General features: G+C 32.3%; 9 protein-coding genes and 1 long non-coding RNA gene across 24 annotated transcripts; 5 read left to right on the forward strand and 5 right to left on the reverse strand.

Moving 5' to 3' along the window:
- The first annotated feature begins 4,922 nt into the window (after window positions 1-4,922).
- LOC103870146 (probable 2-oxoglutarate-dependent dioxygenase AOP1) lies at window positions 4,923-5,539 on the forward strand. Its single transcript, XM_033292717.1, has 2 exons — window positions 4,923-5,198; window positions 5,291-5,539. The coding sequence occupies exons 1-2, from the start codon at window positions 4,923-4,925 to the stop codon at window positions 5,537-5,539; spliced, it is 525 nt and encodes a 174-aa protein (XP_033148608.1).
- Window positions 5,540-6,854: 1,315 nt separating this feature from the next.
- LOC103869905 (auxin-responsive protein IAA19) lies at window positions 6,855-8,466 on the reverse strand. The gene is made up of 3 exons (XM_009147982.3): window positions 7,971-8,466; window positions 7,288-7,381; window positions 6,855-7,186 (listed from the first exon to the last, which is right to left on the reverse strand). The coding sequence occupies exons 1-3, from the start codon at window positions 8,368-8,370 to the stop codon at window positions 7,096-7,098; spliced, it is 585 nt and encodes a 194-aa protein (XP_009146230.2). The 5' UTR covers window positions 8,371-8,466; the 3' UTR covers window positions 6,855-7,095.
- A 12,883-nt stretch (window positions 8,467-21,349) lies between these two features.
- LOC103869908 lies at window positions 21,350-22,414 on the reverse strand. The gene has a single exon (XM_009147983.3). The coding sequence runs from the start codon at window positions 21,755-21,757 to the stop codon at window positions 21,551-21,553; it is 207 nt and encodes a 68-aa protein (XP_009146231.1). The 5' UTR covers window positions 21,758-22,414; the 3' UTR covers window positions 21,350-21,550.
- Window positions 22,415-28,519: 6,105 nt separating this feature from the next.
- Window positions 28,520-30,116, forward strand: LOC103869909. Its single transcript, XM_009147984.3, has 2 exons — window positions 28,520-29,255; window positions 29,342-30,116. The coding sequence occupies exons 1-2, from the start codon at window positions 28,769-28,771 to the stop codon at window positions 29,719-29,721; spliced, it is 867 nt and encodes a 288-aa protein (XP_009146232.2). The 5' UTR covers window positions 28,520-28,768; the 3' UTR covers window positions 29,722-30,116.
- A 335-nt stretch (window positions 30,117-30,451) lies between these two features.
- On the forward strand, window positions 30,452-33,620 carry LOC103869911 (peptidyl-prolyl cis-trans isomerase CYP37, chloroplastic). Of its 2 annotated transcripts, none has more exons than XM_009147987.3 (12): window positions 30,452-30,715; window positions 30,807-31,061; window positions 31,148-31,237; window positions 31,320-31,415; window positions 31,598-31,705; window positions 31,802-31,851; window positions 31,933-32,035; window positions 32,116-32,169; window positions 32,686-32,844; window positions 32,927-33,049; window positions 33,123-33,172; window positions 33,354-33,620. In XM_009147987.3, the coding sequence occupies exons 1-12, from the start codon at window positions 30,542-30,544 to the stop codon at window positions 33,478-33,480; spliced, it is 1,389 nt and encodes a 462-aa protein (XP_009146235.1). In that variant the 5' UTR covers window positions 30,452-30,541; the 3' UTR covers window positions 33,481-33,620. The 2 variants fall into 2 exon arrangements, with proteins under 2 accessions (XP_009146235.1, XP_033148687.1); XM_033292796.1 differs by having other exon boundaries at window positions 30,467-30,715; window positions 30,802-31,061.
- On the reverse strand, window positions 33,579-41,795 carry LOC103869910. The gene has a single exon (XM_033292837.1). It carries the CDS (start codon window positions 33,974-33,976, stop codon window positions 33,656-33,658), a length of 321 nt encoding a protein of 106 aa, XP_033148728.1. The 5' UTR covers window positions 33,977-41,795; the 3' UTR covers window positions 33,579-33,655.
- Window positions 35,563-36,607, forward strand: LOC117134404. The gene is made up of 4 exons (XM_033292718.1): window positions 35,563-35,700; window positions 35,912-35,924; window positions 36,017-36,086; window positions 36,181-36,607. Exons 1-4 carry the CDS (start codon window positions 35,563-35,565, stop codon window positions 36,605-36,607), a joined length of 648 nt encoding a protein of 215 aa, XP_033148609.1.
- A 280-nt stretch (window positions 41,796-42,075) lies between the features above and the next one.
- LOC103869912 (NAC transcription factor 56) lies at window positions 42,076-43,996 on the reverse strand. The gene is made up of 3 exons (XM_009147989.2): window positions 43,626-43,996; window positions 43,065-43,372; window positions 42,076-42,952 (listed from the first exon to the last, which is right to left on the reverse strand). The coding sequence occupies exons 1-3, from the start codon at window positions 43,816-43,818 to the stop codon at window positions 42,398-42,400; spliced, it is 1,056 nt and encodes a 351-aa protein (XP_009146237.1). The 5' UTR covers window positions 43,819-43,996; the 3' UTR covers window positions 42,076-42,397.
- A 242-nt stretch (window positions 43,997-44,238) lies between these two features.
- LOC103869913 lies at window positions 44,239-54,951 on the forward strand. 14 transcript variants are annotated; one of them, XR_001958492.2, is made up of 6 exons: window positions 44,239-51,500; window positions 51,682-51,875; window positions 51,962-52,032; window positions 52,260-52,325; window positions 52,415-52,644; window positions 52,951-54,653. It is a non-coding gene; the product is annotated as an uncharacterized LOC103869913 (long non-coding RNA). The 14 variants fall into 14 exon arrangements; XR_001958493.2 differs by having other exon boundaries at window positions 51,962-52,028; XR_004458589.1 differs by having other exon boundaries at window positions 51,682-52,032; window positions 52,260-52,644; window positions 52,951-53,118; window positions 53,230-54,951.
- A 6,090-nt stretch (window positions 54,952-61,041) lies between these two features.
- On the reverse strand, window positions 61,042-62,735 carry LOC103869914 (NAC domain-containing protein 55). Its single transcript, XM_009147991.3, has 3 exons — window positions 62,291-62,735; window positions 61,922-62,190; window positions 61,042-61,821 (listed from the first exon to the last, which is right to left on the reverse strand). The coding sequence occupies exons 1-3, from the start codon at window positions 62,469-62,471 to the stop codon at window positions 61,270-61,272; spliced, it is 1,002 nt and encodes a 333-aa protein (XP_009146239.1). The 5' UTR covers window positions 62,472-62,735; the 3' UTR covers window positions 61,042-61,269.
- Between the last annotated feature and the right edge of the window lie 3,108 nt (window positions 62,736-65,843).

Raw genomic sequence — 65,843 nt, forward strand, 5'->3', positions numbered from 1 at the left:
ACATTTATAGAACACACAAAAAATACATATCTAAAATTAATAGATCTACCTCTAAATTAGTGGAAGATGAGTACCACTTGATTAAAAACCTGCAAAAGAGATAGATTAGTAAGAAATACATGAGACAAAACTGAAAAATTCATATAAAGTTTGGTGTTTTCAAGTCAAAGAGATTAGAGAGAGGTTGGAGAGTTTTAGAATGATGAACATTACATTTTTGTTGCAGCCATTTGAGAGGAGGAGAGAGAATGTGTAAATTTTTCTTTATATAGGGAGGCAAAAAATCCAATTAGATTAAATATTTTTTACTCAGACGACTTCCAGGACGACTTACATTTCAGTCGTCTGGTGAAGAAATTAAAACAGACGACTTACATGTAAGTCGTCCAGAAGAGCTTAATATTTTTAGCGGGAAATTAAATATTTTTAGCGGGAAACTAAAATAGAAGACTTTCCAGACGACTTACAAGTAAGTCGTCTGGACGACTGAAATATACGTCGTCCGGGTAAATTATTCAACAGACGACTGAAATATAAGTCGTCCACACCCTAAACATAACCCCTAAACTTAATTATCTAATTAAACACTTCATAAAATCAAATCAAACTTGAAAAGTGTTTACTATACACAGAAATAAACACATATAAGTGAAAACTAATTTTTGAAAAAAACATTTTAGTTTTCCAAAATCTAACCCTAACAATACATACAATACTACAACATATGTTTGCCAAACTCCTAAACCAAAGTATTTCATGATTCACTACTTCCACTCATCTATCTTCAAAACAAATCAATTTTATCATATCTTAATTTATATCAGTTAAAACTATTTATAATTACTTGATTTTTATTTTTTACGCATCAAAATATTTTTTTACAAGATTTATAAATTATTTTTAAAATAAACTAGTACCAGACGACTTACACTTCAGTCGTCCAGACGACTTCCAACATCTCAGACGACTCAGACGATTTACTGGGGCTATATTCGTAAAAATGGCTTCTGTTTTTTTGTTTGGTCACAAGGGGCTGAGCTGTAATTTCACTAGGCTTTTAGGTTAGTTTTGCATTTGATTCAAGTTTGGGTATAGGTTTGGGATTAAAATTAAGTTGTGGGTTAGTTTTGGCAAAAACCCCATAAATAAATTGAATTTTAGTCAAAAGTATCACAATTTATGTTTGTTAAAATTAAATTCGAATTAATTTTGATAATAGATAAATATTTTATAAAATTGTTAACTTTTATACTAAGTTAAAATTTAATTTTTCTTATACTTGTAATTGTATTAATTTGACTATTGTAACATAATTATGTATTTCGATTTAAAATTTTCGGTATGTAACCAGATGATCTATTATCTTATTTTAGGAATCTTACCAAAAATATATATACACCAAATTTAGCTATTATCTTATTTAGGAATTTTACCAAAAACAAAAAAAAGTTATCACTAAAACTTGTTCATGTCATATCATCTTTTTTGAAAATAAATGTTGTGAGGACATATATAAGCAATTTTTTAAAGTTACTTCACAAATAATGTTTAGGAGATGTGAATGTCATACTGACATATATATATAATACAATATTTGTGTAGAAACTAAATAATGTTTTCAGTTTATACTTGTAAGTTAATCAATACTATTAAAACACAAGCATTTTTTATCTACTTTCAAATAGTCTAGGTTGAACCATTAAATTTATTTAAATTTCCTATATTTTTGACATATCATATACTAATCTATACTATTAAAAGGGAATCATTATGAAAAAATCTACGTATACAAGGTTGTTGGACCTATTTATTAGTTAATTATTTTTTGGTCTTACCTAATATTTTTCTAACAATATAAGGTAACATGAGATACATATCAAATTTAGTGGTTTACTCAAACCATATATATTACATACGTATATTATCACAACACCTATATACGAAATTGAAAACACCATGAAATACTTTAATGAATGTAAAGCTTTCTTGAACACTATTTACATATAGTTTGAGGTTTATATTATCCATAATATACTATGATAAAATGACATTTTCGTAGCACTTATAAATTTGTAATATATAATTCCTAATTGTACATGTGATGTGTTGTAACATATGATAAAACGTCAATTCCGTTTTGGATCGAACTGACTTCCAATTTAATTTTGAAATTGAGATTCAAGCCATATATAAGAACATCCCCATTCACGAACGAATATGTTTAAACCAAACATATATTAATTTTAGAATAAACATATTTATAACATAGTATATGTTGATAATACCCAAACCGGTTTACTATACGTACTGCTATGTATATTAATTATCATAGTATTCTAATGTTTGTGGAATATGTATACAGCCAAGTTAAGAATTAGTGTTTTAATATCCTAGAAGATATTTTTAAGCCTTTTGCGTAACTTATGCGTTCCATATTTTCATCTAACTTCTATATATATCATGAACGGTAAATGTGATAAATCACGATAGCTATTATAGCATTTCTTCCCGTTTAATAAGGATCTATTATCATTACTCCCATATATTAAGCATCATAAATATTATAAATATTTTAAGCTATATTTATTGAGAATCTAAAATATAATAATTTTTTGGTGATGTCAATTTTTTTTTGGTTTCGATTTGGATCGGTTTCTTTCGGGTATGAGTTGGTTTGGATCCATAATTTAAATAGTCGTAAAATACATATAATTTTCAAGTATATAGTGAATCTAGGTAGGTTTGTAGTGGATCCAGGTAAAATACATATAATTTTCAGGTATATAGTGGATCCTGGTAGGTTTGGATATCTAGGACTCCAAGTACCAGTAAACCTGAAAATATATGAAACCCAAAAAGTACATGAAAACCAGTAAATACTCGAAATATATTCAAATACTCGAAAAGTCCTGATTTAACTCAAAATCTGATCCGCGAAACCAAAAATGTCTAAAATTTAATCTGATTACCCTAAATATGTTCTTAAAATTTTGAAATTCTACCTAAACCCTGAAACTATAACCGGAAACCCAAACCTGAAACTTAAAAGAATATTTGTAATACCAAAAGATATATGAAATACCCAAACATACCTAATATACAAAAATAATCTGAGTACTTTTGGTATCCGATCGAGTCGCATGTCTGATTGGAACAAAGTCAAAACCTACGGGTTTTATAAAATAACCAATAGGTACATTTCCCATGGACCCGAACCGAACTTATATTTTCGGGTAGATCTCGGTTGTTTTGGATCAGATAAAATGCATAGACTTAGAAAGAGTTACATAAAAATGTATATACAAAAAACTAAATAACCTAATTTATAATTTTTTAAGATTATCTGCTTCAATATAATATGATTTCGTAACATAATAATGTACAACAATCCGAAATACTAATTCATATAAAACTATGTATATAGTTTTAAAAAACCTCGCGCTTTCAAGCGCGGGTCAAAATCTAGTTATTATTAAATATACAATCTAACCTCAATATAACCTCAGATAATGGGACCCACCAACCTAACAAATTACATACAACAAATCCTATGTAATCTTACATAACTTATATCATTTTTTTTCTAATTATTAGTTATGCACAGCACACTTCTTAACTTCAATTCATCGTACAACTTTTTATACACTACTATAATATTACAAGTTTTACTAACCATTATAAGGTATGTACTGTTTATTGTCTGTGTATATTGGTAAATATAATTTGGTGATAAACACAAAAAAAAATTGATAATATAACTTCAATTTTTGATATAGTTTAGAATGATTATAATAAAAATAAATGACTATCACTATAAACATATATGATAAATATACATCAATAGTTAAAAGTTATTATTTTTATTCAATTACTATAGAAATTTTTTCTAATTGTTTTATCACCAATCATTATTACTTTTATTCAATAATAATAGACACTATCTTATGCTCAATAATAGACCTATAATATTTAGATATCAATATTAAAATGAGTTAGCATATATCATACAACATATTATACTATGTCATTTTACATTATATAGTTCTAAATATTTATAAAATCAAATCTGATAAAAACATTTAAGAAAATCAGCTGTCAAAACAAATATATATATATATATAAGAATATATATAAAAAAAATTATTTATAAGAATATATATAAAAAAAATTATTTAAGATAAGTTTAAATACTATTAAATTAGGTAAAATATACCAAATAAATCTTAATTTACACCAATTTGGATCTTTGGATCGGATGCGGGTCAGTCCCTTTTGGGTTTGGATCCTTTGAGTCCTACATATTTTGACCTAACTAAATATCTGAAATTTTTTCGGTTTAGGCTCGGGCCGATTTTTTTTTGAATCTGGCCAGTTTGGATTCATAATTTAAATATCTCTAAAATACTTATAATTTTGAGTACTCTATAATTTTTTGGTACATAGTGGATCTGGTTCAGTTCGAGTATTTAGAACCCGAAAAATACTCAAAGCACCTAAAACTTCAAAAGTATCTGAAGCATGAAAAAACATTCAAATGCCGAAAAAATACAAAAATAGTTGTTACGTTGTATAAATTAGATAATTTCATACAGAATCTCATATAAAATAATATATAAATTATTTAATTTTAAACAAATTATCTGCTTCAATATAATAAAATTTTGTTACATAATAATGTACAACATCATAAAATTATAATTTACATCAAACTTTGTTTATAAAAAAATCGTGCGGGTCAAAATCTAGTATATTATATATATATATATATATATATGTGTGTGGTTTTCTTAAATAATATATAACTTGTCAAAAATAGTTGTATCTAATCGATCATAAAAATACTAAAATTTGCGATATATTTCAGCAATACTGTTCATTCGTTTGCGGAGAAGTTAATAGAACTAAACGTGAAGGTGAGGACAATGGTCTTGGAAAGTTTCGGGCTCGAGAAATATGTAGAGAAGCATTTAAACTCGGCGAAGAATCGCTTTCAATTATTCAAATACAAAGGACTTGACGATAATACAGACGAGTATATAGGTATTGACTCTCATATCGATAGACATTTCCTCACCATACTTTGCCAAAATGACGTAGTAGATGGCTTGGAGATAAAAACTAAAGACGGTGAAGATTGGATCAAAGCTAAGCCATCTCAAGACTCCTCTTTCCTTGTTTTGGTTGGAGCTTCTCTTCATGTAAAACAATGTTTCCTTGAATCTCAAGTTTCATCCGTTATTGTCTTTATTATGTGATCAACATGTATATAATTAACGTATATGAATTGCAGGTACTGTTGAATGGTATGGTACATCCTCCGCTTCACCATGTGGTTATAACCGGGGAAAAAGATCGGTATGTGGCTGGACTGTTCTTGCGTCCTATAGAAGGACTTATCATAAATGCGCCCGAGGAGATTGTCGATGATGAACATCCCCGTCTCTATAAGCCTTTTAATTTTGAGGATTACTTTACGTTTGCCTGCGTAGACACCACGAAGAGAGATCTGTCTGCTCTCAAGGCTTACTGTACCCTCTAAAAATTCATTTGATCATTGTGCACTTGTTGATTTACTCTTGAGTTTGTCTGTTGTTACCTTTACTTTGCCATGTTGACTCTTGTGCTTGTAATAAACCCTAATTTTCAAAAATCCTTTATTAGTTTTTCCATCGGTTAGAAGAAGAAATTTTAACATGATCTCGACCAAAGATTACGAAAAATTGGTATCACCTACTCTAAAAATTAGTCAAGATTTACAAAGTGGTGTGGTCTAGTCATATTTGGGACTCACTAGTTTAACCTTGTTTTTTTGAATCGATTTACATTTTAAACGTTATTGTCTAGCTCTGAGCACCGATAAAGATGTTGGTCTAGTTGTATTTGGGCTTGAGGGATTTTGAGCATTAGGACTTCCATTGAGGTGTTTGCTCATATTCCCCAAACTTGGAGTGAGACACACCAAATTTAAATATAAGATCACAAGACGCTAGTGGCCGCTAGTGAATGAAATGATTTGGTGAAAATGTATGCGAGCTGTAGGTGAGTTGGAATGTGTTTTGGTCTCAATGAGTCCTAATGCAACTTGTTCTGTTGTGTAGAGAGGTATTATGCATAAAAAAATTAAAATGTATGGATCGATTGTAGAAAGCCGGATTAACACTGGGATACATAGCTGAGAGATTGTCACATTGCAGTCGAGTGGCTTGTTTCTGAAATATGTCAAGGTCACGGAGGAGAAATGAAACCCACTTGATTTTTAGACCCTTTAAACTGACCAAGAAATCAGATTGGAGCCAAGTAAATCAGTGGTAAAATAACGCATTTCCTTACAGTGAGTTAAATCATTGTCGCAGTATGCTTAAAAAAATCGGATGGACATACTAGTTTGGGCCCAAACAAAAGATAAAATTGGGAGGGATGGGCTGATTTTTTGCTGTTTCTGGTATGCAGTGCACATGGCGTTACCAATCAAAAATACAGATAGGTCATAGTTGTAATAAACCATATGGGTTCGTATCAGAATCTAAATATCATAAGTTCCTATAAGTCTTGAGTATTTAGTTACGTTCTACAGAAAGACAATAAATAAAGAAAGGAAAAAGGTCGACATGTCTGTGTTGGCTATCATAAGCAAGAAAAGAGTGGATAGTTTAATAGTTTTTTATTATCAACCGTAAAAATAGTTACAAGTAAGAAGAACAAGTTTAAACCAAAAATTAATAAATCTTAACTTTAAATGTGAATTATAAGCATATTTAGAAGGTAATATATATATATATATATATATATATATATATATATATTTATTTATTTATTTATATATCAAGAAAACCCAAATAATGGAAACTGAAACGTAACATAAAGTTTCCTGCATATATATGGATCTGAATAACAGTGAATTTTAAACAGAATAATGTCTTAACTCCACAATCAAGAAACAAGTATTGTATATAAAGATATATATATAGCTGTCTTTCTGAATATAATTATACAAACCATAACATATATAACATGAATAGGAAAAATGTTCTAGAGAATCTTGATATTAAGGATAAATAATTAATCAGGTACTTGCTTCTTGTTCAAGTCATCAGATCACTCGTCTACTCCTCTAGGCTGCAGACCAAACCCGGTAGCATCCGATCTTTTCATAATCCTCAACCTCTTGCATGACTCTATGAACATTCTGCAAACATCAAAATATCCGAACTCATGTAAATTTAAACTGTGACATATATAAGTTTATAATGGGATATAATCTAAGTCAAAAGATATGAACATATATACCCCCATGGTACATCTCCAGCGAGCATCCAATCCCCATCTTTATCTTCGTATATGGTAACGTATTCGCAGTTATCACCATCTTTCAAGGCCACTCCTGCACACACACACAGAGATATATATATATATATATATATATATATATATATATATATATATATATGTAAATTTCAATTGTATGTCCAATTTTCTGGTGTAAGATCTCTAGTTTGAGATTGCTTTTAAGTTTTAACCCAAAACTGATGTAAAATGTAAATGAATAGTAGATTCTAGTTTTCTGCAAGGTTTTCAGATGATATATATGTAACGGTTTTGGAGTTAAAATGAGTCAGATCATCAAAAGCTGAAAATTCACCAATCAGAGATTTCTAGGACCATTTTTTCTAGGACCATTCTCAGCTTAGTATGAAACTCTCGTGATATAGTCGTATAGAAGAGTTCAACAACATTGGTAACACAACGTATTAATTAACCTAGTTATTTTAGTTTTTTGGTTTAAAAAGATTTAACCTAGTTAAAAGATGAATTTAACCTAGTTATAATAGTTTCATTCCCACATTACGTATGAAAACACTTTGGTTCCTAATCCGATCTCTCATAATAAAATTTTGTTTCCTTCCAGTTCGACATAATCTAACCACTCTACTTTAAGTCTTTAAGTGAAAAAGAGATATTAATTTACTAACCAATGCCACGGACACCAAAGAGCTTATCGAGAGCAAATGCTAAGTCATCATAGCCTTGGCTCGAACCAAGATCCATCTTCCTTAAGTAAGGCACGCCATCCATGCTCACTTTCACATACCCTAACCCCACTTTTGTCGTCCAAGCTTCCTTACAGTTGTTCTTCCTCCGGTAAGAACAAACCGGCGGCCATCCCACCACCTGACTTTTCGCCGTGGGTGACTCATTAATTTTCTCCACGTCACCACCTGAAACGACACCACTTTCATCACTGTTACTTCCAGAAGACGTCATGATCATCTCCGTGAAGCCTCTCTTCTTCATCATCTTCTCCGTCACATCTCTCCCCGGAAGACCCAATCTCAGCTCAGTTATCTCATGCTCAACTCCACCTTTCTCCATGTTTTACCTTTTTAATTATTTGTCAAAATATAACTATGATATACGAGAACTTTCTTCTCATACACACTTCTCTTGCTGTAGTAATGGCATACTACCGAGCCGTGCTTTATATGTTGCTTCGTTGGTTCACACGATCAAACCGATAGAAACCAATCAGAGATCAACAGGTGGTGTCCTTTGATATCTAAAGTCTTCTTTTTCAGTTTGTGTGGGGAGACAAAGTGGGGCAAAGACAGGTCAACTGAGGATGCGGTGGTCGGTCACATGAGAGACATAAGCTTGGTGTTGTTTTCTAATTTTCTACAAAATTAATTAAGACCGGCATTACAAAGTGGTTAAAGGGAACAGATCCTACGGTTGTGAAATTTTCTTGTGATTTTTCTCTGACCGTTGGATGATTGGAATACGAATCTCCTTCTGCTAAGTGCTAACATCCCATGTGTGTTCCTTTTGTAAAGATTCTCGTTCTAACTAGTAAATCACAACTACAGTATTGTTTTAAAAATAAGTTAGTTTATTTTATAGTGGAAATGAATCATAAAGTTTAGTCTATTTGTCCACATTTCTAATAAGAGCATAGAAATATTAAATTAAATCCTACCATTTTGGGATATGTTCGTTACTTATAACTATAATCTAAGGTATTTCAGCAATGATTTTTATTGGCTCACCGGGCGCATAAATCTCACATGGGGAGAGCATATGCACCAAATATACTTTCTATGGATAGTAGCAAATATAGTACGCGTTTAGTATGCGTTTTTAGACTAAACTTGAGTAAAACTGAGGGTCTGACTGGTTCAAACGCAGCGGTTGCAGTTACGGTTGTGGAAGTTTGTGGATGCGGGCGGTTGCGGTTTCTAGCAGTTTTAAGAGATTTGTACGACTGGTATTGCGATTAAAAATTGGTGCGTTTGCGGATGACTTACGACTGGTTAACTACCTAATGCGGTAACACTCAAATAATAAATTAACAATATTTACATTTAATATAATTATAAAATATCCAAAATCATAAAATTATAATAAATATAAAATTTATATTTAGAAAGTTATAATTTTAATTTTTGAAAATTTATTGAAATTGTTTTTATTATAAAATTTTATAATATTAATTAAAATATAATAGATATATTTTAATATTTTCATAATTTCAATTTTAAATTTTTTATTAAATATTTTTACTTTTGTATATATATTGTTTAAAAAAAAAAATTTACCCTCCCGCAACTGTCCGCAACCGCAAACGCTAGCTGGAGCCAGTTTTTGAATTTATGAGATTCGGAGCGGTTTGAAGCGGTTTAGAGCGATTTGAGTGATTGTTGCAAACCGCCGACAATCGCTACCAACCGCAAAAGCTGCGTTTGCGGGTGGTAGCGAGAAAATCAGTCGCTCCCTGAATCTATTGGATCGAATCCGTTCATTTAGTACATATTCCAAACATCTGTTGGAAATCTTGTTTGTCGTCTGCATGAAAAATTCTAAGACGGCGACCATCTTATATATTAAAATAGAAGTCACAACCTTGATTCATGTGTGATTTTTTTAAAAATGGACCTAATGGACCTATTCATAGAAATTCATACTATATTTTAATTCAGACTTATAATAAATATAATTTTTAAAATATTTTAATCATAGTATCTTTTGATATCTTTTCATTTTAAATATAAATATATTTATTTTAAAATTTTAACAAATCTGTTTAAAAAGATTTTTACAAGATCTTCAATTTTGAAATTATATTTAAATATTTTCACTAATTTCGAAATTAGTTTAAAATATTATTATACATTAATATATTCAGTTATATAAAATGAAAAATAAAAAAAATTATAATATTTTAGTTATTATATAATCATAATCAATCATATTAAATTAAAATTATTATATTGAGCTAAATATAATAAAATTGTATTAAATTTATATATTTATATATTTTATTTTCGTAATTATAAAATATTTATGTTCAAAAATAAAATCTAATATGTTGGTAAGATGGGTTAACATTATCAAACTATATAATACATGTATAAAAATTAACATGTATTTCTTTAAAGTTAATAATATAAAATCTTTGTAACTACTTTAATCATAATATATTTTCATTTTAAATATAATATAATGTATATTTATATATTATATTTTAAAATTCTAATAAATCTGTGTAATATTTAAACAATAACTTAATATATTTTAAGTTATCGTTTAGAAATAAAAATAAATAAATTATATCCTATTTTATCTACTTTTATAGTCATGATCATGTTAAAATATAATTATTATACTAAAATAAATATGATAAAATTATATTCAATTGATAAATTTATAAATTTTATTTTCATAAATATAAACTATTTATTTAAAATATAATATGATGATAGAACGAGTTAAAATTAACAAACTATATAATACATGTCTAAAAATTAACATATCTTACACTTTTATATATACAATAATAAATTATCTAAAATGAATAAGCATAAAAATATTGGTAAAAAAAAAATCCAGTTTTGAAATACGGGTCAGAATTTAGCATAAATTAAATACAAAATATTTTTTTAAATATATTTCTCATGAATATATTAATTTGCTTAATAACTAAATGCAAATACAATAAGATAAATATATAATAAGAAGTGGCAAATACATAAGGTTTAAACAATTAATTAATTATAACATGTAAATTATAAAATTATTGTATTTGAAATAGTTATATAAATATTTAAGTATATGATTAGCACTAAAAATATATACTATTTATATTTTAAAACAATAATTTATGTATGAAAAAGTGAAAACAAACACCCGTGCGGTTGCACGGGTCAAAATCTAGTGTGTATTAAGTTTGAGTTCTTCATGCAATACGTATTAATTTCTAAAGTTTGTCGCAAACCAATGACTTTGAGCGGAGTAAACTAGTTTAGAAGTTAGTTCAAACTTAATAGCCCCGCATTGTTGGGTTGTTGCTAACTATCTTTAGCTCACCATACCAGTAAAACACAAGAAGTAATGATGGAGTTTAGAGATGTAGGGACACGAGCATAGAAAAGAATTGATCGACCGTGTGTATGTGTGTGGGTTCCCTCTTGTCTAGAAACTTTGATTGATTGATGAACAGCAACAGGTTGGGCCACGTGAAATTATATGAAATACAACCACATAAAGAGAGAGATGAGTCAATATTCCCATATTTCTAGTTTAATTTTAATATTTCCAATGACTAACAAACGACATTGGTATCATCAAGTTATTTTTATAGATTTAGCATTGAGTATCCAAGTTCTATCATTCAGCGGTGAACATGCCACTTCGTAAAGAGTTTTCTGCAAAGCTGACCACACTGGAGCACTCAAATTCGGACTCCAATTGACGCATAAGCAAAATTTCACTCAGCAAAATCTAAGAGTATGATTATCGGAGGTTTTAAAGGTGGAGTTCTTAGCGGAATATAAGAATCTGTCTCTTAACTTTTAACTAAAAATGCTAAGAACTGGTTTTTAAATATGACGTTTAAGAACCGGTTCTTAGTTTTATTAATTAAAAATTAAGAGATAGATTCTTATATTCCGCTAAGAACCTCATCTTAAGAACCTCTAATAATCATGCTCTTAATCTAAGTATGTAGCGAGTTCACACAATTGCCCATATATATGAGAAAATAACAAGTTAGACAGCGCAGCCAAACATGCGATTTTGTAGCATCAATGTGATATATGATGCTTTAATTTCCCCCGGACTCGAGAAACACCACCGCTTGCAATCTGGAAGTTTGTCATTCAACTTGGAGTATGTAATAAAAAAAATGCTATTAATATAAAAAAATTCAAGTATATAATATAAATTTCATGTGCTTCTACTCGAGTTTTGATTGGAAAACTTTTATATTGATTGTGACCTGTCTCATGTTTCTTATACGTTAGGTCATTCTCCACGATTAATATTATGTTGCTTATGTTTTCGGTTAATTAAGTATAATATTACAAGTCTCGAGAGTCATAATTATGTTCTAAATCTCTTATACATTCATAGCTGTTAAATCCTCAACTCTGCGAATCGCTTCAATCTTGGTTATCTCAAAGTGTTATCGTCTCCAATCGTACTCTCAACCTCTCACGATCTCTCGTTTGTAACAGAAACGGTAAAGAAGAAGAATACAAGAGACACACACGATTTAACCAGTTCGGGAGCTCGGAATGAGCTACGACCTACGTCTGGTGCCAGAAGATCCTGGCAATTCACTATGATCTCTGGTGGTTACAATCTCTTGAGCTTAACAAGCGTAATAGCCCAGCTCAACGAGAAAGACGTTATAACGATACAAAGACACAAGACTCGTTTGAGTTGTTATATATCTACTCAAACCCTCCTTCTGATACAGAGTCTCTATCTTCCCATCGGTTAACCTTTTCACTAATAACCCGGTTAACCACAAACCAGCTTGGTTTTGAGTCAGCTTCTCAACAAACTCCACCTTGAATCAACAACCAAGATCACATCATAGCAATTGCACTGCGAATCCTTACACTGGCAAACACATGAGTCTTTCAAGCTTCTGTGACGTTCAACAGCCTCAAGGCCTCGTTGAACTTAACCACTGGAATCACCTTAGTCAACATGTCTGCAGGGTTTCTCGAGCTTGGTATCTTCAACACTTCAACTTCACCAGACTCAACCCAATCTCTGATGAAATGGTATTTCGACGCAAAATGTTTGGTCCTCTCATGATACACCTTATTCTTAGATAAGCATATCGCGCTTTGAGAGTCACACCACACCGCAAACTTCCTCTGCTCATAACCCAACTCCTCCAGAATCCCTCTAATCCATATACCTTCTTTCACAGCTTCAGTCAAGGCAATGTACTCCGCTTCAGTAGTTGATAGAGCTACTATCGGCTGCAAGCATGATCTCCAACTTACAGTATTGCCTCCAACTCGAAACACATACCCTGTTATCGACCTGCTTCGGTCTCGATCCGCAGCATAGTCAGAATCACTGAATCCCTCTACATCAAACTCCTCGTTCTTCTTATATGTGATGCACGTCTTTGACGCGCCCTTGATGTATCGCAAAAGCCATTTCACAGCTTCCCAGTGTATCTCACCCGGTCTACTCATATATCTGCTGACCAGACCAATTCCATATGCAAGATCAGGTCTGCTTCCCACCATTGCATACATAATGCTACCAACTGCACTTGAGTATGGTACTACTTCGGGATTCACCATCTCAGACTCATCTTCTATAGCAGCGAGCTTGAAATGAGCGCCAACCGGAGTGTTAGAGCTTCTACAATCACTCATGTTGAACTTCTTCAACACCTTAAGCAAATAATCTGACTGAGACAACTTAAGAGTGCCTTTCTCTCTGTTTCTGAAGATGTCCATCCCTAAGATTCTTCTCGCACTTCCTAAATCCTTCATTTCAAACTCAGAACCCAATAGGTTTTTCAGCTTAGTGATCTCACTCATATCCTTTGCCGCGAGCAACATATCATCTACATATAGCAGGAGATACACAAACTTTTTCTCTGCAACCTCCTTTACATAGACACACTGATCTTGGACACTTCTCTTGAAGTTCTGTTCTCTCATGAATGTGTCAAACCGCTTGTTCCATTGTCGTGGAGACTGCTTTAAGCCATATAGAGATTTTCTCAAAAGGCAGACTTTATTATCTCCACCTTCTTCGAAACCATCAGGCTGCTCCATGAAGATTTCTTCATCTAACTTCCCATGGAGGAAAGCTGTCTTTACGTCCATTTGCTCCAGTTCGAGATTCTCATGAACCACTAATGACAGCATGATTCGAATAGACACATGTCTCACAACTGGTGAGAACACTTCCTGATAGTCTATTCCCTCTCGTTGTGAATAACCCTTCGCAACTACTCTGCCTTTATATCTCTTTGGCTCTCCACCTGGGACTCCAGGCTTTATTTTGAACAACCAACGGCAACCAATCACTTTTCTGTCCTTAGGTCTGTCCACAATATCCCATGTCTGGTTCTTCTCCAACGAAGTCATTTCATCAACCGCTGCATCATTCCACTTCTCCTTATCTGCACTCCTCATGGCTTCGTAGTAGTCTTTTGGTTCATCTACTTCCATTTCTTCAAATACAGCCAATGCAAAAGCCACTTCAGAGTCTTCCGTCAGATGATCTGGTGGGGAAGCTTCTTTATATCGAATTGGAGGCACAATTACTCGTCTCTTTCTGTCTCTAGCTAGCTGATAATTAGCTAGATCATTGTGTTCCTCCTCCTCTTCAGTTTCTTCCTCCTCTTGTACAGAGACAGGCTCCTCCTCTTCTCTGACTCCCCCTGCTTTACTGCTGGTAGAAGCCTCATTATCATCAGCAACGGCTCTCTCTTCAGCTACTAACTGTCCTTTTCCTTTATCAATAACCAGCTCAACCTGAGTGCTTGCCTTTACACCTGACTGACCCATCTCCTGAGAAGTCTTCTTACCAATCTCCTTGAACATCATCTGCTCCTGAAACTGCACATTCCTACTGATCACACACTGCTTCTGATCAATCAACCAAACCTTGTAGCCCTTGACCCCTGGAGGGTAACCGATGAAAACACCCTTCAATGCTCTCGGTTTCAACTTCCCTTGATCTGTGTGAACATACACAACAGACCCAAAAGTCCTCAAATGTTTATATCCCGGCTTCTTGTTTAGCCATAACTCTTCTGGTATGTTGTTGTCGATGGCTGATGATGGAGTCCTATTAATCAGGTAAGATGCAGTAGCAGCCGCTTCTGCCCAGAACATTTCACCCAGACCAGACTGACTAAGCATACATCTGACCTTCTCCATCACAGTGCGGTTCATACGTTCAGCAACGCCATTCTGTTGCGGCGTATACGTGCACGTCCTATGTCTCTCAATCCCATTCTTATTGCAGAATGAGTCGAACTGAGTGTTACAAAACTCAAGCCCGTTATCAGTTCTGAGACACTTCACTTTCTGTCCAGACTGATTCTCAACTAGGACCTTCCATTCACAAAACTTCCCAAAAGCTTCATCTTTGGTCTTCAAGAAATAAAGCCACACTTTATGTGAGCAGTCATCAATGATTGACAAGAAGTAATGGCACTTCGAGATCGATGGGTGTACATTAGGTGAACCCCATAAGTCAGCATGGACATAGCCGAGAACCTTCTCTGTGTCATGCTTTCCGACTGAGAAACTCACCTTCTTAGCCTTTCCCATCACACAACTTTCGCAGAAAACCTGAGCACCAACTTCTTTCTGATCCAGAATACCCTTACTGACCAGTATCTTGAGGTTCTTCTCACTGATGTGACCAAGCCGGTTGTGCCACAAGCTAGATCCCTGGTTGCTTGACTGCGTTTGGTGTGCCTCCTCAACAACCGTCTCTCCATCCAAGATATATAGACCCTGTTTCAGAATACCTCTCATGCCCAGTCTACCATTTTTGTGAAACGTCACTTTTCCATCTCCACCACTGTGCTTGAAGCCCAACTTATCCAGTGTTCCAGTAGAGATCAGGTTTCTCCTCAGGTTTGGTACATAACGGACGTTATGCATTACCGTTACTGAACCGCCATGAGTGTTAATTCTTACAGAGCCAATTCCTTTAGCCTCCACGGTGTGATTATCTCCTAGTAGGATTTGGTTTCCATCAAGCTCATTGAAAGTATCAAACCAATCCCTCCTGGACGTCATATGATAGGTGCATCCAGAATCAATCACCCAGTTATCTCTTGGATTCAAGTCAGACACAGCCAAGGCGTCTGAATACTGCAACTTCTCCACTATGACAGCAGCTTCACCTTGGTCTTCTCTGTCAAACTTCTTCTTACGAGAGTAACAGTCCTTCCTCATGTGTCCTTCTTTCTTGCAGTACCAACACACCATTCGTGACTTTGAGTTAGACCTACTCCGACCATTCTTCTTAGAGTCTCCTCTCCATTCAGCTCTTCCTCTCCCCTGATGGTGATCCTTCATGACCAATCCTTCACCCGCCTCTTTACCATTCCAACCGCCGTCTTTGAGTTCTCTCTCCTTATCACGAGCTGCTGCAATCACTGCATCTAGTGTGATAGTATCTTTTGCGTACTTCAGAGTCTCTTTGAGCTGATTGTATCGAGATGGAAGAGAGCACAGTAATAAGATTGCCTGCACCTCATCTGTAATATTGACTCCAACACTGCTCAGATCAGATACAAGCTTCAAGAATTCGTCAATATTTGCGTCAATTGAAACAGAATCCACCATCTTGAAGTTGTAGAACTTCAACTGTAAGAAGATCCTACTCGGGAGAGACTTTGACATATACAGCTTCTCGAGCAGCGTCCACATCGCCGCTGCAGTAGTGCAGTGACTGATCTTTCTTAGCACATGATCGCCAACATTCAGCACGATCAGGTTCATAGCCTTCTCAGACTTCACTATCTTCTCTGGATCTTGAGTCACAGAGATCTCCTTGGACGTTTCATCGATCGCTTGATCATCGTCATCTTTCTTCTCGATCTTGGGTGGATCCTTCAGGAGTTTATCATCTTTCAAAATCTCCTTCAATCCCAGGTAACCAAGATGCGCAAGCATCCTTATCTTCCACAACATGAAATCTCCAGATCCGTCGAATCGCTCGACTTCGATTCGCGTCTTCGCCATGTCGACCTGCATGCTCTGATACCAATTGTTAAATCCTCAACTCTGCGAATCGCTTCAATCTTGGTTATCTCAAAGTGTTATCGTCTCCAATCGTACTCTCAACCTCTCACGATCTCTCGTTTGTAACAGAAACGGTAAAGAAGAAGAATACAAGAGACACACACGATTTAACCAGTTCGGGAGCTCGGAATGAGCTACGACCTACGTCTGGTGCCAGAAGATCCTGGCAATTCACTATGATCTCTGGTGGTTACAATCTCTTGAGCTTAACAAGCGTAATAGCCCAGCTCAACGAGAAAGACGTTATAACGATACAAAGACACAAGACTCGTTTGAGTTGTTATATATCTACTCAAACCCTCCTTCTGATACAGAGTCTCTATCTTCCCATCGGTTAACCTTTTCACTAATAACCCGGTTAACCACAAACCAGCTTGGTTTTGAGTCAGCTTCTCAACAATAGCGTATCTTCCAACAAAATAAAATGAGAGAGGTGTAGTTTTGATTAAATGGACGACCAAAATAGAAAATAAACTGCAAGTATGTTCCCACGTCGATTAGCAGCGTAACCTAAATTATGAAACCGCAAACGCTTTTCTATTGTCAGTATTTTTAATACTTCAGTTCATATAAAGCAGACAAAATATAAATTACTTGTCTACATTCAGGATCAGGAGATATTTGGTTGGAAATCATGAAGGGGAATTAAAAAACATTGCCATAATAAATTTTCACGAAATAATCTAAGTAAGATATGACAGAACAAATTAAAGGTAGGTATACTAGTAGTGCTAATGTTGATATATTTATTCAGTTTCATCAGACATTAAATAAAATTATCAAGACTTTGGAACTATATTAGTAAGCTTTAAGGCAATTTCAGTTGCAGTTTCTCAAAAAAGCCTATATAATTAAAATATTTTTTAAAAAAAGAGGAAAGAGATTGAAAATCGTTTCTCATACAGAAAGATCTAAACATAATTGAGATATTTTCTCATCTCTTTATTGATCCAACTTTTTTACTTTTAAAATTTCAATTAAAAACTAAAACATTTGTGTGAGATACACGCTCAAGTCTATCAGTGATGCTTTTAAAATTTCATTAAAAATATAAAACTTTCGTTTTCCACGAAAAGAAGAATTACTAATAAAGAGACTTCATCTTCAAAAAAATCTCATTCTTACAGTCTCACTAAAAATGAAGTAAATTTTTGAAAACTATAAAATATATAATGATCAGAAAACCTTTTTAAAATATAAACATTGTCCGACAAATGGGCAACATGCTATAAAAGGAAAGCACGAGTGTTTAGCGGACGGTTTAGCCGCTATAATCGAGCAGATATTTAATTAACTCAAATCTTATATTTTATTATATGAATAGTCGTCGGATACTAAGGAAGAGATATATGTACTGCTAAGTGCTAAGATATGTTCGAAAATTTCCATGCATATTAGTATCTTACCAAAGCGTATATAAACAGAAAAAAAAAACAATTAACGGCGTAGGAGATATAAAATGTATTTAAAGGATACCAAACCAAAAGGAGGACTAGCCTTGGAATATAAACCAAAGTTGAATATGCCGACACATGTGCCGTTTTTGCTGTTATAGTTTTAATTACATAACTGTTTTATCTTTACGTATAGACATTGAGAAGACCATATATAATATATGTGAACTTGGCGTATTAGTCTTCTATAGCAGAAAATACGATTCAAAGTACTTTTTTTTTTTTTTTTTTTAGTACTCTTGATTTTTCAACGAACCCGATACGAAGTAACGCAGTTCCTGATTCAAAAGCTTTATCGAGCCATTCCTTTGTCGTGTAATCTAAAGCAAAAAAAAGTATGCACATTAAAGACTTCTATTGTATACACACACAAAAAAAAGTGAATGGTCGTTAAATCAATGTTTACATATTTAGTGGTTAAAATTGTTACTCAGCTCGCCGTTTGTTAGCAGTTTCCCACCAGATTTTCTACACACTGAACAATAGAAACACGGTCATTAATACAAAATACAAGAGTGTATTAGCCATTAATTAGCTGAAGTCTGAAGATATGTCTTGCACATCTATATAGGCATCTTTCACTAATTACAACATTATTATTGATGATGCCGACCGTGTCAAAACTAATTTGGTCCTTACATTTTGCCCCTCAAGACACGATAGAAAGACTTACTTTTATTTTTTTGTATAGAGACTTGCTTAGGTCCCACGTTGGAAAAATATTTAGTTTTTCGTCCATTGGACCCAGTTTCACTTCTACCAATAGCGTTTTCTTTGTCGCCTTGTCGGCCTGCCAATGCGTTAGAGAGAGAGGCATCGATATACATAGAAAGATAGATGCATAAGAAGATTAATGTGAAATTATTTTAGCATACTGATAATTAACTGATTGCTACTGTAAGTCATATGAATGACTTTAGATGAAGTCATGAAACTGGTCTTCTTAGATAAATTTACATTCGAATTGACGTTGTATAATCAGAAGTGAATAGATTTTTCTTTAAAAAAACTGAAACTGTTATTCTTTTTTACTATCTCTTTTACTTGGAGTAAATAAATAAATAGAAATAACGTATACTTGAAGGCAAGCAACTAAATAAATAAAATGTATAACGTAAAAGTAGAAGATGCATATTATTGGTGTTAAAGCGTAAAAGGGTAAAAAGTGTGGCTAAATGCATCTTCATCTCTGCTCTATTTTTTCCTCTAAAACGAAGTAAAAATGAATATAAAGTAAAGAATGCTCCAATATCCAATTTCATATCTCACTTCATAATGAAATTTACTCAATAAATGGAGTAATCTATTTTTTGTTTGTTCATCACTCCATTATGGAGTGAGAAATAGAGTAGGTTTTAGAGCAATTTTACTCAATTTTTACTTTTACTCTATTTTGAAGAAAAAAATGAAGTTTTACGTTGGAGATGTTCTATGGCCGGAAAGAGATGAAGAAAGAGCCCAAAAACCAGTTCCTTAAAAATGTGTGTTGAGTTTCTTTTCTCCTCATTTTCATGAGGATCTATAAAAACAATAAACTACAAAACTAAGGCTGGGCAAAAAACCCGGATCCAAAGAACCAAACCGAACCTGATCCAAAAAAAAAAGTAATACCGAACCCGAATCGAAATTAATTAAATATCTGAATGAATTTAAAATTTTGGTATCTAAAGAACCGAACCGAACCTGACCAGAACCGAAGTATCTCGGGTACCCGAATGTAACGGAAATAGGTTAATATACCTAAATATATTACTTATGTTTAGATTTAATATATATTAAAAACATTCAAAATATATAAGATATTTTTAAGTTGTCTAAAATACTTAAAAATATACATAAATAGTCAAAAGTAAATGTCTAAAATAGCTAAAATATATTCAAAACACCAAAATACTTGAAATATCTATTGATTTTCTATTCAAATATTCAAATCAAACCAATTTATATGTTAATTTTATGTATTTTGACATACAATATACAAATTTATATGTAATATATGATTTTGTTTAATATATTTTGAAAACAATTAAGTATATAATGAATATTTAAAAAATTTAAAATAATATAAATGAGTTATCCGAACCCGAACCGAAATTTAGAAATACTCGAATGGGGCTGATATTTTTTAAACCCTAAAACTCAAAACACGAATAGATCCGAACCGAACCCGAATAGGTATCCGAACGCCCATCCCTATACAAAACCATTAAATAGTGTTTTTTATCACAAATTATTCAATAGTCTTTTTCTCAAGAATATGCAATATGTTGGGTTTGAACAAAAATATTGACACTATGTCACTATGATGCCACCGGCCCAAAATCATTATGCTACATGTTATGTCTTCGTCAACTATTCAATAGCTTACAAAGCCTTGTTAAATTATTGAATAGTCACTTAAATTTTTGAATGCTAGAAATTTTAATATGGTTGTGATGATGAAAAAGAATACTGCTGTATGGTTCAGTCAGTTAGAAAACACACATAATTTTAGTTATATCATATATGAATTCAAGCATGATCCTTACATTCGGCAATAAATGAGTGTTGGTTTCATATGATGGTTGGGGTGAAACGTACCGCGTTTTAAGGGGCTTCAGTTTCGTGTATCAGCTCAAGCTATTGTTGATAAATAACATTGTAAGAATATTGAAGTCCAGAACATCTACACTAAGGCCAATAGATTAAGTATAACAGTAGTATTAAGCAAGATCACCTAACTTAATTAATTTCCGATAGGGCGCCTAAGGGCGGACTTCCATTAATTTGTTTGATCGTTAGTCTTGCACAAATGCGAAATAGCTACACTGTAAATAGCGCGTTCCCAACAAATTGTTATGGTTGGTAAAAATAATTAAATTTTACAAATTACAGGTGAAAATCAAATATGTTTGAAATTCTCATTTTTAATACAATATTACCATTAAACGACAATATAAGCCCATTGTAAAACCCAGGCCAATACACGACACTAAAACTGGAAAAGAGGGATATAAAAATGGTGTAAATGAAATATCAACGGTAGGATTTAAGAACAGAGCCGCAAAAGCTGCAGACGATGGCTCTCCAAGATCTGCAATAAATAGGTATTAGACAAAACCTCGTTGAAGTCTTCATGTCAGCGATTCTTGCACCACGACCGCACCGAGAACACATTCCCGCCGCTGGTTTGCTTGCTTTCATCTTTCTCTTCTGGTCCACCAAGAAACAGAAACACACCATTCTCTATATCCTTCTTCAAATACAGAAATCAAAGACAGTGAATCTTGTAATCACACCGGTTTGTGATTAATCGGTCCTAACAAAAGTTGTTGGTGTTTCTTGATGATGCAGTTAGGTAGGAGATGTACAAAAAAAAGACGTGATATGGCTTTAGTGATGCACACGTGTTTGGCCTAGAAGTTAGTAATTAAGAGTACGCGTCGGGACATTATATTATATAGAGAATTGTATGATATTTTAACGAGTTTTTGACATGCGTACACATACGTACAACCTCCAACTCCTAACCGAATTCATCAATTTTATTTTATTATGTTTTTGTTCAGATTATTATTAATTCCTATTTCCAAGGAGTAATCAATTATCTCTATATATAGTTTTCGATTTTAACATATGATTGTGTAGCTTGAAATAAAAAGAGTTGCATACTTCAATAATGCCTCACTGGATTAATTTCTGTTGTTACGTGAAGGTGAAGGCACTAGACGTCACTGATGAATCAGTGGATTTTTGGCACGTGGCCGTGGGGAAATATAGTTGGAGGTTGAGTATGTTATTTGTTTGTCTTCCTTGCCGGAAATTAAATATGGGTCTTGAGGAAGATATAAATGGGCCTAAATATATTCAATATGCATTCTTTAAAAGTTGGGCTAGCTTACTGTAAGCCCAAAGTCTTAGTTTTCAGAAGATTTTTCCAAGATTTCACCGAAGATGTAGGCGAAGATGTAATTTCAAGGTTATGAATGGTTACATCGTTGGTGTTCAAAAAAAAAAAAGAATGGTTACATCGTTCAAAGTCAACGGATTGAGCATATAATAAAACGACAGAACAAATATGTAATCTGTATGTTTTGTAGGCTCTGCCCTACACTATAATAATTAGGAACATAATCATGTACTAACATGCACGATTGATAAAAATAAAATGATCACTTATACTCTGCAGAACATCATAATGCTCTTGAAGCAAAATTATCACAACTCACAAGTAGTTATGTACTTATGTGCACGACTAATCAAAACAGATTGGTAACTTATATACTTGTATTTGACTATGGATAATTCTGACGTCGAGACAAGAAAGTGTTAGGTAATAATAATTTATATACAAATGACAGACAAATGATAAAATAAGTCGAGAGATAGTAAAGCTACAAGTCAACGACGTGTTAGGTCGCGCTGCGTGCGTCTACCAACTAATCAGGTTGCTACTTCGTTAACTATTCTCTTGAAGACTTTTTAGATTATTTCTAATGCTGTTTAGAGATTGACGGATATTATTTATTTATTTAAAACTTACAAAGTTACAATATTATAGCGCCGGTACAAAATTTTTAGTAATCTCCTACGCTTTGACAAAAAGATAATAGGGTTTAGTCTCGATTCCAATTTCATATTCTTTTTTATCCTTGAGCACAAAAAGGTGCATGTTTTTTTGGGGTCGATGTTAAATGGTGCGATATGAAAACTATAGTTCTGGAAATTGTTATCCCTAAATATAAAAAGAGTATTCTTTTCGGTCTAGATAATGCTGCACATTATATACAAAATTACAGAGAAAAGAAATGTCATTGACATTTTGAAAAGATTTAAGAAAAAAAATAGACCAAAGAAAAAAGATTTAAGAAATGAACTTCACTAGGATACGAGGCATCTCGCATATGTGAACACAGAACACCGACACTTCGTCAATGGTCGATCTTTTTATTTAAATATTCTTAGTATTTCACCGCACTCCAGGATTAGTCCCAAGTCCCCCCCACACACCGCCGAACTATTTTCTCTTCAGAAAATTAACTTGAATTTCAACTGCTAAAACATTTTAATTATTCGATCTATTCTGGCAACCTGGTTGGCGAAAACAAGAATATGCAAAAAAGAAAAGAAAAAAGGACGCATCATGCACGTAATATAACTTATTTTTTAATGAATCATGAAGCATTACGTACGTTAGATTCGAGTTTATTATGGGCTTCCAACTCAAAACTAATTGACAATTAGTAGATTGGCTCTAATCCTTTATATATTATTTAATGTCCCACTGATTTTTCAATGTGGGATACATATCCTTAGTTCCCCTCCTCGAGATGATGGTTCTTATCGGCCAGAAATCTAGGAAACTTTTTTTAAGATAGTTATACTCGGTCGAGCGAGTCAATTACGACATATATATCCGGTCGGATAGAGTTAATATTAATTAGGGATTTAACTTATTAAGATCTGGACTCTGATACCATGTTAGATTCGGGTTTATTATGGGTTTCCAACTCAAAACCAATTGGCAATTAGTAAATTAGCCCTAACCCTTTATATATTACTTAATGTCCCACTGATTTTCCAATGTGAAATACATATCTCTTAATAACGTATGATATCTATAGTTTGACGTAAACCTTTATAATAATACGGTAATTAACTTCTTCTAAACTTATTTTCATGGACTCCGTTGGTTTATCCCGCTTGTGCTAGCTTGGCTCAGCTGCTCTATAGCAGTTTGATTACTACGTCTGCGTGCATAATTTGTAATTCATATGAAGATCGCTGAGAGAATTTAAACCTGTTTTCGCCAAATCAACCATACCAGTTTTAGTCTTGTTAGTTATCACGGTAATCGACAATGATCTAGAGAAACTTAAACGTCTCTTGAACTCTCGTTAGCTATCACCTAAATAAACAATGACAAATGTAAATGTAAAATGATCGGCTTTGCCTAATGCAGCATCCCATGTTGCTGACGATATATTTAGCTAAAGTTTCAATAGTGGGCACTGATACGTGTGATAATAACAGTACGTACAAAGGTCCATACCGCAATTGTATTTATAGTAGATTTCATTGCCCCTTTTTGTTGATTTATATTTGTATTTTTTTTTTATGAAAAGATAACGCTGTAGCAAGTAGGAATGTAAACTTTAGACTATAGTGTTTGTTATTCAAAAAGAGCAGTTAATAAAGCCAGTGGGGTAATGCTTCCCCTTCTGTTTCCCATACTCATATTACGTTTGCTTACTATTCGTCCAACAATTGGACCCCATATTTTAAGTTTAATTTTCTCCCTTCTTTTGCATAATATATTCTCTAAGTGTGAATAATCAGCGGGAAGCATGTTTAAAAGTACTCGCAAAATGATTTTCGTCAAACCATAGGACCCCAATTTTAAAAGTTTAATACCTTCTTTTGCATAATATTAGTATATGTTATGTGTGAATAATCAGCGGGAAGCATGTTTAAAAACACTCACCAGTGATGATATATCTACTTTGTATCCTTTTAAGACAATTAGTGCGTTGTTGATAATTACATCAAGATAAAAAAATATAAACATACTTTTGGATGGGTCTATTTTGAGTTCGGTTCCAACTTACCCTTTGGATAAGAAAGGATCGAATATTACCATAATTTTCAGTATTTAAAATTTGCTTCGTATTTTATGGATATCTAATTTTCCGATTTGCTTTGTTTCGAAAAAAATACAGATATCCAAGAAAGTTAGAGATATTTGAGAATATTTATGGATATTTCATTCACTTTATTTAATACAAACAATTTTAGAAAAAACAAGTTTATTTTTAAACAATATCTTTTACATAATATAAAATAAAAATAAAAATAGTGAAACTATATATTTCATAAGTTTTTAAAATTAAATTATTTTATAAAATATAAAAAGTTTAGAAAAATTGTAGTTTTTATAAATATTTTATATTCCTTTCTTAATTTAATAATTTTATAAGTATTTTATTAATAAAATATATGTTAATTAATAATTATATAAAGTTATACATTTGAAATTTTAAATTTAATTATACATATACATCTATTTGTATTAAATTTGGAGCGAATCAGATATCCGACTTTATTTTTTTAATATTTATGATTTGTCTTGTTTTTAGATATTAATCTTTAATACTTGATTTGCTTTGAAAACTTACAGATATCCGTATTTTTTCGGATTGGATCGAAACAAATGACGAATCAAATCAAAACTAATAGATAAAACGCCCATCCCTACCTTTGGGTAATCTTGGTTTTGAACCCTACATTCGGGTAATCTTGGTTTTAAAACATTTGAAACGAGAATAAGGTTTGTTCAATGTACAAGATTCGTTGATGACCCGGTCTGAAACTGAATCAATCTGTCGTATCAGCGATATTATCATATGATCTTTCCTGGTCTGTGTTATTAAAAGGGCATGTGGAAAAAAGATGAAATGGAAAAAGAATCTCTTGTTGCTGTCTGATCGTAATAACAAGGGGTCTTTTCACGTAACAATGCCACGATTAACGGAGAATCAAATATTGAAAAATCACACGTGTTGACCGGTAAGTGATGAGAGTGCCAGATGTATGGTTATTTTTGATGATTGAAACTTACCACTGATTCTGATCAAAATCTCACGAATGGATGTTCTCTAATAGAAAGTTTTTGTAAGATCGTGAACAGTCTATCTAACACTGTCACATTCTCATATTATCCATTTTCCATAAGTTATTGCATCACTTCACAAAATGTATAATACTAATAGCATGTGGCGGAAAGTGTTCGAAGATAGTACGTATCATTTTGTCTGTTTTAGTACTTCAAAAAATATAAAAATTTATATCTATAACATTGTTATTAGGGTTTTCTGTTTAGACTTATGAGTTTATTCCTTCTATATTTGTATTGTAGTCTGTAGACTGTATATTCATATTTTCAATAGACTAAATAATACCATGTAAACATATATAATATAGTTTCCATTATTAATCTATAAAACATTAAACATGTAATTCTGTCATTTTCCAACTATACTGATTTACAATATATTGTCAATAATGGAACAAAGGAAAGAATATCATCAACGGGTCAAAACATACTGTCTGGTTGTTTTGAAGTTTCATTTGGTACGCATATTAACAGATCACTAACTAACGAATAGACTTTTAACCTATGAAATTTATACTTTATTAGATCCTATTATCTATCTAATACCGAGACAGAACATTTAAATTTCAAAAAAAAAGAACAAGAGTCCATGTGTAAAGAACAAGCGCGTTCGAGCTTTAAAATGAGAATCAGGGGAAGGAGACAAAGTTTGAAGTATGTATACATCTTCAAGATAATATATTTTTGTATTATAGAAATATCTCACTCTTATTAAATTGCAAGAATCCTGACAGAAATTAAAAAAGATTTGCGATAAGCCAGTGGAGCTACCAATCAGAGACGACGTGAGATTGGAATTCTAGTAGATATGTTTCTTATCATGCATGCACTTGTGTTCCAAGATTCCAGATCGACTGCTGCAATGTTCCTCCATAAAACTAATATCCAATCCTCTGAAAGCCCAGATCCATGGGTTGATTAGTAATAATAAAGTAAACTAGAATAAAAGAAAAAAATGGAAATGAGTGAAAACAAAACTAGCAGAAAAGAAAACAAGAAAAATAAATGGAAAATAGCTCAAAAAAGCATAAACATATTTACTTTAGCAAAATGTAGAGTAAACTTAGTATCTGATTGGAAAGCACTTCCATCAAAAAAATTTAGCGTTAATATTTTTATTTTCTTTTCAACTTATATATATGTTTGCCAATCAAGCAAAATTATTTTTCATCTCGCTTACTCTCACAACTGTTTAATTGATGGTATATAGTACACTTTATTATCTCACTGTCTCTGAAGTGAAAAATAAGTTACACCTGATTTTGTTTTGTTTTCTTTGTATTTTACTCTGCTATTTTTCCTCCTAGTTACTCCACTTTTATTTCTTTTAGTTACTTTAAAATCTACCGGTCACATCCCTAATGTTTGTTTTTCTCCATTTAAATAGTAAGTAAAGTAAACTAAAAATAATATCTTATACTTTCTCTGTTTTATTTTAATTGTCGTTATATAATAACATTTTTATTTTAAAATAAACGTTGTTTTATAATTTCAAAGCAAATTTATTAGCTTTATTTTATAATCTGTTTTTCTATTGGTTAAAATTTTGTTAGATGTATTATTAATGATTTTTTTATTTAGTAATATACAAAACTAAATGTTTTTTTAATGTATCCTCAAGTATAAAACAACAATTAAAATTGAACAAATGAAATATTTGACTGGTAAAATTTTAGTGGGATTTAGACTAAATTTATTTTTAAAATAAAAATTTACTCTAAAGTCAAAAACAATCACACTCCTAATTGTTTTCAAGATATTTCTATTAAAACATCTAAAAAATTCTAATATATACTGCAATTCTAGAAATTTTAGCAACTTTTATTTAAACTTTCGTTTGTTATATAATAAGTAAATAAGTTATTGACAAAATCATGAACCAACTCGCATGCAATATATTTATCTTACAACTGTATATAACGTTTTTAATTCTCATGTCATAAGGTATTTACAAAAGAAAAACGCAAAATATATCTTATGAATTTTCTACCCAAAAAAAGATCTTAATGAAATTAATTATTAGAAAAAGGTTAATGAAATAATGATTTTGATGAGACAATCTAAACTAGTACTAGTAAATAACAACAATAAACATTACATTCGAATATTGAAAAATCTACATGCATTCCATGGTCGATATTAAATAATGACACTCAGTTGGCAACATCCAATTTTTTATTTTTTATTTTTAAAGGTTGGACTTATCGGGTTTCTGAAAATTTAACATGAGAACCTTGGTTTGAAAATGCAGAAACCGACAAGCACAGGGTAAAAAGAAAGCGCGTGAATATGGTAAAGAAGGACCAAAAAGTTGAAAAATAAAAAATCTTTTCCATAATTCTATTTTTTTCTCCTTCCGCAGCGCAGCTACATAAGCTCACTCTCCCACCATGTTATTGTGACGATACTCTTCCAACTTACCCTACATCATATCTTCTATCGTCCTCGATCTAATTTATCCATCTCATTTACCACAGGAACTTCAATATTCCTTTTTATTTTAATACGAAAGCTTAAGATTCAAACTCCTGAGATCTGTTTGTTTCCTTAAAGAGAAAACATCTTGTTTTCATCGGAATAAAATGGGTAAAACCGCCGGGAACAGAGACTGGACTCAGATCTACGCTATCTACGGCATTCAACAATGGCAGACACTCGTCTTCCTCCTCTTCCACGCCTTCTTCTTCTCCCTCCTCTCTCTCCTCTTCCTCATCTACTTCGACCAGATTTGCTTCTTCCTCGACTCCTTCTTCCTCTCCGGCGCCTCCAGACTAACAGCTGGCTTCACCGGCGCAGTAACCGCTCTCTCCGCGGTCTGTCTCCTCTTCGCCGCCGCTAACTTCGTCTACTCCGACGTTCCGCTCCAGTACGAGATGGCTCAGCGCATGGTCAGCTCCGTCAGCGACTGGTCCTGCGTCAAAACGGCGTTAGATCTCGGCTGCGGCCGCGGCATCTTACTCAATGCCGTCGCGACGCAGCTCAAGAAAACCGGTAGCTCGGGTCGGGTCGTCGGGTTAGACCGCTCCAAACGCACCACTCTCTCCACTCTCCGCACAGCTAAACTCGAAGGTACAATTAATTAATTACTTTTTTTTACCTAAAGTTAATTAATAATTTTACTGATTCGTTTGTGTAATTTTTAATTGTGTGTGTAGGTGTGCAAGAGTATGTGACGTGCAGGGAAGGAGACGTGAGGACGTTGCCGTTTGGGGATAACTACTTCGACGTGGTGGTCTCGTCGGTGTTCGTGCACACGGTGGGGAAAGAGCACGGTCAGAAGTCCGTGGAGGCGGCGGCGGAGAGGATGAGGGTGCTTGGGGAGATAGTGAGAGTCGTGAAGCCTGGAGGTTTGTGCGTGGTTTGGGATCTCTTACACGTGCCGGAGTACGTGCGGCGTCTCCATGAGCTGAAGATGGAGGATATCCGAGTCTCCGAGCGAGTTACGGCGTTTATGGCCGGAAGCCACATCGTGACTTTCAGGAAACCGAGTGAACTCGTTGCTGGACCCCGGGAAGTCCGCCTCGATTGGAGATGATGACGTGGATATTTTAAAACGGCTGTGTGTCGATTCGTTTATATAGAAGACGGCACGTAGTTCAAGTCCGGAAGTTCGAAACAGATAATTGTGATATACACTATATTAATTACAGTCTAAACTAGAAAAACAAAAATCAAAATGTATGTAGAAGTGTCTGGGGAGGCGAAGCGGAACCAGCTGCTTCTTGAAGAGGCAGAAACGCTGACACGACGTTTGCGTTTTGATCTTGTATTTATATAAATAATCCTAGTAAAGTAGTACTATTATTATCGAATGTATTGTGATGCTCTAATTTCTGCGTTAGCGTTTCTGACGCTGGTCAGTAGTCAGTTCAACGTCGTGGGGAGAAGTACCTAACTAATCAATGTAAAATGTAAAAAAAGGAAAGAAAAATCGACCATGTTGAATGTTGAGTGACTATCAAGAATGTCGTCTTATTAATATTGGTTGGGCATTAAATGTCTTGTCCTTTTATTTCACGTCGATGTGATACATCTGTCCCCTACATATTATTTCAAATTTAATTACAACAAATCCAGTTGGGCCACGTTTGGGCCAAGCCTTTACTTTCCGTAAGGTCACGGCAAAGCGTACAATCATAAACACGCCGAGTTGTTCAATCACCATGCAACAAGCAGTGCCGTCTGTACTCTGAATAATAGAACACCACGCCGTTTCCTGAATTTCATTCTAGACAACGTGTATCCACACAGATACTTCCACGTAAGCGTCTGGAAGATGAGGCGCGCCAAGCAGAAAGAAACCTCACCGTTGCTCCTTCCCTATCCTTCTCTGAATCACTTGCACGTCTCCATCAATGGCTTCTCCGTTGTCTCTTTCCACCGTTGTCTCTCACCGGATCCTATCTCTCCACCCTCCGCCTCTTAACCGCAGCTTACTCTTCGTAAAACCCAAATTACCCTTCAGCCGAACCGTTTCCAGAGATCTACGCATGCGCTTGCATTCTCAAACCACGAACTATGGCGATAAGGTCGGGTTCATAGCTCTAGAAAGATGTCACACATGGGTTCGTTATAAAGTTCCAAACTTTGCTTTCTAAATACTCGTTTTCAGCAGTGCAGGAACATAAACCTTCTTCAATCGATTCAAAGTTGAACCCTTTGGAAGGAGCTGGAACAAAGAATCTGGAGAAAGTAGTTGCAACGATCCTGATACTAGCTCAAGTGTGGTCTCCGTTGCCCTTGTTTGGTCTAGACTCTGCCTACATCTCACCTGCAGAGGCGGTTCTTTACTCTCCGGACACGAAAGTTCCAAGGAGTGGGGAACTTGCACTAAGAAGAGCCATTCCTGCTAATCCCAATATGAAGACTATACAGGCTTGTCACTCTACTAGACTCTTTACATTCTGTTAGTTGTGGTGGTTATTGATTTTGTTACGCTGTTTTGTGTGGGGTTTCCTTAGGCTTCGTTGGAAGATATATCGTATCTTCTTAGGATCCCTCAAAGAAAGCCTTATGGTACCATGGAGAGCAATGTGAAGAAGGCTCTAAAGGTGAACATGTTATTGTCTTAAGTTGTGAGTTACGTTTGCTAGAGTAGTTAGCACAAGTTTGAACTCCTTCAATTTGTTTCAGGTGGCTATAGACGATAAAGATTCAATATTGGCTAGTATACCAGCAGACTTGAGAGACAAGGGCTCAGAACTGTATGCATCTCTGGTTGACGGCAAGGTAAACCACAGCTTTGTTCTCAAGTTGATGGACATTAATTTGTGGTGGAAAGGTGATCTGGTGGTGTTAGACTAAACGTTCTCTTTGTTTGCCACTCATTACAATAGGCTGTTCTTATGTTAAAGGTTCGTTTGTTTTTTGTAATAAATAAGTATTAAACCGTGTGTTCTTTTGTTTGAAAGGGTGGACTTCAAGCACTTATAGAATCAATTAGGTATCAAGATCCTGATAAAGTGTCCATTCGCCTGGCATCATCACTAGACACTGTTGCGGAGATGGAGTTATTACAAGTACATACAATTTTTCTGATCTCTTATCTTCTGAGTAAGGTTGAAACGGCATTTAGCACAAGATCTAGTTCCTTATGTTGAAAAGTTTTGTTGCAGGCATCTGGCTTGTCATTTTTGCTTCCTCAGCAATACTTGAACTACCCTAGGTGTGTCTCATTTTCTGTCTCCCTGAGTTAAAATCCCTCTTATGAGCTGCTAATAAAACAGTTCTTATGTGGAAACTGTAGGTTAGCAGGAAGAGGCACTGTGGAAATCACTATTGAGAAACCTGATGGTTCCACATTTCAAGCAGAAGCTGGGGGAGATCAAAGAAAGAGTGCTACAATCCAGGTATTAAAAGTTCAAATCTTATAAATGAAAAAGTACTGTTCTTTCACAAGGCAATGCTCATGCTTATATGATGGATTCAGGTTGTTATAGATGGTTATTCAGCTCCCTTAACGGCAGGGAATTTCGCTAAACTGGTAAGGTAGTTTACTCTAACTTCAATCTTTAGTTAGCTGCACATATTAAACCTAAGAGTAGTCCTGGGCATATTATCCAAAACCCATAAACCAAACTGGAACCGAACGAGTATCTGAATATCCTAAATATAATAAAAATATAATTTATAAATCGATAATCATTTTTAAAAAACCTGAATTGTCCAATTTTTTGGGGTTTACAGGTTTTCCGGGTTTTTTAAAGTTTTTTTCTGTGTCAAACCTGAACCAAACCGGAACTATTTATAATTGGGTTATGTATCGGGTTTTGTAAAAAAATAGAAACACGAACCGATCTGAACCAAAAAATGTTTGGTTCCTAAATGGGTCCTATATACCCCAACACGAATAACTCGACCCATGTTTGGTTCCTAAATGGATCCTACATACCCCAACACGAATAACCCGACCTGACTCAAACCAGAAACCCGAATGCCCAGCACTACCTAAGAGGCTGTACTCTGTACGCTTAGATCTTGAAAACAAGCTGTTATTCAGGTAACCAGTGGTGCATATGATGGAACCAAACTCAATACGGTGAACCAAGCTGTTATTACAGAAGATGGGAGTGGTAAGGTGGATAGTGTTAGTGTTCCCTTGGAAGTAATGCCTTCTGGACAGTTCGAACCTCTCTACAGAACTCCATTGAGTGTCCAGGTATTACACAAAAACCGCTTCTATTCCCAAATCAAAACCTGAAAAGCTGACTTTACTTTCTTAATTTTTTTATATTGGAAAGGATGGAGAGCTACCAGTTCTTCCTTTATCAGTTTATGGAGCTGTTGCAATGGCCCACAGCGAAAACTCAGAGGAATACTCTTCTCCTTACCAATTCTTCTTCTACCTATACGATAAAAGAAACGTACGCATCACAACTCTTTAATCCCATATGAGACTAAAGGAGCTAGCTTTTGATCCTTTACTTTCTTGTGCAGTCTGGCTTAGGAGGCTTATCATTTGATGAAGGGCAGTTCTCGGTTTTCGGGTATGTTATATTCAAGAAATTGCTAGGCGGTAACTATACACTTTATATAGGAATATTGATTAGGCGGGTGCATAGACCAATTTTTGAATGCCTAGACCGATTTAAAAAAACCTTCTTATTCGAATTTTTCAGACTTGCAAGATGCATTTGAAGTTGCTTATGTTTGGTACAAATTGTGCAGGTACACAACAGCAGGAAGAGATATTCTTGGGCAGATCAAGACAGGAGATATCATCAAATCTGCTAAACTAATCGAAGGCCAAGATCGTCTTATTTTGCCTGCTCAGAACAACAGCTCATCCACTTGATTCTTCTTCCGTACTACAAGATGTTGTAAACACTTTCTTGTCCCATAACAGAGTACAAGTTTCTTTTTACCGGATTGGCCAATTGGGTCTGAATCTTATTCGAGTTCCAACATTACTGTAATAAAAAGTTCTCATTTTTATTTACAAATTACAATAAAACAAAAAAAAACTCAACTCAAACGGAAGACATTTTACAGAGTCGGCTAGGTGTTGGCCGGAAATTCAACCACCGGAGATTCATCCGCCGGATCGGAGGCGTTAAAGCTCTCCTCAACACCTCTCTGCTTCCATCACTCGCCTTCCGCATAAGCTTCTCATCGCTTGGCACCAAAAACCCGTGACGCACGCACTTGGCAGAGCCAGGCCGTCCTGAACACGTGCAAGGCTGTCGAACTCTCAGACTTGACCCGTGACTCTTACGTCTGACCCGGTTCGTCTCGGATCTTCCACGCATCTCTGCACCTTCTCCTGATGGGATCCTTCTCACAGCCTGCATCAGTTACTAATGATTATAATCTCTCTTTACTTGCAGAAAACTGTTTTTTGTTTTGTTTTTATGAAATTGTGTGTGTGTGAATGAGTTTCTTCTGTGTGTTATATACTTACGTGGAGTTGGGAGAAAACTATAACACCATTGACTTGGTTACATTTTTGTGTGATGGAGAGGTTGGTCTACTTTCAAATTCTGCATGCTCCTCAATTTGTCTAAGTTTGACCAAATCAATTTCCCCAACAGGTCAACGGAAGAATACTTGGAGAAAATTCAATGCTCAATAGAAACATGCTTTTTTGCCTAATTCTACTTATTTAATTATTTGTTACTCCTAAGTCCTTAACTTACATACTCTCACAAACGCCAAAAAGCTTTGCAATTTGATTTTGTTGGGTCCATTCTATTCTCGACCATACTTAGAAGTTTTGTGAGGTCCATAAAGTTTCCAAACTCCCACAAGAGGGTCCATGTAGTTTTTGATACTTTGTATTGTCACTTCCATCATTAATGGATACACAATGGGCTTTTTGCACAACTTTGATCTTTGGATTTCTCTCTAGTTTTTGTTTTCTTCCAAATTGTACCATTTTGTGGGTCATTCTGATTTAAGGTATTTGCATCCGTCCCTCCGTCCAGGACAGTGGTAGGGGCAGAAGCAGAATGCAACTGTATAAATATAATTTGCAAATTTGGATAAATGCTAATTTTAATACAAAATAAAGAGAGAAAGAAAACATAAACTTAATGCATACTGGCATATTCGAATGTAATATTAGTTTTATATTCAAATTTTTGAAGCAAGACGTCCATGAATCTCATTTTGTTGTAATGACTGATGATGACTTCAATATCTCTGAGATTGTGAATATAAGTGTTTTGTTATCCTTCTATACAATAATAAATGACTGTATTAAATAGGATTATGAAAGGTTTCTAAAAATTCACTCCAATCGTAGTCAAAAGATGGCCATGTGTATCCAATAAAGAGTTGAAGACAGCGTTAGTTCATATTCCCCGATCTGTCTGTATTTCATCCTTCCATTCATCTCCACCAACCAACACTTATTTACCTTCATTAATATCTTATCCTTACTTTTATCTATGAATTTAATTGAACTAATCCACGTATAAACTTCTAATTCACACATATATGTGTGTGGCAGTAGTAAAAATATCACAACTGTATTAGTGTTTAAAATGCCATCAAACAAATCTCCTGGACATGATGGATACATCACAAAATTCTTCAAAGCAGTTTGGCCAATCATCGGAGAAGATATTGTAGTGGCAGTACAATCCTTCTTTATTAGAGGCTTCTTACCGAAAAGTATCAACTCCACTATTCTCGGGTTAATCCCAAAAATAGATAAGGCGAAAAAATGAAAGACTACTGACCAATCTTCTGCTCCAATATTCTATACAAAGTGATTTCAGAGCTGTTAGCTAATCGACTTAAAAGTATCATGCCAAAATTTATTGCCCCTAATCTGTCAGCATTTGTAAAAGATAGGTTGTTGATGGAGAACTTTCTTTTAGCTACTGAATTAGTCAAAGATTATCATAAATCTGAGATCTCTCCACGATGTGCTATGAAGATAGACGTATCTGAAGCTTTTGATTCAGTACAATGGCCATTCTTGTTCGCTTCTTTAGAGGCACTCGGATTCCATGAGAAATTTGTGCATTGGATTCGCTTATGTGTGTCCACAACATCCTTTTGGGTTCAGGTAAATAGGGAGTTGCCGGGATACTTTAACAGTAACAGAGGTCTGAAGCAAGGATGTGTGCTATCTCCCTCCTTGTTTGTGATTTGTATGAATGTACTCTCTCAAATGATTGATAAAGATGCAGCATATAGAACAGTTGGATACCACCCGAGATGTAAGAATGTTCCTTTGACTCACCTATGCTTGACTAATGACATAATGGTATTTACAGATGGACATAAGAGGTCAGTTGAAGGAATCCTTTCAGTTTTTATTGAGTTTACTAAGTTATATAGTCTGAAGATTAGTGTAGAGAAGTATACATTGTATATGGCAGGCATCACTACAGAGAACCAACAAGCGATTCTAGCCAACTTCCCATTTGCAGCAGGACAACTACCTATAAGGTATCTCGGGCTGTCACTGTTCGCACACAAAATGACGGTCAGCAAAGGAAAGCTCAACAACAGACTTTTGGATGTGGAGAAAAATTCTAAAAAGTCAAGAAGCAGCGAAGGATTTCCATCAGGTTGAGGTTAAAATTGACGTCTCTACTTCATTTTGGCATGACCATTGGTGTAACTTGGGGAGACTCTTGAAATTGACTGGCACTGGAGGCCACATTGATCTTGGTATTCCTGCAACTGCGACAGTCGCAGAGGCGATCTCAACTCACCGTTGTCGCCATCATCGAACAGGCTTGCTCAACAAATTGGAGGACGAACTGGACAAACTCAGGTTAGGCAATCACCAAGGTTACGACATTTCTTTATGGCGTAGTAGAGTTGACAAGTTCAAGAACTCTTTCTCTTCAAAAAACACTTGGCTTCAGATACGTGATGACTTCCCCTTACAAAGCTGGAGTAAAGTGGTGTGGTTCAAGTACGCAACTCCGAAGCAATCCTTTCATGTCTGGACAGCTATTTGAGATAGACTATTCACGTGTGATAGAATGAAAAATTAGAATTCGATCAAGTTTGAGTTCTTTGTCGTCAATACACGGAGACAAGAAACCTATCTTTTTTTCTCATGCCCTTTCTCAAGTCAAGTTTGAGATCCTCTTATGAAAGGGCTGCTGCAGGCTGACTACACAGAGACTTGGGAAGATATTATCACACTTCTGCTGAGCCACCATCAAGATCAAGTCCGACTGTTTCTCATGAGATACACATTTCAAACAGCCACACACATGATATAGAGAGAAAGGAATAGTAGAAGGCATGGAAAAAGCCTATTACCAGCAACACAGATCATTAAAACCATCGACAAAACAGTAAGGAATAGGCTCTCCACCTTCCAAAGACAAGATGATCGGAAATACGGCGAGGACATGAACATTTAGTTTGGTTTTAGAAGATAAAAAAAAGGTTTAGAAGATTTTTCTTTATATTTATGTTTTTCACACCATAAACTCAAAAGTAGTACTTGATGTATAAAATGTTTTTTGATGAATACAATTTAACATTCATTTATAAAAAATCACATTTGTGTTTATGAAATCTTTAAAAAATCACATTTGTGTTTATGAAATCAATTACACTAAAAGTTAATGCTGCTACTTTAATTAGTTGTCTACTTGTCTTTTACTCTTTTGTCTTCACCTTTTCTACCGTTTACAAATGTTTTCAAAGTATTTTAGTTGTGTTTTCTTTTGGTGCAATATTTTATCCTATTGTAAACGCATTATGACAAAATGTTTTTATTGGATTTGAGTTAATCTTCTCCACATATATAACGACTGTTTTGCTTTTCTATGGATAGCTGTCTTCGATCTTCATTGTGCATTTTTCTTGCCTCTTTACCATCTTTCTTTCTTTTTTTTTTCAGTCTCTTACACAATCGTTTTTCTTTAAGAACCCATATGATGTGAAAGCAACAAGATATTGTTCATAAGATTAAAAAATAGACATTTCAACGTTTCAACTGAGCATGAAGGATATACTTAAGAAAAACAGAAAAGGGTATGGAAAATGTATGGCAAGTGTAACCTGAAATAAATATTGTACTGTATGTTTTCCAAAATTAAGTGCTAATGATGTCAAAATATCTGAAAGGCGGTTTGTACTTAACTACTTATTATCTAGAAGAGAATGTAATTAAAGGCGTTTTTAATTTCTTGGTTTATAGATAATGATTCCTTTTGCTGATGTAGAAGCATATGGTCCATCGGTGGCCCTTTCTTCTAGTATTCTTTTATGCATACAGCGTATGCTCTTTTCGTTCTCTTTTTCTTAAATACACAATTTTTTGATTTTTTAAAATTACATACTTTCTGAAAGTTCGTGGACGACTAGTTCTATGAAAAGGAAATGTAACAACTGTTACCTTCTAATCAATACGATCGTCGTTTGGTTTTTAACCATATAGCATATAACAATTTAACGACTGTTATCTTCTAATCAATACGACCGTTGTTTGGTTTTTAAGTATATAGCATATAACAATTTAATAAATGTGTTTTTTTTTATCTTCGATACAATTTACTTTTGGTACTATTTTTTTAATGAGAATATCTAAAAACATTTCGAATTTGAGTTGTGGAATTAAGATCCAGAAGTTAGGACATTTCCAATGGTCCTTTATAATTGTTTCTATAATCTACTTTAAAATAGAACAACTCTGTTATAGAGTAACTTTTGCTCTAAGACAATTTTAAATGGTGCTTTTTTTTTAATTTTTTTGTTTCATTTTGAATAAAAAATTGTTTCAATAGTACTTAATTTCTTACTTCAAAATAAAGGCATGCACATGATTGCTTTAAATTTGAAGATATACTATTTACATCTTCACTTTTTAAAGATGAAAATTTTAATTTGTAAACTGGTCCTCAACTTTTATTTGTTCATACTTTTTGATAAAATAAACTATATTTATTAATATGATCCTTGTTAATTTCTAAAATTCATTTTTATTTTCATTTAATTAATTACAACATTAAATATACTAAAACATATAGTATATTCAAAGATTTTTTGGCTCGGTTTCAAAGAATCAAGGATCAAAAAGTTTATTTCTCACTTCAAAACTCTTTAATTGATCACTCGAGGGAGAAATATATCTAGTGCTTCTTCATAAATCTGGTGTTCTTTGCATATTTATTTATGGTATGTGTGCTAATTTTCTTTTATGATAATATTTACTTTATATTAATTAGTTATTGTGTTGGATTAGTATTAAAACAAATAAACATTACTAAATATGAAAAAATATAAGGTGCTTTTAATAATTAATGATAAACTAGAGAAAGAATATAATTGAAAAATTCTTTTTTGAAAAAGAAAATGAAGTAGACTATTGGAAGATATGTCACTTCATATTTTTTTTCATTTTGAAGAAAATGAATATTTGAAGATGAAAATGAAGTTATCCATTGTGGATGCTCTAATGGTGTAACTATATAATAGAGTTACTCTATAATAGAGTGGAATAAAGAATAACATTACTCTATATTTCACTCTATTATACAGTAACTCTATTTTATAGTTACACCATTAGAGCAAAAGTTGTTCTATACTAAAATTACTTTATTTTAGAGAAAATTATAGAGAAAATTTTAAAAGATCATTGGAGATGTTCTTACTCTATTAAAATTAATTTTATAAGTGTAAGTTTTTTTCGAACTCTTTTATAAATGTATGTATATATAAGTTTCTGGATGGTTTATTGTGAATTTATATTTTGTAAATAAATCTCTCAAATTGGCACTAATACTTGCATCCAAGGGCGGCTGACAAAGGGGAACAAGCGGTGTGACCGCCCCGGGTCCAAGCCACTGTTTCTCCCCTTCCCTCCGGTATGTTAATAGTTAAGGGGTTCAATTTTTTTTATAAATCTATATTTTTATATAAAAATTATAATATAATAAATAAAATTAAAAAGGGTCCAAAATATTTGATATGTATATAGTTATATTTTCATCACAAAATATACAAAATATTAATGATTAAATTTTAAAAATATTTTAAACATTAACTGAATATAAATCGTAGAAGATAAAAAAAAATTTTGTCCTAAGACTCATAACAATGTTAAGCCGGTCATGCTTGCATCTTACAAAAATATAATTTTTTATGTATAGTTACAATTTTTTTTGTTAATTGTGAATACTGTCTAACGTGATTGAGGCTAGCTAATGAAAACCAAAATATAATTTTCGTTCAATGGATGTTGACGACTCAGGTCACAACATGAAGACAAACGATTTGGACAGTATATTCTTCAGATTGGCTTACTTTGTGTTCAATGCTTAGAAGCTTATTTCTCTGTTGGTGGCCTTGCCTTATAGTTTTCTATCGTTTGGTACGCGTGCCATGAAATACTTTACAAGGACCACATGAGTCATGAGGTGCAGCGCTTGAGTAGCATAGCATGAGAGAAAGACACCATTGCTCTCATGCTCTCAAACATCAAACCTAGCCGCGGTATGCACCAACCCACATAACGTGTGCATTAGGTTTGCTAGCCACGTCAGAATTATAATCCTAGCCAATTTTCCATAGGCTTGCTAGCTTACGTCTAATTATATTCGGATTTCAAATTCAAAGGAGAGGGCTTGTCCAATAACCCCTATTATATAATATTTTTTCTTTTTGAAAAAGGCATTCATAAATCCCTATTATATAATCTTTTATACTAATTTTATCTAAGTGTTTCAAAATCCTTAAACGTTGAAATATCTTTAAAACATTTTACATGTATCCTGCCGTAAAGTCATATGTCCAAAGAATATCAAAAAGGTTTACAAGAATTCAAAACATAATCGCTAAATAAGGATGTCAAAAATCATGTCCAAAGAATGCTTACTTCCTATTAATTAGCGCTTATAAATTCATTTACAAACACACACAAAAGCTTTCAACCAAAATCTTTGATCAGTCACGACCTTTCTTGTATGACCTATGGTTAGTAGAATATATTTGGAGATGTCTGATCAAAATTTAAGTCTTGGTTGATAAAATAAAAAGTTGTGAACAAAAGAAAATGACACCCATAATGTTTAAAAAAATGACACTCGCACCTGAACATATTTGGAAACACTCTTAACTAGGTGGTTGTTTGTTCAAAGTCATATTACTAATTATGATTCAGTAAAAAAAAATACTACTGTTAATGTAAGATGAATATAATAAGCTAGCTATCATTTAGTTATAGGTTGTTTTTATTTGCGTTTTAGACGTTATTGGAGACCTTTTTAAGAATTAATGACAAGCATCCCAAGGAAAAATATGTAGGTTACTTGCTAGCTACACTATTACATAAAACATAAGCAATTTTTTATGTTTAAAACAATATACTTTTTTGTGGGTTGATGATATAATTTCTTACAAAATTGAGTATTTGTTTGGTATGAATTTATTGATACACAAAATATATATAGAAAAGAAAAAGAAAAATCACAATCAACGTGAGATGGCCATCGTATTAAACTATATTGTATTTATAGCTTTACAATAAATTATTGAAATTCCTTATCTACACAATGTAGACTATGTAGTTGATACTTATCATTACTTTTTATTAGTTCAGGATGTTTCCAAATAAGATTGGTCCTCACTATTTTTAATAATAAAATGTCTATATAAATGCCTATATACATTCATGGCCCCTGCGTCGTTTCAAAAGAGTTTGGATATAATTTATAAAGCAAGTCATGGGCAGATGGGCTTGACATAGATAAGTCTATAATCACAAGTGCTGATAACTAGTCTATTTAAAAAAAAAAAAAATCACAAGTGCTGAAAAAGTATCATTTTCAGAATCTACATGTAGTACCTTATAATTTTAAATAATATATATTTAAGTTTTTTTTTTCACTTTGTTTGGTAAATTAATATACAACCCTTATATTTATTTATCACCAGCATTTTAATAAAACTGACCAATAAATCAATGACCGATTTAAATAGAGATATATAATTAGGTAAAACTCCAAAAATAGTATTTTAAAATATCCAAAATAGAATGATAAATTTTTCAAAATAGCATTCATGTGACCAAAAAGTTAAATTACACAAATTGGTAAATTCTACTTTGATTTATATCCCTTAAATACCAAATTCTAAATCATAATCAGTAAATTATAAACTCAGATATAAAATAAATACATTTTTATTTTTAATAATATTATTTATATTTTTTATATAGCGTGCTATTTTTTGTAAAATATGATTTAATAATAGTTGAGTGTGTTTTCTAAATAATTAAATTTTAGTAATTTTTAGAGTGTGATTAGTAAGTAATAAGAGTCTTCATTCAATGGCTTAATTTATAGTTTGACATAAAATGTAGACTATTTTTCATCAATTAAATTTACAAAACACACTCCAAACGTGAAAAATACAAGGTACAACACAACTATCTTTTATTTATTTTTATTGTTTCTTTTTACAAAGAGAATACAAGGTCAAAATATCATTGAGATTACTATATGCATCTACACGATCTATATTTAAACACCTAAGTATGTGTATTTTTACATTTCAACATTTAAATTGAGAAAACAGTATACTCTTTCCATAATCCTATGTTTGTATATGATCTTTGCCTCACATCTCCCCCTCTCTAAATCCCCTATGATTAATTAATTAACCCAAAATACATACACAAAATCTCAAATTACACAATGCAAATGACCCCACCAATCATAAAATTTGTACTCTGCAATTCGTCACTGTCACCGGAAATTTTTTTCACACCGGCGGCGAACACACAGATCGATTTAAGAGGAGTACCAGTTTAAACCAGTTAACTGATACGACGTCGTTAACCCATCCCCTAACACACCACCTTGTTGTTGCATCAACGGTGGTGTCTCTTCCATCATGGAAGAAGACATGTTTGAACAGTCTCCTCCTCCTTCCCCGCCGTGAAAACGTTTGTTCGGAGATACATCCTGCTCTTCCTCCGCTACAGGCCAAAACGGCACCGGAAGAGCTCGTTTCAGGTTCGCCATCATCATCGGCCCAGAGGAAGAAGCATGATTCAAACCGTTACCGACGACGTCACCGTTGGTGCAGACTGCTATGTTGTTGTTGATCATGCCACTACCGTTGTAAAGCCCCGGATCACCGTCGGGGAATATCCCGTAGCCGCCGGGGAAAAAGTTCATTGACCTAGAGACGTTATGGTGAAGTCCGGTGGTAGCAGCCGTCATTGATAATGACGGAGGGATCTTTCTAAAGATGTAATCGATCATGTCATGATCCTTATCGTTATCCACATGTCGACCTGCGTTGTTCTTCTTGTAGATGCGACATAGCACCCAATCATCAAGCTAACATAAGAATATTCCAAAAATATTAAATTAATAATCAGATCATCAAGAAATATCAAGAAGTTACTAGTAATTTTATTTTATTTTAAGTTACTAGTATGTTATTACATACCCGGAGGGAGTTTTTCTTGTTGCCGAAGTCACAGCCTGGTGGTCTGTTGTTTGGTTTGTTGTCTATGAGACGATACTCATGCATGATCCAATCACTTTTAATACCTTTTGGAGGTTTGCCACTGTAGAAGACCAGTGCCTTCTTCACGCCGACCTTTTGGTTACCGTCAGAGGCTAGCACCGGTTTGTCAGTACCCGTCGCTTTCCAGTACCCTGACGTTGCCGCTCTGTTCGGCCTAGCTCCGTTCGGATACTTCCGATCTCTAGGACTGAAGAAGTACCATTCTTGCTCACCAAACGATGCCTTGGCTATAGAACAAAACAAAAAAAGTTAGATCACACGTCACAAATAAATTATATCTGGAGGAAGGAAGAAAAAAGTTTTAAAATAAAAGATGTAAAAATTGGATCATGATACGATGACTCATGATTGTGTGACGCTTTAAATGAAATTAATATTATCTGCTATGGTTTCGGGTGTAGCGAGGTTATGCATGGGCCTTGACCCAGATGCTCCTGGTATTCAAGAAAAAAAAGAAATGATGATGATGATTATACGTACCTGGAAGTTCCCATGGATCAAATTTGTAGAGATCGACTTCTGCGATGATGGCGACAGGTAAAGGAGCGGAGGCGGCTTTGCGTTTAAGGTAGTGAACGACTAGTTCTTCGTCGGTTGGGTGAAACCGGAATCCTGGAGGAAGGTTAGGCTGCGGCGGCGGTGGAGGACCACCGGAAGAATCGGTGCTCTCCATGGCGAGTTCCTTCTACGTTTAGAATCTAGCACTGTGGTCGGATGATTTGGTTATGATGGTAGGAGAAGCTCATATAATATTTACTCTGAGATTCTTCCTCTCTCTCTTTTTTTGCTAGATATTTCTTTCTGAAAGGTGTGCTGAAAAATGCTTCACCGAGTCAGCGTTACCATTCTTTTAAATGGCCACATAAAACGCTTATTTGTGGGTTCTAATCGTATGTTTTTTCTTACATACACCCGCGGAGATTAGGGTAAAAATGCAAAGTAAACATATATTTTGAAGAGTTTTTTTTTTCTTGAACTGGCTTTCGAAATGTATGAGTTTTTTTTTGTGATCTTTTGAAGAGTTGTTTTACATTGATTATTAGGTGAAATTTTTTTAATCCAAAATATTTTATATTTTATTTTTAAAATATTTGAAATATACCATCATATCATTTAAAATGCATGTTTTGATTTAACGACAAACAAAATTAATTGATTAAAAAATTAACAGATAATTTTGTTATTATATTTTTAGTTAAAAAGTTTGTCTGAATTATGTTAAAGAGTTTCACACTAAAAACCCTAATGTTTACTTCATATATATTTTAATTCACTATTATTAACACGATGCATGTACCTAAATTTAGTTATTAGTTACAAAATTCATCAAAGGTTTGAGTATAAAGATTTATAGCCCATGCAAACATTGTGTAACTTTTTAATGATATATTAGAAATTTAAAATACTGTTACAATTTGTGTTAATGTAGATAAGAAGTATGAAAAAGCAACAATGATTTCATAGAAAGGCATATACAATACAACTTAGTTAATAAACATAATCAAGGCAATTGTATTAACACAATGGCAGGAAAAAAGCTTTTTAACGTTATACTGAAATAATTTAGAGTCACATAATTCATGTTAGCGATAATCAAAAAGTACAATATTCCCCCATATTTCAGCCGATTTTAGTGTGCTTTGGTGGCACTAAAGAATCTTAATGTGCGACAATGCGACACATATACAAAGCCTGACTAATCATGTCGAATCTGTGTAATTACAAGATTAACCAAATACTGAGGACATATTAGTCATTCGACTATATGATAACTATAATGTATCCATTGAACTAGATATTTTGGTTGTGTTAAAATATAGGCTGAACTACGGCAATGGAGAAGAAGCTGTAATTAACGTCGAAACCGTGGGCAATAAAAATATATTGATATACAAAAAATAGTAAGATATATCGCTTTCTTCGTTAGTTGATGACAAATTACAATTAACACATCAAAGTCCAATAATCGATATATCTTGCTGTAATAATAATAAGTAGTTATTAACGATAAAGTATATAAGAAAAATGAAGAAAAGTTTGAGGAATTTTCTAATTTCAAGTTGTAACAAAATTAGGTTAGTTTATTAATTTTTCTGTGGCCTCCTTTGTTCCAATGAAAATTCGACACGTATGATTCCTAGTGGAAGAAATATTCACACGTGGCAATCGAGACATGGGACCCATATTATCGCCACAGAAGGTAACAAATTTATGACGTGGAAATAGATGGCCGGGTGGGTGTGGAAAAAAAAGCTTTACGTTTCAGATGTCATATGTCACGCTTTTGATATTGAGATAATCGCTCCACCAGAAAAAAATTAATAAAAATTAAATTTTAGGAAACAAACAAATCGACCCATTTCATGTGAGTTTTAGGTCGATTACTTTATTGTTACTTTATTCTAACAATATTTCTTGATTTTCCAACGTCACATAAAATAATTATGACTGCATAGTTTATAGATAACCATGCATATTTCTCGACCACTAAAAGTCTAAAATTTTTTTTGTTTGTCAACAGTCTAAAATACTTATGGTGTGCACATATTTATTACTTTTCATACTTATTTTGATTTATCATTTTTCTAGGAAGGGTTTTCGTATGACTTTTCAGTTTTGATATCGGACCTTCAGATTCTTACAAGTTCAAAATATTAGATAGTTTTGTTTGGTAAATACTAATAGCAATATTATTTTATTTAACATCTTTTTTTTGCTATGAACTTAATCATATACAATCTCAGCAAGTGATTACAAAAGAGAAGGGAACACTAATCAACCAGAAACAATCAGATCATTCACTTCGAGTTTAGAGGTTAAGAAATAGCACTTATATCCGCTTGCCCCTCGGTTTCCACGTCCTCGGTTCCTCAAAATTGATTTACTTCCTCTGTTTTTTATTTCTTTGAAAATTTACTTCCTTTGTTTTTGTTAATCTAGTTTACATTTTATTTATGTTCTAATTTACATATATCAAGTGAAGATTTAGATTTAAATTTTTAATTTACAAATGAGCCAATGAGGCCACCTTTAATATCACAAGTATTACATTACCTTTTTTTCTAAATCAAAAATTTAAAACTTAAAGAGTCCCAAAGTAAAGTACAAATGTCATGAGTTTTCAAAATCCTCAAAAATAAATTATTTTATATATTTTCTAGAAAAATTGTTAAATAATTTTCTAAACAAAATAAAATATTAATATTTTTTTGAAAAAGTTAAAATATATAGTTATATTCAAAAAATCTGTTATATTTTTTAAAAAAATAATTGATAACATTAAATGGTGGTATTGGTTCTTTTGATACAAATTAATTTATAATTTGTCCCTCATACATTTTAATTTCTGTATTATATATGAAGTGTTTTACAACAAACTATCAATGAACTGAAATTGTTTCTTTTTTCATAATCAAACAAAGACAATCATATATCCCCACTTTTGTCTTTTGGAGCACTTAGATTTAAAATGAAAAAAATAAAGAACGAAAAATGCTCATTAAAAAAAACGAGAAATGTGGCCCATATTTTACACACGGTACCAACTCAAATAAATGCTTGCCTCTAATTAGTTAATCTAATTACATTATTTCTTAGTCAAGATCATTATTCAATACTCGAGAGACATCCTATTTGCATTCACAGAGATTTCTAGTGCTTTACATGGGTGCACACCATCTCCTTTTTCTTTCTAACTTTCAGAATCTCAACACAACCCACACACATCCCGCCCGATCTATTTACTATCGAACCCATAGTCATAAGAAAACTGTAATATGTTGTCTGTTACCTTTAACAAATACGCGAAACTATTTCCAAGTGTTATCAACATATAAAAATTTGGAATGATAAATAAGCCAGATTTATAACGATTTTATCGTCCAAGCACAATACTCAAAACTATATATGATAGGCATAGACTGAAACATGGATAGGGCGAAAACACATGTTCAAACCCCTTAATAAGCGAGATGCTAGGATGATTCGAACAAACGAGATTATTTCAAGAACATATGTAGGTTGGTAAATTTCACCCTTCTATAAGGTATATAATATGGGTAAACCTAACTTAAAATTTTATACTATATCTTATGCTTTCCCCATTAAGAAAAACTATACGTAGAAAAACGACCTACTTTCAAATGATCCAATGTGTAAGCTTTTGTAAAAATAGCTTTCAGTTCACCATGTGATACAATACTTTTATGCCAGTTACAAAAATATCTAAACCAACTTAAATTCCATATTTACACGGTCTTATGTTACGTGACAAGCACAAACATCGGACAATTATCAAACATTTTGATACTATTTTACCTAGCTTAAAAACATATTATGTCATATGATTGTAAGCATTATCTGGAACTCTGCCGATGGTTTCACTTCCCTAAACATAGAAAAAACTATTTGTAGTTTTGTATTGTATTTACTGTCCTCTATTTGTTTCACAGTCATTCAAACTATAAGGTTCTAGTATGTGATGATGTCTTGTATTGTAATTACATAGATCTATATGATGCCATCCAAAGTTCCTTACGGAGCCAGCCAAGACGATATCTAGACTCTCAATCGTTCACAACACCTTTTGAGTTATATTTTTAGTTACGAATTAGGTTTCTAGCTAGTCGATGGTCACGTAGTATATATCTTAGAGACATGCATGGTCCTTAGAACTTAACTAGAACTAGATTTTAACCCGTAAACCCGCATGGATGTTTAATTTAATATTTATCTAATTTAATTTTTTTAATAGGATTGAATATATATATATATATTTATATATACTTATTTATTTATTTATTTAAAAAAATTGCCACTATTAAATATTTGTTTAATGTATTTTGAACACAAAAAATTTGTAGCGAATTCAGTAGACAATCTAATTAATTAATTAGATTCTATAGCATTTTAAATTTTAAGAATATGATAAAGATATACAATGTATAATATAGTAAAGTGTGATTTTGAAGTATATATATATTATTGTTATTAATGTGATAGCTTAATTTAGGGGTTTGTTATGTTAAGTTAGTCAGATATTCAATTATTTTAGGAATACATAGTTGATTTCTTATCTATAGGAAATTATTAATTCTTGTTTTAATTCTATGTCCAACTAAATCCATAGGAAATATATCAAATCGTTGATTTTTTTGTTTGAAAAGAAATTGAATAAATTTACAATTAATACAAACTTAAACCAAATGTTTTTTAAATTGTATCTAATTCATGTTACATATATAATCTGGTTTAGTGATGTTCTCATCAATTACATTTACTAAAGTTTTTTTCTAATGAATTTTAATGTTAATTCAATTAGATGTTGACACTTGATTTAAAACTTTTGGTTTACTAATATAGACAAATGATTTTATGCAGAGACTAGGATTGTGGCGCAATGAAGATGAAATCTATTTTATGGTCTTAAAAAATACAAATTATATTAGTGGGTAACCAAACATTAATGGGCTTGTTATTTATTTCCTATTGTAATATGGCGTGAAAGTTTACTGACTATCTTCAGTGGTTCATTCTATTTTTCACTCTAAAATATAATAACTTTGTAATAGTGTTGTAATATACTTTAATGGTACTCTATTTTAAAATGAAAAATAGAGCGATGAAATTTTTTTTTTACTCTATATATAGAGTAAATCTATTTTTTACTCTATTATAGATGGAAAAATAGAGTACTATTAGGGCATTTTTACTATAAACTCTATTTTAGAATGGAAAATAGAGTTGGGTTAGAGATGTTTTAATAATTAGAAAAAGTGTAGAAAATTATCAGTGACATTTGACTGTGAATATTTAGAGAAAATAAGGGGTCAATTCAAATTTGTACTTATGTTTTAATAGTTTAGATGATTTAAATGTTTTTATTTTCAACTTGTTGTTTAATTTGGATCCTATTTCAAAAATCGGAAGGATATATATATGTCTCTATATATATACTCTCGATCTTTTTTTTTTACAGCAAATATTTACATATTCATATTGACTCTGTAAACCAAGGTGGTAACTCTGCATCCATTCACATACTCTCGATCTTATTTGGATCTTTGCTGGATGTTCTAATTTATGAGGACAATTAGTCTGGTAAATGAGAATCTTCAAAGATATATATAACGAGGCATATATCATATATAATTTTCCGGTATATTATATATATATATATATATAGTTTTCCGGTATATTATTTTCAACGTGTTGTGTTCACCAAAGTGATTAAGCTGTGCCAAAAGTATGTTCTAAAAGCGGGCCGGGTTAGGGTTCCTAATTCAGCTTCTCTAGAAAATATGATATTCTCTTTACTTGTTTTCTTCTTTATTTCAAAGTTTTAAACGTTTATTTTTATTCGTTTGTAAGTTCACAATAATAAATTATAACGTGTAGAAAAAAAAAGAATATACTAGACTAAAGTTGGAGATTAAATGAAGAATTTACTAAAAACTGGGATAAATTTATGTAATCAACTTCCAATGGAGAAGGCTAAAGTTCTTCATCACCCACACAACACATGACCACTCTGTACTTTCCATTGAAGTAACGATCATTGATCAGTCTCTGATTAGTTTTAGTTTAAAAAACAAATTGAATCATTAAAGAGTATTTGTACTCCCTACACACAGCTTTCCCCTTATTTGCACTTCCTATCTTATTTCCCTTCAATTTTTTTCCCTCATCACTACCATTTTTCCCCAATTCAATGGTATCCCATTCTTTTCAGTATATTGAGCTAATTTGCTCATCATTAAATAAACCAATATGAATTAAACGCAAGACAAAAGAGATATAGTGTAAACGCAAAAAAAAAAGAAGGAGATATAGTGTAAACCCAATGTGTTATTAGATAGAAGTGATTCCCGGCGTCCCCTTTAAAGGTTTCACCCAAAATCCCAACACGGTTCTGTCTTATCGTCCTTTTTTTGTTAAATGTTTTATCGTCTCATGCATACATATAACAAATGTTATCAATACTTTTTTTTGACCAAATAATTATATGTATTCTGTTACTTTTTAAATTACTAACCGCCCGTAAAGCGGGCTATCCCTAGTATATATATATATCACAGTTTTAAAACGCCGGCTAGGCGCTTTTCTAAATGCTACTCGGACATCATCCGTCATGATTTTTTTCGAATCGGATAATAAAATCGGCATCCAGTTAATCGGCGCAAAAACCAACTAATCGGCCCAATAAACCCATTAGTCTGCCCAAATTTTAAATTATAAAGATTTTTTAGGTTTTACAGGAAAGCCCAATACCTTAATGTTATCAATACTTACATCATTTTCTCCTAATAAACATATGCATCTAGTTCTTATAATCAATATATAAAGTACATTTTCCAGCATATATCCAAAGTATTTATTAAGATATTTTTATTAAAAAGACAAATACAGTTCTTCACTATTTCTTATAGTTTAAATCATCATTTTTACAATTTTATGCTGTATCATCAATACCAATTTACAAATCACTTAATTTTGAACAAACATAATTATGGTTTATGTTCTGTCAACAATATATATATATATATCATTGTATTTCATCTATGATATATTTTCTCAGAGAGGACACACGGATTAAACGTATAACTGATGTAAATCAATACAATACTAAAAGTTGAATAAGATAAACATCTAAACTGTCCACATATGACTAAAAAATCAACCAATAGAAAAGAGTTATTTTACCATGTCATATGAGCTTTGTTCGAAAATGATAATTATCGAGACTTTCGTGTGGGCTTATGATATTTGGCCCAGTCAAACCCACTTCTGGAAATGGCTCACAAACTTTCTCTTCTCAGTTTCGGATCCTTGGAAATCTCCGTTACACGCAACACCTTTATCAATCAATTATCTTTTACTCTTTTCTTTATGGTCTCATTTCACCTCCCTATTATCTTCTCCTATAAAAATCGTTTCTTCCAAACTTTAATTCAACCAAAATTGAAAGCTACGGCCATGAGAAATAAATAATTCAGAGTCTCTTGCTCTTCCTCTACTCTTCGTACCCGGTAATCAAACCCCACAGTATTCATAGCTATAGGAACGGCGAAATCCACCGCCACAGCCCCGACTTAATTTTATAAGGATGTGATCGTTTACCACCAAGTTTGCTTGCTTACATGGTTGCAGCTTCATAACTCGTGCCATGTTTGTCATACGAGTTCATGACTCATGGAGGTCAGACCAGTGGGGAAGACAGACAACAAACGGTTGAGAGTTCGCCGACTCCGAGGAGGTTTAGTTTATCATATCCATGGCCACTCAAGAGACATGATACAAATTAGGATTCTGGGAGTGGATCTGATATCGATACTACGTAGGATGAATTGGATTGAGGTTAGTGGATTGTCTATCCTGTGAATCTTGGTTCTGACCAATCTATTGTTTGTGTTGTGTGTGTGCAAAGTACTTTCCCTTTTGATTTTTTAGAATAAAAAAGTATGAAAACTGTATCATTTTCCGGAATAAAGTATTGGCCTCAACTGATACATTGTTTTGTCTTCCTGTTCTGTGCAAGAAATTCATGGAATACAATGAAATTCTCAAAACATTTGAAGATCAAGAGAAGTTAAAAGAGGTTTGACCTTCAAATGCTAGCAAGAAGGCGGATCAATGGGTAGCTTTTCGAATATACTCTGTAGACATTCCTTTTACCTGTTCTCCTCTCCAATATTTGTGTTGCCACTTGCCAGTGGCCCAGTGTTAACAATGGTGGCTTCCCTAAACCCACGTCTGTTATTCTCCTCAACTAACAAAATGTGTTTCATGTAGCATATGAAGCACTGAATTTTTCTCAGGGTTATGGAAATGGGGAAGAAGCTTGCAGGGAGGATAAGGAGCAAAGGGCCTTACATTGTCCTGAGTGTATGTACGTTAATCATTTCACTCTCACTATTGAAGCTTCTTATTTTTTTTTTTGTTGTTGCACATACAGTAAGACTAATATTATTATATATTACTTTTTTATAATTGGGTATAATATGCTTACGTGATATAATAGTTCAAATAAGAATATATATATGATTTATAAAATTTGATTGTTACTGCTCTCAATGGTGTATATATGTTACTTTGTCTTATTTATTTTCCCTGCAGCTAATTTTGGCTTTGAAAATTCATTTTCTACACCGAAGAAAAGAAGAAGCCAGTGACTGTTTTAACGTTTTGTTATCTTCTAAGCTCTGTAAATGTTTATAAAACTGGTGTTTTGATGATTATGTGCCTCACATTGTTTTTGTTTTTATGGATAGGGTGAATCACAGCTCACTGAATAAAAAAAATACCCAACTCCGTATTTTCGAATGGTCTTACATAACTGTCTCCAGTGGGATCAGTGGCCTTATGCTACTGTCGATATACTACAGATTCCACCAACGCCATATCTACAAAGCCAAAAAGGAGGAAGATGAACATGACAACTTGAAGCCAGCCTCTATCGCTGGGGGTGGAAACTGCAGCAAATCATAGTAGACACTACAAGGTACTCGCATGTAAACACTACATCCTTTGTATTACGTCTTCTTTGTTGTTTTTGTTATTCTCCCTTTCTTTAAATGGAATCTTATTAGATGTTTCCAAATGAAATTTGGTAGTTCATCACAAAACTTCTCTATTTCATTGACAAAGGGGAGTCATTCACCCATGATGTTTTATCGTTACACGGATTCCAGTTTTATTCATTTGAAACTCTGATACATGCTTACCGAACAAAATAATGTATAGCGACATTTGTATATATTAGTGAATTAAACATTTTACATGGTTCCTCATATTGCTTCATGTGCAGGTTGAAGCAAAAGAAGTTTTCTTTTCTGTTACAAAGCTTTCCCAATCTAAAGACACTGGTTTGGGAGAGAACGGTTTACTTGATCATAAAGGAACTTTCTCCATCAGCTGATAAGGTTCATAGTTTGTAATTTGCTTAGGTGGCTGAATCCTAATACCAATACTGAAGGTATAGTTTCTTAATTTGCTTCACCAGTGCCAACAATCACAAAATTATAATTTGTTCTTCTTCTTTCAGATTCTAATGATTGGTTGTTATTTGAGTCATTGTGATTTTCAGTAGGGATGTTTAAATGAAGATAGAATCTAACAAGTCAGTGTCGGAGGTTAATAATGAAATTGAGAGTGAGGATGGTAGTGAATAGGTTTGTAGTTGATCATTTTAAATTACGTTTCATTGTGTATAATCAAATTCATGATGAGAACGGTGACCAAGGTTGAAATTTGTAGCATAAGTACAGATGGTTGATCTCTTTGTCTTCTTTATGTTTTCGTAAAATTGTTATGGGAATGATTAAAAGAGAGTGTTTTTCTTTATTATTCTCTTTGTTTTAAAACTTCACAAAATGTTTTATTCCCTACATAATTTAGATTCTTATTTTATAAATTTGTGATCTCATATTTCTATTTTGACATGTGATCAATTCAAATAAAATTGTAGACGAAAATTGATAAATTAAATTGATTTATTTGGCCAAGATAATGTCATTGTTTCAAACTCATGCCCAATTCTAAATTTACACATTTCTAACAAATTATATATAATATCCTTTTCTATATAAATTATCAAAAAAAAGCAAAAAATTAGTGATAAAGCAGTATAAGGAATTGTATTAATCTTTGATGATGCAATTAAATAAAACATAAAATATTCAGAAATTTACCAAGTATAGCTATAAAATAGTAATAATTAATAAATAAAATAAATAAAAACTAATTTCAATTTGCAACGAAGTAAGAAAAAAATAAAAAAATAAGGATTATAAAATGAAAAAATAAAGAGGAAATAAACACACAAATTTATTACTTCAATGTATACGTGAATAAGTTTGAACCAAGATGAGTCTACTTTTTTGCTACCAAAATTGTTTTCAAGCAAATAGTAAACAATAAATCTATCAAATTAAAAAAATAAATTATTAATTATATTTTTAATTTATATAAAATTTAAAACTAAACATAATATACGTATATATATATAATTAAGAACATATATTAAGGATTTTTGATGTATATATCATGCATTCCCATTATAGTATTTTTTTTACAAATGGTAATACATTCTAACATCATCTTCACATAACATTCAAATCACCCAAGAAACCACAATAATTCTATTAAGAAAATATACCCAAAATACATTCATACATCTTATGGTGAAACTTGCAATCAACTGTTATGTCTAGCCACTTACAAACACATTCCTATTAGATTGTTTTATAAATAAATTTTGTGTTTACTTATTTAAATTTAAAAATAGAAAATGTTTTTGATTTTAAAGGTCCATCCTAATATTATTGAGAAAATACACATAACAAAAAAACATTTAACACAAAAAAAAACTAATTACAAAAACATATTTCGTTATAGGTTTGCTTTTCTAGAAGTACAAAAAAAATATATAAATAGAAAGAAAAATTACAAAAAATGTTTTAATCTTGAAATATCTCACATCGAACTTTTATACATTTCTTAATATGAAATGGCCAAATAATAAATTTTGACAATTTCAAAGCATATAATAGGAAATATAAATTAACTTGATAACAATCACTAATCCAAATTAAACATATATAAAGCTGAATGGAAAATAAATTTCATTATCATGTTTGATTTTTTAAAACATTACAGAAATTATTATTCACCTCAACATTTAAAATAAAATATTATTCTTACTTTACTTAAGATAGTCACATTAATCCACTCAGAAGCTAATAAAAACATATATTACATAGAAGACTAATGTCACGTTCAAAAAGCAACAACATGTACCTTAAAAAAACTCAATCTATATACATTTGTTTTATTCTTTTAGAAGTTTTCTGATTTATAAATTCTAAATTCATTAAATTGTTTTAAAAATACACAAAAATCTATAAATATTATAGATAAACTATTTCTTAGTCTATTAATTGACCGAAATAATATGTAAAAGCATTTTCCGCGCGTAGCGCGGATAGAGAATCTAGTCATACGTAAACATTGGTTGAAGATAGTCTAGAATCTAGATTTTATATATATATATATATATATATATTAATGGCTAAGATTAATTACACCTAATGAAAGAATCAATCAAGTAGATTAAGACATGATTCTGATGAGACTTTGCTTTAATTTCTTCTTTCTATGCTTTTGTTTGTAAGCTCAATCTGGAAAGTGATTAAGGACCTCCACAATTTTATGTTTTGTTAAATAATATTAATGACCTTCTCAACACACCGGAAGGTCACAAAATCAACGGTTGAAACACTTTAAAAAGTTGTCTAGGACTGATGTATATTATCGCAAATGTCATTGTTAAATATATAAGATATTGCATTACAAAATTGCACGAGCGCGATTACTCTGAAGTGATGATATTTTGAACAAATGTTTAAGAAATTTAAATAGTCAAATAACTTTAAGGTTAAGTAAAAACATATTTAGATTAAATATTTAATTATATAATTCCATTTTTATAACAACTTCTATAAACTTTGCTAGAAAATAAGCCATTTGTCAAAGAAAAAACTTTGCTAGAAAAATGATGTCGCACATAGTCTGAAATTATATTTTAAAGCATGTATGTAGATATTCCATATATTTGAGAATATTTAATTTATAATTAAGTTCTTTCTTCAGAAGCATGTATATACATATTCCCCAAACTGGGGGAATCATAAGTTTATTTCAGTAAGTACGTACAGTAAAACCTCTATAAATTAATAATATCATGACTTTAAAATTTTATTAATTTATAAAAATATTATAATTTACAAAAGTTTCCTTATTTAAAATTTTTATTTTAAGATATATATTTATTCTAAGATAAGAAAAATATTTGATTTTAGTGTATAGACATTAATTGTTAGTTTTTGAAATTTGACAATTATATTAATTTTATTATATTATTTATTGTATATAATATATATTGCATAGAACTTAAAGGCAATTCTCTCGTATAGTCTTTTTAAGTTTTTGTCACAAGAAAGGTCTCAAAATAAAATGACCAAAATAACTTTTTTTTTATTTTGAAAATTTAAATATTTATTTTTAAAATTTTAAAATTTGAACATATCCCCAAAATCCAACTCTTTAACTCTAAACCCTAAGTTTTAGATTAGTTAACCCCAAAGTTATAAATGCATATTTACCCTTCAATAAAATCTCTTTTGGTCATTTTCCTCTTTGAAAGTCTATTTTTGTGAAAATAAACTAAAAATGACTATCTAAAGAAATTTCTCAACTTAAATGTAGTTTTAGATATAATATTACTAAATCTCATCAAAAATATATTAAATATTAAGACAATATAAAGATAATTTCATTGTGAATATAAATAAACAATGTAATAATAGGTTTTTATTTATATAAAATATGTATACATATGAATTATTAATTTATAATTTTAATGGAGTCATATATTTACATAGAATTTTCTAAAAATATATTATATTATTATTTTATCAATTTGTGTCAAATTTTGAACTGGTCCAAGTTAGGACCGTTGAAATTTATTAATTTATAGAAATTATTAATTTATCGAGTATTACTTTATAGAAGTTCTACTGTATATCTTTTAACTTATATAAATAGACTTATCTGACAATTATATAAACTAGTGTACGAAATATGTAAAATAACAAGTGAACCCTGGAAATCTTGTAGGTGTCTCAAATAATTTTATCATGTCTTTTAACCTTTTTGATTTATCACTATCTAAAGCAGTGTTTTGAAACCGACCAGACCCCGGTTGAACCGGTAAATTCGGTGACCCGATATGTAATCCGGTTTGCGTTTTAGAAAAAATCTATTATTTAAAAACCTAGAAAAACCTACAAATACCCATTAAAATCAGGAACCCTTCTATCGGTTGAACCAATATGTAACTTTTAATTACTTTTTCTTGAATTTTTCGGTTACATTATTAGAATCTATTTTGTATTATAATTAATAATTAGGTTTTTTGTTTTTTCAAAAATAAAAAAGATCATATGATCATGTAGATTATAAATCTATTAACAAAATTAGTTAATGTGATTTGACATTATCTTATTTTGTTATCGATAACTAATTATAATTTTATGTTTTATTTTTAGCTTATTTTGGATTTATAATTTTATTTTATTATTCCCATTTGACATTTAAATACTTATAGAATTTAAGTCTTGATACATTTTACTCTATGTCATAATTCTTAACTTACAAAATTGTTAAATAGTCTAAATTTTCTTTTTTGATATTTTGTATGTGAAATAAAAATAAAAATAAAGAAAACTAAAGTTAGTATTTCTACAAATGTTTTTTAAAACTTAAAACATTTCTTATATTTTTCAATAGCTAATATATTATTATATAGCAAAATTAATTTATTTATTAACCCGCTCTTCGCCTAAGGTCGACCCAATAACCCAGTGTCCTAGTAAATTGTTCCGTTGAGTGTCTGTGTCGGTTTCAAAACAGTGCTCTAAACTGATTCTCACTGATAAAATTGCAATATGGATGTTTTTTTAATTATAATATAAGTTGAATAAAATAATCTAGTCTCTCTCTCAAGGAGAGACAATAAAAAAATAGGCAAATTTTTTATTTTATTATAAGTTTGGTACCACTTTTTAAATTTACCATTAATAAATGATTATTTTCATAAATACCTTAAATTTATGATAAAATAACACTAAGCTTATTTTTAAAGTATTTATAAACTCAATCCCAACCCTAAACAATAATTACTAAAACTTAAATCTTAAACAATAATCACTAAAGTCTAAACCCAAATGTTAATATATTTTTTGATTGATGGTACTGTTGAAAAGTGGTACTTAACACATGGTATTTCTAACCATTTCTCAAGAAAATATTCGGCGTCAAGATGTTTTGCATTCTTCCCGCTACCACCCGCAAACGTAGCTTTTGCGGTTGGTAGCGGTTATCGGCGGTTTGCAACAATCACTTAAATCGCTCTAAACCGCTTCAAATCGTTCTGAATCTCATAAATTCAAAAGCTCGCTCTAGCTAGCGTTTGCGGTTGCGGGCGGTTGCAGGATGGTAAAAAAAATTTCTTTTTTAAAAAAAATATATATACAAAAGTAAAAATATTTAATAAAAAAATTAAAATTGAAATTATGAAAATATTAAAATATGTCTATTATATTTTAATTAATATTATAAAATTTTATAATAGAAACAATTTCAATAATTTTTTAAAAATTAAAATTATAACTTTCTAAATATAAATTTTATATTTATTATAATTTTATGATTTTTGATATTTTTATAATTATATTAAATATAAATATTGTTAATTTATTATTTGACTGTTACCGCATTTGATAATTAACAAATCATAAGTCACCCGCAAACCCACCAATTTTTAACCATAGTACCAGTTATACAAATCTCTTAAAAGTGCAACCGGCCGCAACCGCAACCGCTGTTCGAACTAGTCAGGTAAATAAGAGAATTTGCGTTTGTCAGAGCTTCGATTCATAGGGCCCAAGAAAGCATATTACTAATGAGATTATTACTAATGTAAAGGCCGAACTGGTCCAAGTTTTGGCCCATGGCCTAATACTTATATAAACATACTAAATTGCATATAACTTTTTTGGTCCAACTAAATACATATATTTTTTCAAACAACTAAATACATATCTATAACTTGTAATTTTATGTGGCATGGTCGAACGAATGGTTGGTTGAACGGACGAAAAAATCTTGAATTTGGACCAGAAGTCTTTTCTAAGCAAATTAGATACAAAGTATTTATACTCAAAACTTTCGTTTTCAGGTATCTATACGATAGAATATGCTCTTCCAATGGGTTGCGTAGAGCTTCGTCCAACAACAGTCATATGGTTTTTTTTTTATATAATTTTTCCTTCAGATCTGAAAATAAACCACTTCCAAAATAGTAATAGATACCTTAATCCTCAAATTAATGCCAATGAATTTTGATAAATTAACTGTATATGAGGACTACTATATACCAATCTTAATTATTATCATGTTAACTATATATATTGTATTGATTTACCATCTTGATAACGAATTCGTGGATATTAAATGAGTTAGTGAAATTTTCAAACATATTACTCAAATATATATATATATATATATAGTAAAAACTATAAATTAATCATGTTGAGACATTGATATTTTATCAATTTGTAAAATTATTAATTTACAAATATTATTTATTTATATTTATATATTTTGAAATATGTTATATGTATTGATTAAATTTTATAGATACAAATTTTATATATCTATCATCGTTTATTTGATGTATAGAAAATATGCACGGTAAATATCAATGTACTTTTAGGTGCGAAATAATTAAATAATATCAATATATTTAGAAAAATAGAAAAGTTAAAGAAAAAATTCACCATGAATAAAAAAAATAATTATAAAACATATTTTATATATTTATATAACTTTTTATACATTACTTATTAATTTTACCCTTATATTGGAATTACATATTTATATAATTTTTTAAAAAACTATTATCTTATTGAACTTTTTTTTTTTTTTTTTTTTTTTTGGTAAACATGTTAAGATTGTATTACCATTTTCGAGTTTTTTACAGAAATTACAAAGAGTTACAAGTAGCGGAAAACAACAACCTACAACACAACAACGAAGAACAGAGTGTAAAACACGACTACTATACCCAAAACCAAGAGCCAGCGCGAAAGGTGGAAGGACTCAACAAAGCTACTTGGAGTGTGCGACACGCGTTGCGGAAATAATGAGATCGGCCCATAGTTCCAACATCTTGTTGTCTCCACTCGGATCACAAGCCCGCGTTACCAAGCTCGACTTATCTTATTGAACTGTTTCATATTTTACTATGTTTATTAATTAATGGAATATTAATTTATGGAGTTTCTACTATACAATATACAATAGTTATTAGATTTAGAGAAGTATTGAAAGAAATTGTATTCCTCTATTCAAAGTCCATGAACTATTCAAGAGTCAACTTACTGGATATTTATTATAAGCAACTGGTTCTGTTGAATAATATTTTTCATCTTTCACTAAATGTCCACTATTCTTAAACCAAAAATATATTTTATATTAAGGAAAAATATTCAATACCTTTTAATGGATTATTTACCCTATTTCTTTAAGTTATGTAAATAAATAGATAATTTATTATGAAAATGAGAAATCGTCTGCTCAGACGAGTAAAAAGCGTTGCTGTGTTTGAAACTTGTACGGTATGAACTGTTACTATTTTAGGAAAGAAATGATCCCAAACTGGTCAAAATAAGCTGCACATGTTGATCGGCACATGCTACTTTGGGAAACCCCAACCGTTCCAATCTTATCTCCATAATTCAATTGGTCTTTTAGGATTTGGTCATCTAATAATCTGTAACCATCACTTTCCTATTCCCATTAAACAATACACATCCATTTAGATATTATTCAGTTTATCTAACAAATTTTGAACACTTTTTAATCTTTTCGACCTACAGGCTACAGCTGTAACATGACTGTTTCAAGCATTGCGTCATGGTATATGTCATCATACATAAACGAATATATGCACAACTATCTCGTGCGAAATTGCATTCTGCCAAATGTTTATATTCAGAAACTATACCAGTGGACTTTAGGCTAGAAAAACATCATCATTGGTGAACATAGACATTTGGTCATGTACTTGGATATTTTGCGTAATCGCGTCAGCGAAAGGCTGAAAGCTTACAAACTGAAACTCTATAGTTGATGTTGTCGACGATATAATAAACGATGAACGACTTCGATCTAAACCATGTTTGTTGTTAATATGCTATTGTTGCTATATATAGCTGGAGGAATATTGTTGTTGTTGTTTGTCATCAATTCATGAATACGAAGCGAAATGTATCAATATCCTAATTTTTTATATAAAAATATCAATTAATTAATACAAATGATGAGAATCAAGGTAACAAGTTTGCAAAACTGTATTTTTGAGGACAAATGAAGACGAATATACAAGTGGAACCTAAGCTAACCCCCAAGAATTCCAATTACACACTATTAACTAATTAGTCTGATTCGCACAAAAATAATATAATAATTTTTCTTTTTGTGATTACGTTACCATTACACACAATCACATAAACCCGAAACCACTAGGTTGTTGACCCGAGTACCCGAACCCGTTAACCGGGTCAACACTGAAACTTTGATCATGAGCCAACACGCCCGAGTTATTAAACTGAGGAATCCCCTCAGCTTGTTGTTGCTGCGTCTTATCGTCTTCTTCGTTTGTCTTCAAACCGTGTAAATAGCCACCACCGTCGCCGTAACGGAGACTTGGAACGTTAAGATTCCGTCCTAGCTCCTGGACCGAGTTGTGTCCACCAAAATTCGTCCAATTATAACTCTGTTCCCTTGCTAAATCAAGAAACCCGGTTTTCTGTTCGGTTAAACCCGGTCTACGATTATAATGAGGAATCGTGTGTGATGAACCGGCAGCATAACCCAAACTTCTGTTGTCTATTTCATGCAAGGACTCAAGAACGTCGTCGTATTGGTGAGATGAAGTTGACGTGGACGAACCATTGTTGCTGTATTCACTTGCACTTGTCATTAGATTACCGTAAGCTTGTTTTTGCGCGCTTGATTGCTTCTTGTATATTCGACAAAGGACCCAATCATCAAGCTGGACAGTTAGAAAATGATCATTATAAAAAACGTTTTAAATTTGAAATTAAACAAAAATACAATAAAAACAATTAATATTATACTTTTATTTAGTTTACCTTGGTGCTTCCATTTCTGCGAGAGGGTTCGATGAGACGGTACTCATGCATGATCCAATTAGTTTTGGTACCTTTTGGTGCTTTTCCAACGTAAAACACCAAAGCTTTCTTTATACCAACTCTTCTTCCCTCGGTCGAGATAACCTTATCGGTACCGGTTGCTTTCCAATAACCGGATCCAGCAACCCGGTTGGGTCTGGACCCGTTCGGATACTTCCTGTCCCTTGGGCTGAAGAAATACCATTCTTTTTCTCCGAATAACGCCTTACCTACGAAAACCAAACAACACACCTTAGTTATAACTTATAATACATCTACGGAAACTATCTCTGGTTTTATAACATAACCGGGCCGGCTAAGGTAACTTACTTGGTAAAACCCACGCGTCGAATTTGTAGAGATCAATCTCGGCGATGAGCTGGAGAGAGAAGTCGTGACCGGCGGCTTTTCTGCACAGATAATCAACCATCAACTCTTCGTCGGTCGGGTAAAACCGGAAGCCCGGTGGTAAGCTTAGCTGGGCTAACGGGTCAAGTTCTTGAATACCCATTCTTTTATTTATCTTTTTTTAACGATAAATAAAATATCTTCAATTTCTTGATATTTTGTTGAACTTTTGAACCTCTGCTACTTGTGTCTGCGCATGTATTATATAGACACAGAGATACAGAAGAGTCCAACATCGCCGCCCAATCTTCGTTAACGTGCGGCCTCAATATGGGTCCCACCTTTGAGCTTATCAAGACACGTGGATCAATAAGAGCGTTGTGATTTATGCGATCACTTGGGTTCGTTGAACCTATGCAAGAAAGTTGATATATAATATTGGTAACTTAAGTTAATACTTTCTGTTACTGTATAGCGCCTTTGATATTTAGTTATTTACTGTTTCGGAAAATGTTCTGTCAAAGGTTTCCAATTGTCAGAATATCTCTAACTCAACCTCAAATCTTCAAATTTTAAAATTTTATATCATTTTAACTCAATCTCAAATCTTCAAATTTTAAGGTTGTAAATAGTGAAACTTCAAATTTAAGTTTTCACTATTTACAACCTCAAAATTATCTCTTTTTTTTGTTCTTATAGTTATTTCTTTTCATAAATATCAGTAATTTTTATTAATGTCAAGAAGTATAATGCAAATAAATAAACTTTTAATTTTTTTTTTTGAGGATTTATGGTTTTGGAGTAATCAACTTTCGAATTTTCATTTTAAAGTTTTGTTACCTTTAAAATAAGGTCTTGGGTTGGAAATGTTCTTATAAATATTAGTATTCACACAAACTCCAAATTATTTATACGTTCTTTTTTTTTGTCGGCAGTTATTTATACGTTCAAAAAATCAAAATTAAGACTCTTCTGATTTTCCTGTTATTTTACGCGGTAAATTTCTTGCATGAGTTGCGTCAATATGTCAATATATGAAAAGTATCAAATAATATCTGCAAATAAGAAATATTATTCGTTTTTAATGGGTGCATGCAAATTTTTTATCAAAAAGAAAAGACACGTGTAAGTGAATGATGGGTAAGTTCACAACTTCACGGTAAAGCGTTTTCCAGTGAAAACTATGACAAAAAGGCACGTGTCCATTGTTTATGAGATAAGTTAGGCGGGACATTTTCCTTGTCAAAAAGCGTTACAAATGAGAGAAAGACAGGAACAAACACGAGCTGATGATAATGCATAATCTCGATTTTTTTCTATTAAATATTTTAATTAACCAGACTGTAAAGTTTGATAGGCTGCAACAACGGATCAGTTTGAGCTTGATTGGTTTTCCCGCTACCACCCGCAAACGCAGCTTTTGCGATTGGTAGTGGTTGACAGCGTTTCGAAACAATCATACAAACCGCTACAAATCGCTTCAAACCGCTCCAAACCTCTTAAAATCAAAAGCTGGTTCCAGTTAGCGTTTGCGGTTGCGGGCGGTTGCGGGAGGATAATTTTTTTTTCTTTTTTTTTTTAAAACCATATAAATACAAAAATAAAAATAAAAATAAAATTTTTAAAATGGAATTATAAAAATACTAAAATATATCTATTATATTTTAATTAATATTATAAAATTTTAAAATAAAAATATTTTCTATAATTTTGAAAAATTTAAAACTATAACTTTGAAAATATAATTTACATATTTATTATAATATTATGATTTTTGATATTTTTATAATTATATAAAATGTAAATATTGTTAATTTATTATTTAACCGCTGCTGTATTTGGTAGTTAACCAGTCGTAAGTATCCCGCAAACGCACCAATTTCTAACCGCAGAACCAGTCGTACAAATCTCTTAAAACCGCTAGAAACCGCAACCACCCGCATCCGCAAACGCCCGCAGCCGCAACCGCAACTGCTGCGTTTGAACCAGTCAGACCCTTTGTGTATATTCAAAACGAGAGTATTTTTTTTTTGACTTATTCTTGGGTTCACCCCCTAGGGTGAACCTCTAGGTTCACCAATCAATAGAATTGTGTTATTTCATATTTGAAATCTTTTAAAAAATGAAACAAAATATTTTCTCAAGCTATAAGTTATATTATATTTTTAAAATAAAAAGGTAAAAATAAATAAATTAAAAAAAGTAGTAATTAAAAAAATATATTTTTAACGTCCTCAGCAAAATACTAAACCCTAAATCCTAATCCCTAATCCCTAAACTCTAAATCCTAAACCCTTAGGTAAACCCTAAACCCTTGGATAAATCTTAAACTCCAAATTAAAAACACTAAACACTCAAGGGTTTAGGGTTTAGGGTTTTAGGATTTAGTGTTTTTGATTTAGAGTATGAATTATCCAAGGGTTCAAAATTTGCCCAAGGGTTTATAGGGTTTGTGATTTAGGGATTATGATTTAGGGTTTAGTGTTTTGCTGACGACGATAAAAATATTATTTTTTTTAAATTCGTTTTTCTCTAACCATTATTTTTTTTTAATTTTTTTAACCTTTTTTATTTTTAAAATATAATATATTTTGACAATATTTTGTTTCTTTTTCTAAAAGATATCAAATTCGAAATAATGAAATTATATTGGTTGTTGAACCTAGAGGTTCACCCTAGGGGGTGAACCCAAGAATAACTCTTTTTTTTTCCACTGGTAGATTTATTAAGGGATTAAGCCCAAAATTAACAACAAAAGCCCAAACAGAAAGGGCGAACTTAAAAACAAACGATTAGGGCTTTCAGCCTAATAAACTCAAACCGTTGAGAAGGAAATACGTTATCCACCACGTGTAGGAACGCCCAGCGCACTCAAGACACGCGTCAAGATGAACGATCACTTCCTTCGCCGGAGTCAGAGAAGATGAACGCCGGAGCTCCGCCATCAGCGAAGAAACGAACCGGTGGAGGACCAACTGAGTAGTTCTCACAGAGTTCAACCCGGAATTTCTAATCTGACAAATCATCACATCTAGAAAGATAATCACCATCTTCAATCGATCCAACAAACTCAGATCTTCCGAAGGAAAGGAAGAAAAGAGAAACGGATAGAGAGTCAGTGAGGAAGATGAAGCAAGACGCAACGATCGAAACCAAAGCCGACAAAATCAGCGCTTTATAAGCCACCGTTTTCCGGAGTCGAAGCCGGTGAAGCAGTGCTATGAAAGCTACTGCAACCCAGAGTCAGAAGCCCGAACATCGGAAAGCAAAGCTGGAGAAAACCGGCAACAAAAACGACGAGTTTTCTCTTCCTTTCTCTGTGAAAGATACTAGAGCGAGAACAGAGAAGAGAGAGAAAGCTCTCACCAAATTGTAGTTCAAAACGAGAGTATATATACTGCAAGTCTGCAGCAAAATCAGTAAAAAAAAAAAAGTCTGCAGCAATTATCATATAAGAAAATATTATATGCTTTTGTGGTTGAGAAATGAAAATATAGGATTCAAACTCACCTCTCTCTCTGATTTTCTTTGCACG

This window comes from Brassica rapa, chromosome A05 (genome assembly GCF_000309985.2).
Source record: "Brassica rapa cultivar Chiifu-401-42 chromosome A05, CAAS_Brap_v3.01, whole genome shotgun sequence".
Taxonomy (NCBI): domain Eukaryota; kingdom Viridiplantae; phylum Streptophyta; class Magnoliopsida; order Brassicales; family Brassicaceae; genus Brassica; species Brassica rapa.

Coding starts and splice junctions, on each gene's coding strand:
- LOC103869911 (XM_009147987.3), top strand. CDS start 30,542: ATGGCTTCTCCGTTGTCTCTTTCCACCGTTGTCTCTCACCGGATCCTA. Junction 31,706..31,801: donor CGGAGATGGAGTTATTACAA/GTACATACAATT, acceptor GTTTTGTTGCAG/GCATCTGGCTTGTCATTTTT. Junction 31,852..31,932: donor CAATACTTGAACTACCCTAG/GTGTGTCTCATT, acceptor TGGAAACTGTAG/GTTAGCAGGAAGAGGCACTG.
- LOC103870146 (XM_033292717.1), top strand. CDS start 4,923: ATGGTCTTGGAAAGTTTCGGGCTCGAGAAATATGTAGAGAAGCATTTA. Junction 5,199..5,290: donor TGGTTGGAGCTTCTCTTCAT/GTAAAACAATGT, acceptor TATGAATTGCAG/GTACTGTTGAATGGTATGGT.
- LOC117134404 (XM_033292718.1), top strand. CDS start 35,563: ATGAAGATAGACGTATCTGAAGCTTTTGATTCAGTACAATGGCCATTC. Junction 36,087..36,180: donor GCAGGACAACTACCTATAAG/GTATCTCGGGCT, acceptor AATTCTAAAAAG/TCAAGAAGCAGCGAAGGATT.
- LOC103869905 (XM_009147982.3), bottom strand. CDS start 8,370: ATGGAGAAAGGTGGAGTTGAGCATGAGATAACTGAGCTGAGATTGGGT. Junction 7,382..7,970: donor CTTTGGTGTCCGTGGCATTG/GTTAGTAAATTA, acceptor GTGTGTGTGCAG/GAGTGGCCTTGAAAGATGGT. Junction 7,187..7,287: donor GCTGGAGATGTACCATGGGG/GTATATATGTTC, acceptor TGATGTTTGCAG/AATGTTCATAGAGTCATGCA.
- LOC103869914 (XM_009147991.3), bottom strand. CDS start 62,471: ATGGGTATTCAAGAACTTGACCCGTTAGCCCAGCTAAGCTTACCACCG. Junction 62,191..62,290: donor CGACGCGTGGGTTTTACCAA/GTAAGTTACCTT, acceptor TGGTTTTCGTAG/GTAAGGCGTTATTCGGAGAA. Junction 61,822..61,921: donor GCAGAAATGGAAGCACCAAG/GTAAACTAAATA, acceptor CTAACTGTCCAG/CTTGATGATTGGGTCCTTTG.
- LOC103869908 (XM_009147983.3), bottom strand. CDS start 21,757: ATGGTGTGTTTCTGTTTCTTGGTGGACCAGAAGAGAAAGATGAAAGCA.
- LOC103869912 (XM_009147989.2), bottom strand. CDS start 43,818: ATGGAGAGCACCGATTCTTCCGGTGGTCCTCCACCGCCGCCGCAGCCT. Junction 43,373..43,625: donor TGATCCATGGGAACTTCCAG/GTACGTATAATC, acceptor TTTGTTCTATAG/CCAAGGCATCGTTTGGTGAG. Junction 42,953..43,064: donor ACAAGAAAAACTCCCTCCGG/GTATGTAATAAC, acceptor TTCTTATGTTAG/CTTGATGATTGGGTGCTATG.
- LOC103869909 (XM_009147984.3), top strand. CDS start 28,769: ATGGGTAAAACCGCCGGGAACAGAGACTGGACTCAGATCTACGCTATC. Junction 29,256..29,341: donor CCGCACAGCTAAACTCGAAG/GTACAATTAATT, acceptor TTGTGTGTGTAG/GTGTGCAAGAGTATGTGACG.
- LOC103869910 (XM_033292837.1), bottom strand. CDS start 33,976: ATGCAGGCTGTGAGAAGGATCCCATCAGGAGAAGGTGCAGAGATGCGT.